The sequence below is a fragment of the Empidonax traillii genome, unplaced genomic scaffold, assembly GCF_003031625.1.
Source record: "Empidonax traillii isolate 1590-97213 ecotype Southwest subspecies unplaced genomic scaffold, ASM303162v1 scaffold1576:size94697, whole genome shotgun sequence".
Lineage (NCBI taxonomy): Eukaryota > Metazoa > Chordata > Aves > Passeriformes > Tyrannidae > Empidonax > Empidonax traillii.
In genome coordinates, this window is record NW_020956769.1 from 24,835 (window position 1) to 86,908 (window position 62,074).

Below are 62,074 nucleotides of genomic sequence, written 5' to 3' on the forward strand. Positions count from 1 at the left end.
TAATCCCTGTTATTTTCTGTTCCACCCCCCCCCAAAAAAAAAAAAAAAAGCTGACTCAGGATACAGGGGATTACAATTCTTTCTTTCAGATTTCTAAACCAGTGTAACGTTTATTTTCACGTCATTATTCCCCTCTTGGTGATTAACTAAATTCATTTTTGATGCCTTAATATTTTTAGTTTTTCTCTCTAATACATATGTGTATGTATATATTCCATTATATATTAAGACATTATCTCTCCTCATCACCACCCTGTTGCCACCAAGGGAAATCCAAGCAGCCTCCTCTGCCTCTGCCCCTGCCCAGTCCTGCTCAGCCAGGCTCCTTCCTCGGGAGTGAAGAACCCACACAGGGGTGGTGTGGCTTTGGATGTGGGTTTTTTGGAGGACAGCAGGGGCAAAGGGGCTGGAAAACCGGCTGGAATTCCGTGGCCAGGTCTCTGTTGCAGGCAGGTCCTGCCGGTCATGGCCACATCCTCTGCTGGGTTTAGAGTCCCTCTCACACTTCCAAGTCCTTTTCTTTGCCCTTTCTCTCAGCTCAGTAAGAGGCAGCCAAACTGCTATGGCTGGGCAGTTCCCACTTTATTTAATTTCCTGAGGGTGTGTGCAAAGAGAGGAAGGTGATTCAGAGCTGCCGAACCTCAGGTTGCTCTGGCCATTTCTTGTCTGGTAGAAAAGCAAATGTAGCATAAAGTTGATCCTTCTGTGGCTGTGCTGAGAGAGGAGAAAACTCCCTTAAACAATCCCTTTGTAATGGCCAGTCCTGGGATGAGAGTTGATGTGGGGAGACAATCATAAAATCGTTAAGGTTTAATCATATAATCATTAAGGTTGGAGGAGATCCCCAAGATCATCGAGTCCAACCTTCAAAATAAATATATAAAGGAGGTTGGGGGGGTGGAGTGGGGAGGGGGTGAGGAAGTACAGTGAGATTTTCTGAGGAGGTTCTTGTGGTTCAGGGGGCTTCCAGGACAGCCCAGACTATAAAGGGAGTGAAGACCTTTATCACTCTGCAGGCTGTAAATCCTGCCTTGTCCAGGTGGGACACGGAGCATCCTCCTCCCCACACACACCCCGAGGCAGCTGCTGGGGAGTTTGTCCTTCCTCCCGCTGGACAGATGGGCCTTTAAAAATCTGTTTAAACTCAGAACATCGGGGTTCGAGCCCACAGGGGTGGCCAGTCCCCTTTTTCCCCCCACCGTGACGGGAAGCAGAGGCTGCTTTCACCTAAAGAAACTCCGCGCTGTGCCCTGAGCCCACGGGAGGTGTTTGACAGCACCCTGAGCCCCGTCCCGGGGTGAACAATCTGAGATGAACATACTGAGAGCCAGGGCTCTGCCACTCAGCCCAGATAAGTGGAGCCCTTTAACACCAGCCCTGCCAGGGGCTCGTTCCCTGCTCTCCATGTGATAAGCTGCCATCGGCGCCTCAGGGGACACTCCGACCTGCCGGGCTGCTCCGGGGACAACGAGGGTGTGCAGAGTGATCTAAAGCACGTCACGGGCTCCCCCCAAGCCCCAACCCCAACTGTGGGGTGTTCCTAATTAAAAATGAGGGGGTACCAGAGGGGTTGGGAGCGTTTGTGTACGTCTTAAACAGCTGAGGAGATCGGCACAGCTCAACAGAGCAGTGGTAGATCTTGCACAACCAGAGTCTGAAAAGCGGGAGATGGATTTAAAAAAAATCTCCAGTTAAAAGGTGTTTTCACGATCCTGAGCCTCACAAGTGTTAATACAGTATAAAAAGTGCCTGAGAGAGAGGAGTCTCTGTATCCAGAGGCCACTAAAATGGTCTCACACTGATGGGACAGTTAATCCCCAAACAATCCGTGCAGCCACGAGGTAGTTTTCCTGCCGTGAAGACATTTGCACGGAGCTGTTGCCCATGGACCCTCATTTTCCCTGCCTCTTGGGAGCAGTTTCCTAAAAGCTGTCAAGACAAAGTCACATCTTTGGGCACCCATTAAATTTGGAGAGCGATTAGTCCTTCACTTTGTTGGTCTTGGACAGATGCAAGACTTTTCCAGGTGAGGGTTCAGCAGTTGCCCTGTGAACTGAGGCACTGGCAAGTGTTTGATCAGATCCCTTGGTCATGCACAAGCATTCTGAGCATCCCAAAACGTGAAGTTGCAGAAGCCAGACAAAGAGGAACAAGGCTTTATTTGGAATTTTTGCTGCAATTGAAGCCAGAATTAATGAGACATTAGAGACAGTTTCCCTTAAAAAGGCATAGAAAAGACAAAATTTGATATTCAGCTGCATGGCCTTCAAAAGAGAGAGAGAGAGGCTGCTGACAACCTTAATTTACCCAGTATAATTCCAGGCTTCGAGTTACAGAGGCTGGAATGTAATACATTTTCATCTTTGCACTTTTCAGGCTGCACTTAAAAAGTACTTCTTACTGAATCAATCTTTCCTACTGTTACACACAAGCTGCTTTCCCTTTCTGATTCCAGCCCTAACATCAAATAAACAGAGCAAATATTAGCCAGGCTTGTCTAATTTATCCTCGTGCTTTGTTGGTGTGCTTACAAACTGTTGACTTTGTAATTAATATCTCGTGCTGGGATATCGACAAAAAGCTGCCAGAAAATATTCCACCTCTGCTTAGTTCTCAAACTGTCAGTTAAATAATTTCAAGTTATTAATCAAAATTGTCAGCAAAATAGTTTCTGGTGGCCAGAGCCCGTTTTTTTCCCTATTGTTGGAGATTAGGAATCTCAAAACCCAAGGTTCTCAAACCCAAGGACAAGGTACGTTTAGGAATCGTTCCCAAGGACTTTGTTCATTTGGGGGCTGTTGGGACCATTTAAGTGGAGTTCTCATTCAGGAAAAGGGATGGTATTCCTCAAACAGCCTGCTTGGACTGACAAGGAAAGGGGAGCAGTTTTGGAGGTTTCAGGGAGGTTTTGTGTGGTTGTCTTGTTTTTGTCAGTGACACTGGGGCTGCTCGGAGAGTTCCCTGGAGTTTAACACCCACATGAATGCCAAAGCACCACCAAATAACTGCATGATGAGAGAAGGAATTTCAAAAATGTAAAATTAAAACTTTCTCTTGACCTTTTTCTGTCCAACTGTTCTGTGGAGGGAGCGTGATAAGAAGCCTGTGGAGTGCAAACTCCTGGGATTAAACAGCTCCTCCTCTCTGTTCATTAGCCCTGCACTGCTCCCACTTTCTGTCTGAAGGTCTCAAATAGGAACTGATTTATTTTTGATCATGTCCCACCAGGTTTGAGTTAGTTCAGGACTGAATTAATAAACTGTGTGACCTTTAAGAGTATTACATTTTGCATGACCTTTTAATGTCAGTTAGAGCCTCCATCCACATGGAGACATATCCTGAACTCATAGGAGGGGACACAGATCAATAGATTTCCTGAGATAACTCCTATCCCATGAATGATACAAGCAAATATATAAATAAAATTACTGTCCCTGGAAATATGTGGGTTTTCTTTATTGCCTGTGTTTGTTCCCTTTGAGGTTGAGCAGGAAAAGGGGCAGGTTCAATGCTGGAACGTGAGACACCGAAGGATTTGCTTTGACTGTCTCGTGTAAGGATCTAAGAATTCCCTGTGTATCACCCTCTGACTGCAGGACTGGGCTGTGAACATTAATGTGTGCGAAAAATTCCCCAATTAAGTGCAAATCCCACCCAATCCCACTAGGAACCGGCAGCTCTCCCAAACATCTGCTCAAGGAGTGAGCCCACAGGGAGCTGGGAGCCCCAGGAACAACAAGTCTGCGGAGAATTTGCTGCCTGTGACTGACAGGACAGTGACAGCAAGGCCATGTCCAGCTTTTTCCAGCTCTTTTCTTTCTGTTTCAGTTCCTCAGGCTTTGCACTGCCTTGATAAATCTCAGCTTATCCTTATTTATCTGTGTGGCCACTGCCCCGCGCTGAGCCCGGGCTGTGCTGGTGCCACACGGGTGGACTCCCTTCCTGGGGCCTTTTGTCACCTCAGGAGGAAAAGAGGAGAGAGGAAAGGGAATTTCCAGAGGCAGTGCAGGTGCTTTGTGTGTGCCCTGCTGGTCAGTGGGAGCCCCATCCCCTTCCCTTGCCTGGCAATAGCTGGGGAAGACGTGCCCTGGGGGCTTCCCATGTAACGCCACTGGTGTCACACAGCTCAAGCAATTCCCTGCCCTTGTGGCTGCCCAGTGACTTCCCTCCTTCCCCCTCTTTCCTTTTCCTTGCTCACACAGGCTGTAACACGTTTCTCACTCCTCTCCCCCGACTCTTCCATGAAACAGCATCTTCCCATTTTCCAGGGACATCCAAGCCCGAATGGAGCCAGGGGGAACAGCCCATTTATGGGAAGGGAATCCAGAGCAGCCAGGAATTGAGGCATACGGGAATAAGGGCTGGGGCAGATGCAGGAATGGAAACTAATTTTAGTTATTCCCTCGCAAGCTCATCACACTGTCACTGTCACACTCTTCCTTATCTCCCATATCACACCCAGCAGTTACCTCATGCCAGAGCCACCTCCTGACAGGGACCGGTGGGGGGCATTTTTGTAATAATTTCATCCCTGCATTTTGGAAAACCTCAAGTCACATGCCGTGGTGGTTGCTGGAGCACGTTCCCTCGGATCCACCTCCCACCTCCCTGAAAGCTCGTGCGTGCCTGGGGTGTCCTGGAACCCAAAATCCTGCTTTTCCACGGCTCTCAAAGAGGATTTTGGGTTTGCCCAGAATGAATTTTCAAAGTTTCTCAACAAGCTGCCTTGCTGTTGATTCAGTCTGAATCCAAATGCTGTGGCAGGGATGTGTCTTACACCTCCTTACACTGGGCAGTGGAGTTTGTTTTTTTTTCCAGCTGATCCCAGTGGTTTTCAGTCCTGATTAACGTCACCAAAGTCACTCCTGTTCTCCCACTAAACACACCCTGTTCTTTATTAGTGCTCCATGACTGATGGCCAAAAACCCTCGTGGGGGGGGAGTGTGGTGGCTTTTTTGGAGATTTCTCAAAGGTTTTAGTCCAGAAACCAGTGCAGTTCCCCTGTGCTGTGGAGCAAATTCCTTGCAGGAGCAGGGTGGGATAGGCTGTCCATGTCCTCTGCTTCCTTGGACAAGGAATTTCATAAATTTTATGCCCCTTTGCCATCTTGGGGGTCTCATCACATGCAGTTCATGTTTTTGGGGGGACAGGATTTATTTATCATCTATTATTGTGCTGCTGACACAAGTGGACATAAAGCTGAAATTAAAATTGCAAAGCTCTTTGAGATCACAAGATAGGGGAAGTGCTTGATGCTTCTTAGATTTTCTCTCTCACCTGCCCTAAATGTGGGGATTTAGAATTGCAGAATGAAGTTCTATCCCCCAAAAACTGCAAGTGGATGTGAGTCCTTCCCTTTTGAAATCTGAAATGAAACGTTTTTACCTCCACAGCCCAGCCACAGTTTTACCTGTGATTTTTATATTCATATCCAAGCAGGAACAAACAAAATTTTAATATCCTCTCCCCCTCCAATATATTATTTATTGAAATTTTTTTCATCAAATATCTAGCTTCAAATACTAAAAAGAAAAAAAAAAAAAGAGGAACTCAAAGGAATATTTTCCTTCAAGTAATGCTTCTGTATTTAATCCAAGAACAACTCTGTTTCCCTCTACTGAAACTAATCTCTGTGGGTTTGCTTGGTGGTGTTTTCTGAGAGACTTTTTCAAGAGATTCCATTAAAGAAATTAGAGAGAAAAAGGAAAAAAAAAAAAGTTGGAAACAAAGAAACACTTTTTTCACATTTTAAAGAAAACCCTAATGTATAATAGCAATGCAATTTAAATGTCTTAAATAATTTGTTAAGGTATGGGCTGCTGAACCCAAATCCACCTGAGTTTCCATGTGGGGAAATTAGATGTGACATCATGTGACCAAGTGGAAAAGTTGCTTTGCATTCCCTGAGGAAATGTTCATTTCCAGCAAGCCCAGGACACAAACATTAATTGTTTTTTAAGCAAACATCAATGTCTTTCCCCAGAAAAGGCTCCACGTCCCGGGCTGATCCAACATTGGAGCGCGTGGGTGGGAGCAGGTGTCCCTCCATCCCCAAAACCTGAGGCTGAGGAGGCTTCAGAAACACTTCACATCCCAAAACCAGGCTGAGGAGGCTTCAGAAACACTTCACATTCCTTCTCCCCCGAGGAGCATCACACCCCTGGGGTCTCGCCTGTCCTCGACCTTGACACTCGGCACAGCCCAGCCTCGCTTCCCAGCCTTTCAGCACCGCTCCTGCCTCGCACATTCCTGCTCCAGCCCGGCTCTCCTGCTGCCTCTTGACAGGAGCAGCCCTGGGGGCATCAGCTGGGAGGAAGTTGGGGGGGTGCCCGAGATTAGGGGCTATTTTGGAGCCCCACAATCTTCGGGACTGACCCTTTGGACAAACACGCTGTTCCCGCTGAGCCTCGGCCACGCGTGTGTTCCTGCCCTCCCTGCTGAGCCCTGGGGGAGGGAAAGGCTTCCCTTTGCTCCCAGGGGTGATTTTCCCCTCCAGTTCTTACTGTGGCACAAGAAGGGAGCATTTCCAGCCCGCAGTGTCACCTCCAAGGAAGAGCAAAGCGCGAATTCCCCAGAGCTGGGTGTGCTGGGGGCTGCTCCCCAGCACTGGAGGGTTCAGTGCAGAGCCCTGGGCTTTCAGCAGCTGCACTTTCTCATGTACCACTGCAAATTAACTGTAGAGATGGGCACCAGCTTCCCAGGAGTGAGGGCCAAGAGGCCTTTCTGTAGCTCAGCCTGCCTGATGACTCTCAGGGATGGACCTGTGCAGGGTTGGAGTTGGTGATCCCTGTGGGTCCCTTCCAGCTCAGCATGTTCTGGGATTCTGTGACTGATGCACCACATATTGCTAATGAAACTGGGTCATTGTTTATGCCACAGATTTAAGGAGGATTAACAAGTGATGCTTATTAATGTTCCCTCCCCAGCTACCTCAGGTAATCTACTCAGCATAGATGTTTTTGAGAGCAATTCCTCTCTAGGATGCTTTTTGTGCATGGAAATTGCAGTGCATGTGGGAAAAAAGAAGGACAAACCTCTTCCTTTTGGTGACATGAAATAAATCCCCTGTGTTAAACAATTTAATTCAGAAAAAAATGATTACGTACTTGTTGAATCCATCAGCCTGCAGCCCAAGGAGGCTGGAAGCTGCCTCTATATCAGATGTTCTCTCTGGGTATTCCTCATCTGGCACATCCCCAGCAGAGTCTAAATGGAATAAGTCAGGAAAAGCAGCAGAAGCTGGTTTGTGGATAACCCTGCCCTCTGCTATTGTTCAGGGGGTTATCAAAATGACAGCGGAAATGCAAAGGCACTTGGAATGTCTGAGCAGGAATCATTCCTAACGAGGCACTGCAGCAGGATGACACACTTGGGGGTTAGGGAATCGATGTCAGAGCACTGTGCTCACACTGTTTTTTACTTTACATGGTTATATCTGCAGGGTGTGAAGTTACAGATTCGCAGGAAATGTGTCTGGGCTGAGCAGGGCCCGGGGAGTCCCAGGCAGCTTCTGGTGTCAGAGCTGCTTCTGTCATTGCTGCAAACCCAGGGATCCAGGATTGCACAACAGGCTAAGTTTTAATTCCTGGGAAATGGGAGAGAACATAGGAAATCTCCCCTGCCTCTAGAACTGTTCATCTGCACTAACAGAGTAACAGGGGGAAGAATTTCTCTCGGTGTCTGATGGAGTGCAGTCCCCAAAAAAGCCAAAGTGTTCCCAGTGAGAGAGGAGACCCAGCTAAAAACCTGCTGAGGAAACCCTTTTAAAGTCAAGCCCTTCAGCTCTGAATGTCACAGAAAACCCCAACCCCTCGGGAAGGAGCCCTGCAGCACCACAGACCCCGGTGCAGCAGCTCTTCCAATGTGCTGCATTCTGCAGTTTAATGCCATCTGCACAGTTCCATCAAATCGCTGCATTTCTGAAGAGATGTTTGAACACTAAGAGGGAAATCATTTCTGCAGGTGGCATCACTCTCAGGATGAACCTCCTGGCTGAACCCATCCCAAAGAATTCCCTTTACAGGAGCCACTGTTGTGCTGCATCAAAGAGTTAAGGCAGAGTCTGTTCTCAGGGTTATTGATGTTGATCTCACTTCCTCTGGCAGCAAAGCCCTCACCTGGGTGAGGAATCTCCACCAAAAAGAGGACTGCACTTTTCTCTCAAAGTTAATTAACAAAAATCACCCAAACTGCTCCAAAATTTCCCAGAGTTTTCCATTCTTAGCTCTGGAAAGCCACGATATCCAGAGATGGGTCTTTGATGAGGCTGCAGAGGATTTATAGATAAACTTGCACAGGTGACCACAAACATCACAAGGAGGTCTAAATTCATCTTGCTGAGCTCAAATATCTACTTGCAGTGTGGCATAGCAACAGCAGGGACCTTGATAAACACACTTGGCTTCTATTGTCAGGTTCCCCATGTTCAGAGGAGGAAAAGGTTAAAGTGCCATGACAAAGTCTGGCTCCATGACATCAGCACTGCACGTGATTGTCACAGAGATAATAATTTCGTTATGTTTTTAATTATATTCTTTTTTATTTAATTTTTAATGAGGTTAAAATGCCGTGGCAATGTCTGGCTCCATGACACCAACACTGCACGTGATTTTAACAAAGATATTTGTTTTATTTATTAATTTATATTATTTTATATATATATATTTATTCTACATTTATTTTTATTTATTCTATCCTATATCTTTACTATACCTTTATTTTATATTTATTTTGCTTATTTCATTTATTTTATGTATTTTTACATCACTTATATATATTTATATCTTTATTATCTAATTATTCCATCATTTTTGTAGTATAATTTATTACATTGATATTTAATAAAAAATACACTATTAATTTAAACCAGTATTAATTTAACACCAGGCATGACCTGACTGTAATTGTGAGTTGGATTTATGGCCATTTTGCCAGTGTTAGATTTGGGTTGATGAAGAAAGGGGAAGGCTGCAGAGACGGGGTAGCAAATCAATGGATGTGCTCAGACAAAAAGCAGAGTCCAGAAAACCCAGCAGGTCGGTGGTTTGGGTGAAGTTTTTAGTGCTTGGAAGGGGAAACTCTGCAGCAGGGGCAGAAATTCCTCTTTATCTCGAGTGCTGAACCCCTCGGGGACAGGAGCTGAGCTCCGACCGTGCTGCCAAAACGAGGGCACTTGGGAAAAGCCTGTGAGGAACAGGCAGGTTTAAGTGAACAATGTGTATGAACCAGAGCTGTCTTTGCATGCACAATGCTCATGGTTTGTGGGTATTTACACACTAAAGCATAAAGTTGTAGCCACGTGTTTCTGCATGTGGCCATGGAAATTCCAGCACCTGCTTTTTGCAAAATCATTTCCACGTTCCCCACGTTGTGTCTCTGAGCTGTTTGGGTTGGTGTGGAGCAGAAATCCGAGTTGTCTGTTGGCCTCTGTGTGTTTTTAACACTGACTGAGGATAAACTGTAACTTGCCAAGTCACAAATATGTGATTAAGAGGGAAATGCAGATTTTCTGAATCGTCTGTGAATACCCCGGTCATAAGAATCATAGAATACCTCAAGTTGGAAGGGGCCCATAAGGAACATCAAGTCCAACTCCCTGCTCCTTGCAGGATGTCATTCCCCTTGCTCATCTTGAGCTCAAGTGCTGCTCCCCATCCTCGTGACTCTGGTGTTGTGGGTGAACTGAGACTTCTTGTCCCGGGCTTTGCGCTGGACAAGCCCAGAACGGAACTTTTCCCAAGGAAATTCCTTTGTCAGGGTACCATAAAGGCTTGGCTCTAAAATAGTTTGGCCAAGGGCAGGGGTGTTACCTTGAGGGAGCTGTTGTTTGCCCGTGGTGGGAAATGGAGGCTCCACGGAATTCATCGGGATCCGCGCGGGGCAGAGCCGTTCGCGCTCGGCCCAGGAAATCGGCTACCAGGAGGGAGAGAGAAAGGGCAGTTCCCCTCCGAGGAGAAACTTGTCCTATCTCTGAGTGTCCTGCGCAGAATGTTTACAAAACGCTCATTAAGGCAGAGGGGATTGCGAGATAGCAACAAATCTGGTGAGCAGCTCACGCTGCCCGAGATAAGGGAGGCAAGGCGGCCATAGCAGGGAGCAAGTCAGATCCAATTACCGGGCCCTGGTCTTGGGGAGGGGGAAGGGGGAGACAGGCAGGACGGATCACAAGTTCCAAGACAAGAGCTTCCAAACTTGTCATGTCTGTGTGACACGAGCCGCGTACGACCCAGGGGATAAAACGGCCACTTAGCCCTCCCGAGAGCCAGAGCCCGTTGGGGTTGGAGGCTCGAGCGAAGCCATGGGTTCCATAGCGCTCCAGCTCTGGGCTGTCCTCTCCCTCCTGGTTCACCTGGCTGCCTGCAGTCCCATCCTGAGCCTGGAGCACTCCTCCCTGGAGGAAGACGCGCCTCTTTTCGACGAGATCCTCTCCGAGCAGGACGGGGTTGATTTCAACACGCTGCTCCAGAATATGAAGAACGAGTTCTTGAAGACCTTGAACCTCTCTGACATTCCCCTGCACGAGTCGGCCAAGGTGGACCCGCCAGAGTACATGCTAGAGCTGTACAACCGGTTTGCCACCGACAGGACATCGATGCCTTCCGCAAACATCATCAGGAGCTTCAAAAATGAAGGTAAGAAATGTGCATGGCTGGGAGAAGAGGATAGAAATGAGCGTCTTTAGAGCCAGAGGGGAATGTCTTGAGCAGCCACTGAGCGTGAGCTGAGCTGGAGAAAAAGGCCTTTAGGTGAGGATGGTCTTGGAAATCAGCAGCTGACACTGGGTGTGCCACATCCTGTGGGACAGATCCCTTGTCCTTCGCTCTGGAGACTGCAAGGTTTCAGGGGAAAATATGCCTTTAATATTTGGGCAGCACCACATACAGTTTTGATGCATCATTATCCCCATAATGACACATCGTTTGCAATTACCTGGTTAATTTTTCAAATGGGTACCTTCAGGGATATTTGGAATGAGGGCAAGAGATGTTTTTACACACTGTTCAGGGGTGCAATATTTTCGTATTATCAGCTTGACCAAATGGATTCTCTGTTAATATCCCCTCACTGTTGATCCCTGGGGTGTTTGTAAAGGTTTCTTCCCTTGGCATTGGAGCACAGTCCAGTAGATACATAGAAACATGGGAAGTGGAATTTTGGATAACCCTTAGGCTTTATTTTGGAGGACCAAAGTATTCCCTAATAAAAACAACCAACCAACCAACCAACCAAACAGAATCTGAAGAAGCCTGATTGTCATTCCCCTGTATGTTTTCCCTTCATCATTCCCTCTCTGTTTTCCTTCATCGCTCCCTCACAGATCAACAAGGACGAGATAATTCTTCAGTACTAACAATCAGTATTTTGACACTGCCTTTTTACAGCAACACAGGCTTGATGTTAAAAATGTTTTTTCAACTAACCAATTCCAAATTCCCATTGCTCCACTTGATGCACCCACGGGATGGGGGTTGCTCTCTTCTCAGTTTGCACTGCTCAGAAAAAAATTAATGGGATTAAAAAAAAAAAAATGCCAAGCACAATATGGTGGAGAAAAATAGTTTAGTGGCATAAACCTGAAATCATTCCACCTGCAAAAGCAAAATGCAGGTTTGCAGCACCGAAATGGCACGGGCTGACCTCTGGCAGCACTGCAGGTGGTGTTTCATCACTGCAGAAGTTCTGCACCAGGTGGGGGAAATTTGGCCTGAACTTCTGCCATTGCAGCGTTTCTCTCCCCTCTTCCCATCCAAACCAGGCAGGCTGCTGATGTTAACGCAGCTGCAAAACTACACACGGTTCAAGGGCTATGCAGGAGAAGTTTGCTGCGTGTCCTCACAGTCTGTGTAACTGAGAACCATCCACTTCATGTTAAAGAGCTCTTTTGATAGAGGAATTCATTATTTGGGGTGGTAAGGACAGGAGGAACAGGCCATGACATTTTTTGTTGTTTCCTTTCCTATTGAAAATTGGCAGCAATGGTAGTTTCATGCTTTTCCATCAAATCCTTTCTTATAGAAATATAACAGGCTGCATGGCTGGAATTAACTCTTTGTCTTAAACCATGGACCATAATGTGGTAAATGAGACTGTAATCAGTTCTCAATACCTGATTAAAAGCCCTAAGGGAAAATTTTATTTTCCTGCGGACTCCAAATCTTCCTTCCTGACCCTCCTAGGGGTGTAGTGGGAACAGCAGGAGATCTTTCACCCTGTGGACTTTCTAGCTGAAGAGCAGAGCCACAACCTGGCTTGGAAAGGACCATCTGTCCTGCCCTGCTAAGGCTCACTCAGCTCCTTGCACATGGTGTGGCCTTCCCCTTCCTCCTGGTGAATTCCTTGTGCTCATCTCCCATATGATCAAGTGGCATTTCCCCACCCTGGCTTCATTTGGAGGCCTTGTTTTAGCATATTGAGGTCTAGGAAACCCCCAAAGATTACTTCCAGTACGGAGATTCACAGCTCAGCTTGGATAACGTTGCCTTTAGCCCCCAGTCTGCTCCTACCCCGACACTGTTCCCCACCAACTGACATGCAGGGAAATGGAAGCAGAATCAGCCCTCATTTTTTTTAGTTGCTAACAGATGAAAATGTAGAATGGAAAAAAAAAAATTAAAAAGTGAAAAGGCAGGTGCCTCAAAGCCTCTCAAAACTGGAATTAAGCAGGACAAGTCCCTGCTTGCCTAAGTGCACCGGTGGAGCGTGGCCAGTACCTGCAGCTTTATCAGTGTCAGTTTTCTACAAGCATATGAAAAATGGAGTAGCCAGAGGTGAAGAGAGTGACAGGTCACAAGTAGTTTGCCTCTGCAGAAATGACAGTCTCTGTGTCCTGGTGTGATTTCTGGGGAAGCAGCGAATCCCCCCAGGGAGCCGCTCCCTGCACTGGGGCAGAAATGCACCAGGCACAGACAGGACAGGCAGATATTGCACTTCTTACATGTTTTATCAACTAAAGCTGCCCTTAGGGCCTGGCTGAGTGCCCTGTTGGACTGCTCCCCTGGAGCCCACTGGGTCGGTGGCAGGACTGATGCTCCAGAGGGTCACACTGGGGGTTCACCACCTGCTCCTCCCAACCAGGAGCCTTTACATCTCTCAGAGCAACTTCTCCTCCACCAGTGCTTGGGCTTTGCAGTGTCTGAGGGATGTCTGAGCAGCAGGGAATACCTGTTAGCTCAGAAACACCGAGCAGACACAGATTCTTGTAGCTTATACTTCTCATATTCACTCCAGTCCTCCCTTCCTCTTACACTGAAGAGATTTTTCCTCATTTATTAAATAATTGCTGTGCAGCAACCTAAGAGTGGTTTGTATTTCAGCATTATGCCACACATTTTCAATATGTGACCCTTCCAGTTGGGAAGGAAGTCCTTGGAAGGGCTGAGGGTAAAAGGAGAATCTCTAAATCCAGGTTTATGGTCTGTTAGCATCTCTGGGATCTTGCTGTTCTTTGACATCACAAATAAAGTTGGCCTTTTTTTCCAAGTACAGTTTAGGGAAGTGCTGGGAAAAAAAAAAAAAAAAAAAAAAAAACACAACATCACTTTCCTGGAGCTGTTCAGCTGAAACCAAGGGATGGCAAACATGTGGGATGTTTCTGGATGTACTGACATCCTTCTAAACTCTCTGATCTTTGTCCCTTCCAGACTTGGATTCCCACCCTACTGGTGTCACAGGGACCCGTAAATACCCGCTCCTCTTCAACGTCTCCATCCCTCACCACGAGGAGATCACCATGGCCGAGCTGAGGCTCTACACCCTGGTGGAGAGGGACCAGATGCTCTACGAGGGGCTGGACAGGAAGGTCACCATTTTTGAGGTGCTGGAGAACGTCCCCGGCGGGGCAGGGGAAGGGCCGAAGCTGATGGCCCTGGCATCCCGGCACGTCTACGGCACCAGTGGCGAGTGGGAGAGCTTTGAGGTCACCGAGGCCATCCGGCGCTGGAGGAGGGCCGGGCTGACCACGCACCGGCTGGAAGTTCACATCGAGAGCAGGGAAGGGGAGGAGCGGGACGGGGAGGGGAAACTCGACATCGACATCAACTCCGAGGCCAAGCACGTGCCCCTGCTGGTCGTGTACTCCGACGACCAGAGCAACGACAAGAAGGAGGAGAAGGAAGAACTGAACGAGATGATAGACCACGAGCAGCTGGTGGACCTGGAGCAGCTGGAGGTCGGGCACTTCCACGACCAGCCCGGCGAGGAGGCGCTGCTGCAGATGCGCTCCAACATCATCTACGACTCCACCGCCCGGATCCGCAGGAACGCCAAGGGCAACTACTGCAAGAAGACCCCGCTCTACATCGACTTCAAGGAGATTGGCTGGGACTCCTGGATCATCGCCCCGGCCGGGTACGAAGCCTACGAGTGCCACGGAGTGTGCTCCTACCCGCTGACGGAGCACGTCACGCCCACGAAGCACGCCATAGTCAAGACTTTGGTTCACCTGAAGAACCCCCAGAAAGCCTCCAAGGCCTGCTGCGTGCCCACCAAACTCGACCCCATCTCCATTCTCTACCTGGATGCAGGGGTGGTCACCTACAAGTTCAAATACGAGGGCATGGTGGTCTCGGAGTGTGGCTGCAGATAGTAGGAGGGAAGGCACAGGGGAGGGCACAGGGGGAGTATTTAATGATTCAGTCTGTAAATTTGTACATTTCGGATTTGCTATTTAATGAGGTTATTTAATGAGGCATGTACAGATAACTGTGTGCTTCCTGTTCTGGGGAACGGGCAAGTCGTACGAGCGCAGGGATTGTATATTTTGGTCCATTGCTTCCTTCTTGCTGTTCCTCGCTGTCTGAGTGATGACCGAGTCCCTCCTCCCATCAGGGCACGGAGCAGATGGCTGGATTGTTTGGGAGAGCTCTTCGTGCCAAAGGGGCACATTGAAATCCTCAGAAATAAAGGCATATTTTTGTACTTTCTCGATGTTCATTGGCATCTGCAGGGCTGTTAAAGATAGGTGAGCCGTGGCCAGTCACATCTAGATTGTTCAGTTTTCTGCAAAATCTTTATAAAGACCTTTACATGCTCCATTTTTTAAATTTAATCTCTGCAGATCTTATTCTGTCTCTGATCATTCTGAATCACCACAGGCACAACAAGGAGTTAGACTTTTTTCCCTTTTTCTTATTCCTTTCCCTGTCTCAGTTTAAGGTAACTAGCAGGGAAGATTTGGCATCTGGAGCTGAAGGGAACCGTTCCCATTCCCACCTTTCTCAGGAAAACAAAGGGCCCAGGAGCAGTGCCAGGCGTGGGCCATGGCAAGAAATTCCCCCTATGCAGATTTAGTCCCAAACCACTCTGTGTAAACCAAGGTTTTGCTGTGGTGGCCACAGCTTGTCTCCCAAGGGCCAGAGCTTTGAGTGGCAGAAAGAGGTGCTGAACATTTCCTGAATGTTGTACCACCTAAAATTGTCCTTGAAACTTATCCCAGCTAAGAAATTCATCCCCCTACTCGGAGCAGTGAATTCCAGATGATACAGCCACGTAATCCCAGTCAAATGGCCCAGCAGTGCTGCACCAAACCTGCACAGAGCAGGGCAGAACAGCAAACCCCTTCGACCCCGTGGGACAGGGAGGATCTTCCCTTTCTGTGAGTGCTGGAGCTGTCAATATGTAAGGATGTTGCCCCCCTCCCCAAACCAGAGAGAAGGAGTCACATGCCATGTTTCTGCCACTCCCCCTCGACAAATCCTGGTGATAAGGAGGTGTCGGAGCTGAGAAACAATAGACCCGTCACTTTATTTATACTAAGCTGCAAATTTGTCAGATTCTTGGGAAAGTGTAAGTGATGTTGACTCTTTTAGCCCGTACCAGAGCCTACTGTACTGTCCCTGCATCTGTTTTACACTTTTAAGGGAAAGTTATCTTCCCTGGAAGTGATAAGGGTCTTCGAAAGAATCACTCCAACACTCCATGGGAACGAACACAAAAGACTTTATATGCACCAGCTAAACCCAATTTCACCTATTTTCACACATACTCTTCTGTGCTTCCCATAATTTATTGACCTATTTATTGACTGCCTGCCTTTGTAATATAATGTAGAATACAGAATGTTTTATTTTTGTGCTGGTGTGTAATCCCACTTGGATAAAACCTTGTACTGATCCTACCCGACGTGGAATCTCTCTCTGTTGAGTTGTGCTGCACAGAGGTTGGGGCTGCTGATTTACCTTCTCCCCTAGATATTGGTGTAAACCCCATAGGCCCCAGTTTCCTCCCTGCAGGGATTTCAGGAGCCTTCTGGAGCACGTTTTGGTCTTGTCCAACGGGTGACTCCTCTTGCAGGGGTATCACGGCTTTAAGTGCCCAGCTGTGTAGTTTATTGTAGAGTTATGCAGTCTCCACTCATGCTGCCTGTTCCCAGATAGTTATATTGCTTTATTCCTCACCCTGAGAGTGACTGACACCGCTCCCAGACCTTTCCCCCCAGCCACTCTGCAATCTGGGCCTGTGGTTGATGGCACGCCGGAGGAATGCGCGAGAGGTGTGATGTTTGCTCTGCTGACATGAACTGCAGCAGCCAGCGGTTGAAGTGTGACCACACAGACCCTTTCAAAACCATCCACGATTCTTATGAAGCCATTTGCCAAGACAAGCCATTCACCTTGTTAGGAGTGATAATCCAGCATTAGGGAGATAATCCGACATTTGCTTTTATCGTCTCTTTTCTGCGACCAGCCCCGTGGCAGTGATTTGCTTTTTGCACCACTGTCCTTTCCTGACAGCACCAACATCTCTGAACAGGGGGTTGTGCCTTAAAAATAATGTGCAACCCACTGTAATTGCCCATAATCAGTATAATTTCTTTTTTTCAAGCAAAAACCCACCTCCCTTTTCCCTTGCCTTTGGACATACGAAGGCATTTGTTGGATGTTGGGGCAGTTGATGGCAGAGATTGGACAAAATGCCACCAGAAAGAAATGGGGGGCACTTATTTTATAAAGGGTGGCACGTTGAGGTTGTTTCTGCAAGCTCAGAAGTGCTTGGCTTTAAATGCCCCTGTCCAAATAGACATGACACTCACAAATAACATGGTGAGTGTGTGACAAGAGCCAGGGCTCAGCTGGGAGTGCTGCTAATGTCAGGACTCCCTGGAAAAATGTTCCAAGCCCCTGAAAAAAAAAAAATATTCCACTGCATGTTTTCATTTCCTTTGTGTCTTTACTCCTTCCTTCCATCCATCTACACTAATGCTGTGACTTCTGTTTCTAAAAAACCTCATTTGTCACATTAAATACTGGGGTGCATTGATTTTCCTTTCACCTCTGGTCTATTTCATATCAACCTCTTAGCAGATGTTTGAGTTAAATCATAAGTTGCATCTGAACTTTAGAAAGGTTTGGAAAAATACTGAAGTATCTGTCTTTCCATCCATCCATCCATCCATCCATCCATCCATCCATCCATCCATCCATCCATCCATCATCCATCCATCCCTGTGCCCTGTCGGGTGAGCTGGAGCTGAGGACAGGAGGATGAACCTCCCCAAAAACCAAGGTCACTTAGGGAAAATCATCTCCTAAAGGAACCATCACCCAAAGCAGCAGCCAGAACTTATTCCCAGCTTCTCCTCCCAAGCAGCAGCAGCTGCACTGCCCTTCCTGGGCTGCTCAAAGCAAGCCAGAGCCTCCACCAGTGTAGAAATACCAAAGGATCACGCTGTTTTTGCAAGCCCTGGGCAGTTTTGGTGCCTGGGTCACCTACAGGGAGAGGTGCAGTTTGGTATTTTCTGTGAAACACGCTGAGCCACAAAAAAAAAAATGTAAAATCTATTCATTTTTAGGGGAAAAAAAAAACCAAAACAGGAAGATTTCCTGGCACTTGAACATCTGCTGTGAGTGTTTGAAAAACTACAGCCCAGTGTTAATTTAAACTTCCTCAGGACCCGGTTCAACATTTGGAGTGCAAACACGGCTAATAGGATGGGAACCAGGGGGATGGTGGTTTGCTTACTATATTGGGAAACAAAACCAGAACAAAACCAGCTTGAGATAGAGCTTTTTGTTTATACTGCTGACCCATCTGTCTTCATTAATGCACTATTTACAGGAAAAGTTAAAAAATTAGCTTCTGCTCCCTCTTCAATTGCAGCAGCAACAAATAAAAGGCTGAACGGTTCATTTGCCCTCGACTAAAAATGGAAATTCTTATCAGCGCCCCTTGGAAGAGGAGGTTTATTATGTGGAGAGCATTATTGTTGGATGTTAGTGCTGGGAGCAGGCATTTTGGCCAGAGCTGTGTGTTTCTAGCACAGGCAGTGTCAGGAGTGCAGAGCACAGGGAGGTGCTCCTGGTCCACAGAAAGCACAAACCAGCCACAAAACACGACCCTCATCTTCCTCCAAACTCCTGCTTTGAAGTTAAAAGGAGAAATAATGAGGTTTTTCCTCCTGTTTTGACCCGCTCAGGTGTGATTTCCCTGGGTGTGGAACGAGGCAGGAACGACCCAAGGTGTGCCTGGCACTGACACTGGATAAGGAGAGGAGGTGACACCCCTTTCTCTTCCCTGCGGGTAAAAAGACAGGACAGATGTACTCGAATTTCTAGAGTTTAAATGTCTGAATGAGGACAGACAAAAGCCCCCAAAAATGTGTCTGCCTGGAACATCCTCCAGGCACAAGAGGCAGGTTTGTGACAGCCTGGTCTGAAGCTGCTGTAGCTGGACAGGGGTGGCCACACCTTCAGCTGGCAGAGGTGTAACCCAAAGAGGAGCTGAGGTGATGGCCCAGCACCCCTGGACATTCCCAGTGAAAACAGACCTGCTGCTCTGCAAAGGAACTTGGAATCACAGAATCCCAGAATGGTTTGGGATGGAAGGGACCTTAAAGCTCATCCAGTTCCACCCCAAGGGCAGGGACACCTTCCACCAGCCCAAGTTGCTCCAACCCCGTCCACCCTGGCCTTGGACACTTCCAGGGATGGGGCAGTCACAGCTTCTCTGGGCAACCTGTGCCAGGGCCTGCCCACCCTCCCAGGGAGCAATTTCTTTCTAGTACCTATGAAGATATTGGGAAGATTTGGAAGACTTTTTTAAAAGCTTCTTAATAAGAACAAAAAGCAAATTTTTGCCCGACAAGCCCACTGAAAAAAAGAGACACCCACTGAAAAATCAAACCCAGACCACAAAGGCAGCGACTTCCAAAGGCAGGAGGTTAATCAGAGTCAACAGGGATGAGCTTTGGAATGACCTCACAGCCCCCAGGGAGCGTTTTGGGAACAAATCTGGCTGCTGGGCATCTTGGCTCCCTCTCCTTCCCCCCCTCCCCTCCTGGCTCTCCCCCTTCCCTCTGTCCCTCCCCATCCCAGGCACGCTCCGGGTGCTGTCCCTCGGGCTGGGGAACGGGACTGGAGGCACGTCCGTGTCTGTTCCTCAGGCAGGAGTAGCTTCCTGGAGAAGGGCAGGGCTGTGGAGAGCAGTGGAAGGAGCAGCCCTTGGAGCTGCTGCTTCTTTCCCTCGATAAAAGTGGAGAGAAAGGCCCACCTTGTCAAGAAGATGAATCGTGGAAGGGGGTCCAGCTCTCCCTGCCTCTCCCTGGACTTCTCCTGCAGCAACTGAGGGGTTTTGCTCTCAGATGCAATCTAGTAAATCCCAATTCACCCTCCTGCCCCTCAGGGAGTCACTTCAGATGTTGTGAGAGCAGAACTGGAGCTGATGATGAGCTGAGAAAGTTTCTCCTTCAAACCCCGACCCACCACACAACGCTGCTGGCAGGACTTGGTGGGATATGGATGCATTCTCCCTGAAAACTGAGGTACTGCTTGGGGCAGATAATGCCAGAGAATACAGAAGAGCTTTGCAAACATCTCTACTGCAAAATATCCTACAAAAACAGCCAGCTCAGGGCAAAAGAGCTACAGAGGAAATTCGCTTGTTTTCTGCTGTTGGTACATTCGCCCATCACAAACTGACCCACCTCCTGCTCAGCATTTCAAGGGCTTAGCAGGACCTTTGACTGCATTTTTTAAGTAAACAAAGGAAACATGAGGGATAAAAGCAATCAACGTCGGCAATAAAGGAAATTATATGAGAAGAGAGGATTTCCGTGACAGGGAGCAACGCTTCCCGAAAAGAAGGGGGGTCCCTACCTCCAAATATCACACTTTCTGTGGAGGCCAGCGAAGAGAATAGGCTGTATTTTATTTTAGATGGGCAGCTGCAGGACCATTAATTCAGCATTAACATGACTGTTTTGCAGGAGCTGCTGTCACTCGTGTCTGCAGCGGCTTCAGGCTGAGGGGATGCTCTTGCAGCACCAGAGCTCCCCAAACAATGCCCTTCAGCCCCGTGTGACTGAGGCTGTCCAGGCTGGGAGCTTCAGATGGTGTTGAAAATATATGTGTTGAGTTAAGTGAGAAGGTTTAAATACAGGGTGGTCTCTGAAATCAAGTACAGTAGCTGACTAGCAACAGGGGCTAAACAACAGCCCAGCCTTCCAGAGCTCAGGTTTATGTTGGCTTTGCTGTAGCAACTCCTTATCTGCCCAGAGATTAGAGCAGCTCACATCAGTTGTTGTGAGATTTGGTGGAATCCGTTTCCTGAGCTGTCACCGCTGGCTAATCAGGAAGAGTGGGAAAGCAAAGCTGCAAAACTGCAGAGCTGATGGTGCTCTGTTTGCTTTTATCATCGCCAGGTTTCAGGTTATTTATAAAATTTGGGTGAAAATAAATTTGGGTTGAATGGATGGAGGGAAATTCCTCTCTGGGAGGGTGGGCAGGCCCTGGCACAGGTTGCCCAGAGAAGCTGTGGCTGCCCCATTCCTGGAAGCATCCAAGGCCAGGTTGGACAGGACTTGGAGCAACCTGGGCTGGTGGAAGGTGTCCCTGCCCATGGGGCGGAACTGGATGAGCTTTAAGGTCCCTTCCATCCCAAACCATTCTGTGATTCCAGGATTTTGGATGCCCAGCTCCACATCCTGGCCCAGAGAAGCCTCCACCCAGCCTGACCCGTGAGCCAGCTGAGCTACAGCAGAGCACACGTTGTGCTGGAGGAATGATGAGCCCTTTCATCGGTTCTAAAGCACTGTGAGCTGGGATCACCAACCATTGCTCACTGTGCCCCTCAGCACATCCACTCTCTGGAACCCCACCCTGAATTCCCCCTGGGTTAAAATGACAGTGGGGATCCACAGCATGAGTCCCACAGCATTTGGAGACTCCTGGGCTGATGCAGCTGCTGAAAGAGCCGAAGGGATTTGGTTCTGACTTAGGGCAGTTGGTCGCTGCTGAGAGGGACACAAACATTGTGCAAATACAACCTGCTATCCAAAATTTCCCTCAGAGCCTTGTACCAGTGCTGAAGTTGTTCTGGCAGGGAGAGCAATCTCCTTTCATCCACAGCTCCTTTCCTTGCTGAGCTCCCTCCTTTTCCCTCGGCATTTCTCCAGCTCACAGGGTTTCTTGTTCTTTCCCACCCCTCTTGCCCATCGACAACTTGCACCAGCTGCAAATTCGGCCCAATAATATTGATTGCTTCCTCTGTGCACCCTAATTAGTGGGTTTGAGATAAGCCCTGAGCAGGAGTTAATGGCAGGGGAGCAGAGCAGCCCATGCCTGGCAGGGCAAGTGTCCTTCCTGAGGGGCTGCCACACACCAGCCCCCCTGACACTGCTCAGGGCACTCCCTGCAGCACTAATGAGCTCCAGGGCAGGCAAACTGTTTAGACAAGGGCCTCAGGGAGCTGCATTAACCCCTGCTCAGACTGCAAGAGGGAGGAGTGATTTTAAGGTAGAGCTTGGTTAAGCCGGAGCTGCCGCCCGCTGTGGTCGGCACACACAGGGGTGAGCGGCATTTGGGGACCCTCTGGCACACAAAACACCTCTGGGAGTGAGCAACTGCACCTTTGCCTTCACTCCCAGCTGCTCTTCTGTCAATCACCACCCTCCTTCTGCATCATTCTTCTCAGGGAAGGAACCAGTGTGGTCAGCACTTCTGCCTCAAAGCTCCAGCCCCAGGTTAATAAAGTGAAGGTGACCTGGCAAGGCTGGAGACCAAGTTATTACCACAAACGTTTATAGATTGGGTTGATTTATTTATGGAATGGGATTCAGGTCTCCCAAGACTTGGTCTGGCTCTGCCTCGTGTGTGCCCTGCAAACATTTTCAAAAGGATTCTTTACCTGTGTGCTGGATTTTAGAAAGTAAATACCTGTGACCTCCCTGGCCTGCCCTTCACTGGGACTGGAGGCTGAATTAGTCTGGTTTGACTGGTGGGTGCTGAGCTCCCTGCTGCAGACTCTGCCTGGTGCAGGGTCACCTCCACAGGGCTCCTTGCTCTGGTGTTGAAGCTAAAAGAGGGTGGGGAGGTCAGGCAGGGGAAGCAAAAGCACTCTGACCCTCACCAGGGTGCTGAAACCACCGCAGGTGCCGAGCACAGTAAAGCTCCCTCTCCCCCTTGGGTGGGATGGGAGGAAGCTTCGCCCCAGCTGCTGTTCCTGCACGTGATTCCTGCACAGCAAAGGGACAAATGGAACCAAGGCTCTGCTGCAATTTTATTTTTAAAGCCACCCCTGCTGCCATCATCGGGGAGGGTTGATGTCTGAGTGAGCACAAGCGGGTCAGAGTGGATGACAGCAATTTAATCTGCTGATACCTTTCCATACCTTCTTGTGCTATCCTTGACCCCGAGCCAATGCCCTTCCACTGCCAGCTGGGGGAAAGATCCTGTCTTTTGGAGCTAATGAGTTTCTAAACATGCCTTCTGCAAACTGTGAGTGGGATTTATCCCCATTTCAGACTTTACAGAGCTTTCTTTACACTGGATAGGAGGAATACAGGGAAGGAGCAAGATATTCCCACTCGCCTAATGGAAACATCCCTTCCCAGGGTGTGACAACACTCCAGTTTCCAGTGGACATTTTGACCTTTCACTGTCTGTGGCTGTTGTGTTGGGAACAACTGTCCTTGGGGTGCTTGGCTGACCTCCTGACTCCTTTTGGAATGGCATTTCCACAGAGCTCAGCACCTAAAACGAGCACCAGAGTTTCAGTGGCATCAGAAATGTTGGATGCATGCGAAGGCAACACTTAAGCAGCATCCAAAAATCCACCCTCTGAGCCCCAGGAGGGGACACACAGGGTAAAGGTGTCACTGAGAAGGCTCAAAACAGCCAGTGGCACTCGAGATTGAGTGTGGATCTCACCCAGAGCACATGGAGGGGAAGGGGAGACTCTCAGGCTGGATGGCAGCCCGTGCCAGCCTTTATCAGGGAGATGAGGAAGGAAACGAGGCAATGCTGTGGGGAAAGCAAAGACTGACCTCTCACATGCTCAGGGAGCAGGTGCCAAACTGACGCTTATCCTTGTTTTGTCAGTGAGAGGTCGAAGCCTGGCCTCTGCCCCCCGGGCTGCTTCGGAAACCCACTGGCTTGGAAACAGCTCCCTGGAAGCAGCAAAGCTTTGGGCCAGCTGGTGAGATTCCTGCTGCCCTGTCCCCATCCCCGTTATCAGCACGTCGTGAGAGAAGGGCTGAAACATCCCAGTGGTTTGACACGTGATAAAGCAAATTTTCACCGGCCACAGCACTCGGGTGCCCCGGGCTGGGCAGGGCCCAGAGGGGTGCTCTGGGCACAGGGAGGCATTTTGGACAGGGTTATGCCTGAAAAGGGCTTTCTGTGAGGCTTCCCCACACGATGGGCTGGGGATGAAGGGGGTTTTTCCCTCCTGCCCAGCTCTCTAGTCAGCTTGCTGAGCTCTCTGGTGTTTGCTAAAGGCTGAGCACACCCTGCAGTCCGGCGGTGGCAGCGCCACGGAGGGCCCTGCTCTGCCCCACAGTCACAGCCCTCTGTGCTCAGCTGAAGTTATAAACCTTATTTCTCGAGAAACCTGACTCTCAGTTAACCACTGAGCACTTCTGGCTGGGGGAATTATCTCCTGAGAAAACCCTTGCAGAGAAAGCACTCGGTGAACCGACTGTTCTTGGTGGGGACGATGCATGCGGTGGCATTGTGTGGCAACATGAACTATCCAGGGAATAAACTGTCCCAGCTGGAGCCTCTGCGCATCATTCACCATGCAAGCGCTCAGGGCATCTCCCAGCTTGAGCAACTCAGGGTTTTTGAGGGACTAGACAAGGATTTTCTCCAAAGAAGTGCTTATTTGGACAGCTCTTGCCCCTGCTGCCCTGTGGCTGCTTCCTGCTGCCCACACGGTCCCCGTGTTACCAGGATGCTGCTTTTCCCAGGTTATTTTTCCTCCAGGCCGGCTGTGGCATCCCTGTGCTGCAGCAAGGTGGCAGGAAAGCACAGGGAAAGTGGGACAGTGGGGCCGCTCCCAGAGCTTGGGAGATGTTTTTTCTCCCCACCTCGGCGAGCAGTTGTTCATGCCCTCAGTCTGGCAGCATCTCCTGGTCCGGGGGGGATCTTCCAGCTCCCACGTAAAGGAAGGACAGATTGAGCACTCTGGAATTCCTGAGGGGAACAATATGTTCCCACTGCTCCTGGGCCTGGATGAGCTGCGGGCTGGGACAATCCCCCCTCAACGAGGGCTGGACACTTCCCACACGTCCCCCTCTCCTCCCCCAGCAATGTGCTCCTCTGAGCAGTGGCCAGGCTAAAAAAGGAAAGTTCCCCTGCTGCCAAAAATGCAACTTTGATAAATATGAGGGGATAAGGCAGAATAAGTGTGGCTGGCTCGGGATCCGGAGGGGGATAACGTGGGAAGGATCATTTTCTTTTCTTGCCTCTCAACGCCTTCCAAACCCCCAGGTATTCCTAAATTAATTCAGGAAATACCTGAGAAGAGCACAGCAGGTTTTCTGCTCTAACACAAAGAACCCCAAACAGTGAGAGGACTGAAATTATAGCCCAAAAGGTGTCATATTTTCACCCCAAAATGCATGACTGAACAGCTTTAGATGCACTGAGGTCTGTGGTTTGATGGCTCTAATGTGCAAAGTTGTGCCACCTTTAAAGGGAGAGGAAAATCCTCCCTCTGATTCATGGGTTGTCACCTCGGTGATGCTCTTGTGTCCTCAGGCTGTGCAATGTGAGGGTTAAGGGGGTGAAAAAGTGCCCTTTTGGCAGTTTCCAAGCCCACAGTGCCCAGGGCAGGGTTGAAAAGGACCTTTCTGTAGGATTTATTCTTTATTCTCTATCGTGGACAATCTGTTGTGCCTTTACATGACAACAGTAACTTCAGGTTTTCTAGGGGATCCAGAATCAAAGCCCAAATCCTGCTGAGCTGAAAAGGCACCAGGCAGCCCTCCATGAGTTTGCATTGCCCCTTGCAGCACAGAGGAGCAGCAGCCCTTGCTCCAGGTGCAGGAGACACTTTCTCTGCTGCTCCTTCCCCAAAAAGCTTCATGGCTTGGCTGCAGGGAAAAAAAAAATAATAATAAAAAAAAAAATAAAAATGCTCTCCGAGGCTGCTCCTCCCTCCAGGCACTGAGGAATTTCCAGCCCACCTGACCTCCACTGCAAAGCCTATCTTTCAAAGATGACCTCTATAAACACTCCAAATGTTAATGGGTGGAATATCTTCAAAGAAGTCACTCTGATCTTCAGAAGCAGCCACGGGGTTGTTTGGCCTCTCTGCAGCGGAAGTGGAGGAATGCACAGTTTACACTAAAATAACGTGCACTTGTCCTAATCGTGGAGGTCTCTGAGCCTCAGCCAAGCCTTTGCACGTCACTACAATCTGCTGTGAAGGAATTATTTGCCTCTTCACACTTTTGATCTCTGCAGAAAGGAGCGTGTGGCATTTCCAGCCCAGATGGTCAGAGTTTCTCCTACGCCCGAGGGAGAAGTTTCTCCCTAATGACTCCTGAGCCTCGTGCTCAGATTAGTGATGAGCCTCTTGCAAAGGTAAAAAAAATTAAACTAAGATCTGCTGGTCCAGTGCTGGGGGCTACTGAGATCCTCACCGAGATTTCCTATCACCAGGGCTGAGATTTGAGAAGTTTCAGTCAGATTTGAAACCTTCTACTCCAGTCTGAGACCTTGTACTTGGATTTGATCCCGGGAAGAGCAGAGGACCTTGGCGGTGGGTCCTCACATTTTGCCCACACAGGCCTCCAGAAAGTTGAATTCCGTGGTGGGAAGGTGTGTGGGAAGGGCAGGGAGGAGCTGTGTAGCCTCTGGGGATCCCATGGAAAGGAAGAGCACCCAAAGTCACCATCCGTAGGTCCAGCGAGCTCTTTATGGGTTGGACTTTCACAAACCTCTCCTTCACCAGTACTTTGTAACCCCAGCTGGGCACACGTGGGTTCAGTGCACCAAACTGAATCTGAGACTGAGTCTGGGCTCAGCTTTAGGGCTAAACAAGACAAATCCCCCACACCCAGCAAGGCTGAGAGCACCAAGTGCTTTATACCCAACACTGACTTTTATTCTCCAACAACGATTTCCCACTCCCATCTCCCTTTGTTTCACAGAGTTTCCTCCGTGTCCCTTCCTCTCACCAGTTCTTTCTCCTCCCCAGGCTCTGTCAGACAGCTCTGCAGCCTGCCTTGAACACAGCTTTGCCTCATCAAAGCCAGGGCCTCAGCAGCATGAACCCAGTGTTTTGGGATTCACCCCCCTGTGCTTGGCACAGACACCTCTGGTTGGTGCTGCTTGAAAACTCCTGCAGGTCTCCATGGTTTTCTCTTTTCCATCCCCATGAGGGCTCTAGGCTGAGCTGACAGAACAGAAAGGAGGAGTGAAAAGGTTTGCTTGCAGAGTCCTGCTGTTTTTCTTCCCTCCCCCAAAAAGCTGTGGCAGCACCGTGGTACTGTCTGGCTGGCAGGGGTGGGAACAAGCAGACAAGGTCATAAATAGTCACAGTGGGATTTTTGGGGTCCAATTTATCTTTATACTGATGGCAGCAGGTGCTGGGGAGAGCCCCAGCATCATGGTTGGGGTGCAAACCCAGGTTTCCAGCAGCTGGCTGAGGAAATCCTGTTCTGTGCTGTAGAAATGGTGAGAAAACAAAGCAGGGGCAGTAAATAAATCCAGATCTGCCCTTCCTTGAAAACTGCCCATCAGGGAAACTGCAGCAGCCCCGTTTTCTGTGCTGGGAAAGCTGCTGATGGACTCCCTCTGCACAAAGAGCTCCAGGCAGGGGTGTGTGAAAGTGCTCTTTGTCAGCTGTGCTGGATTTCTGGGCATGTGGGAACAGCAACTTCAAACACCTGAACAGCCCCTGAACTGGGGAGGTTTCTGTGATACTGGGATGTTCCAGCTGGAGCCTCAGTGTTGATGATCACAGCAGGGGATGCTGCAGGAGATCTCTGACTGACCTGAAGAGCTCTCTGGGCTTGTCCTGCTCTATAAGAGCAATAACCAGCTGTGGGATCAACATGAACACCCTCAGCTGAGGTGCTGAAGCATTTGCAGCCCACCAGGCAATGGGCTGTGCCATCCCAGACCTTGGGGCTCCTTTGTCTCCCTGGATCCAGGATTCATGGATGTTTTGCAGGGTGGGGATCCCCAGCAAGGAGCCAGGGGGCTGGAGGAGGGATTTCTTTCTGTAAAGGGAAGATGTGTCCACCACCCAAACTCCTGAGTGCAAAACATTCTGATTGAGCAGCAGGAAGTGTTGGCCTGTTCTCCAGGTAACTTGAGCAGCTGAAAGAGGAGTTGAGATAAACACACCAAAGAAAGCTAAAGGATATTGTTGGAAGTTCCATTTTCAGAGCATTGAGCAGCCTCTAAACTCTGGACTCCTCCCTCCGAATGGGCCCACGGTCAGTAGAAGGACACTGGACAACACAAGTCCCTGGCCCAGAACCTGCTTGGAAATTCCTGTGGATTTGTGCAGCTGCATTCTGCGCCTGTGCAAAGCTGGCTGTCTCCTCCTAGTTGGTTTTGTCACCAGTTTTGCCTGTGGGGTTACTTAATTTTTTTAGCTCCTCCTCAAGCTTCTTGTTCTTCTCCTCCAAGTCCTCCCGCGAGCGCTCCACGTTCGTCAACTTGAGCTGCAGCTCCTCAGACTTCTTCTTCTCCCTCTCAATGTCCTGGTTCAGCCTCACCACTTTGGCCCAAACTTCGTAGTTTTCCTTCTGGAGACTGCAAAGAAAAGTGGAGCATGAAAGGGACTGGAAAACCATCGCTTGGCTCTTAAGGGGTCCGCCCTCTGTGCCATTAAGGAATAAAACAAGCCAAAGGTCCTGCCCTGAGTCCCTCCATGGCCACATAAAATGATGCAATATATCAATATGTGTATTGATCATGGGATAATAGGGATAATATAATAACTATGTGATGGGTACAACTGACAGTGTCACAGTGCTACTGCTGAAATCTGGAGAGCATGGCAGTACAGGATGAAGGTAATAACAGGAATTAGGACAGTTTAATTATGGCAGAAGCACTGTAGTGCCATACAATGATGTGATAAGAAATATAAAGTATTAATATTGTGGTAATTTAACATTAGCAACTGTGTCATGACAGTACAGCACACACAGTACACTGATTTTTAGAGAGCCTACTAAATACTGTATTTTAGCATTAATCATTGCTCTTGCATACTGTATAATATTATTGGCACATAAATCTGGGCAGTATTTGCTGTCACCACCCCGAGCTGCAGATTTCCTGCTCCCCGGAAAGGAAGGAGCAGTTACCTCCTAATTTGCTCCTCGTAGTCGTTTTTCTGTGCCTCCATCTCCTTCTCCAGCCTGAGGACCGTGTTTTGCAGGAACTCCCCGCTCTCCTGGTCGGGCTTGGGCACCTCAGTGTTGGGGCTGGCTGGTTCCCTGGGCTCGTGGCTGGGGCTGGGGCAGGGCAGGAATTCCCTATCGGAGATGCTGCTGCAGGGGCTGGGGCTGGAGCCGGAGCCGTCCCCGCTCTCGGGAGGGGAGGGGGGAATGTTGTCGCAGGTCGCAGCCCGGTGGAGGTCGAGCAGCTTAAAAAGATCGTGAGACAACGTTCTCTTGTGTCCATCGCCGAGCACGGGGCGGGAGCTGCTCCCGGGGGAGCTTTTCCAAAAGTCACTGGCGAACACATCCCTTTTCTCCTGGCTGCCTTTGTCCCCCGGGGCAGCCGCTGCCAGCAAAGATTTCCTGTTGGGTAAAGTCTGAGTTCTTTTCCTTGGCTCCATCTTCCACGTTCCCAGGGTATCTTTGGGCTCCTTGTCTTCCCCTGAGCTCGCAGCTGGTCCAGGGGCACCGCTGGGATTCGGGTCATCCCTCTGGAAAGCAGAGCACGGCGTTAGGAGGGGCTGGCCCTGCCCTGGCAGCAGACAGGTTGCAGCCACTGCTGGCACTGCAAGACCTCCAAAAGCCACATTTGAACACGGCCACAGTTTGCCATTAAAATTATTTTAGATTGGACCCTGCTTCCCATTAAGAAGGATTTTTTGCAGTGATTCCTTCTGGGGAAAGCCTTTAATCCTCAGTGTTTTGCCTTCACCAGCCTGAGCTGAAAAGGTTTCATCTGTTCAGATGTTTAGATGAAAAGCATTGGGAATTTTCATTTTTCTCAGGACAGTAGATTTTCCACAGGAAAGTGGAAAATTTATCTGCATCATTTACCTGATGTAAATATTCCAGAGCTGACAGATACAGCTCTTCCCCCTTTTACCAGCAAGTGCTTTTAGTGGCTCGCTGACCTGTCAGAACCCGCCGTAATTAATCACACACTTAATAAACATGGGGGTGATTATTTCCCCGGGGATCTGTCCTTACCATTCTCCTCTGGATCACGGCCCTGGGCACGGCAGGGTCCTCTGCAGCCCCCCAGCCCACAGAGCTGCGAGGGACAGGGGCTTTCTTGTCATTTTGGGGGGCAGACGGGGAGAGTGGCACGTCCTTGGACAGGGGGAAGAGGTTCTCGTGGTCGCTGATCATCACAGTCATCACCTTCTGCACCCGGGGAGTGCCTGCAGGGAGGAGAGACTGTCAGGGGCAAACCCAGCACACAGGGATTCCTTCACCCACACTGGGAGGTTCTGGTGCCTGAAATGGAGCTGCAGGTGAAGATGAGGAGAAGGAGCATAAAGCCAAGTAGAGGGGGAGATTTTGATATTGCCCTTTATTTTATATCAACCTCTTATTATATATTTATTGGTGTAATTATACCATATTTGTAAGATATTATTATGTAATTATAGATATTAATATTTAGACATTATTTTTATATATCTATTAACAGCAAGAGTAGGATATGGATTTGATCCCCTTTGGCTCAACAGCCAAGCCCAGGTATAGGGTGTATGAATATCTGCATAATTTGCATGTGAGGTCTGTAGAATAAAGCAGCCTTTGGCCTTATAACTTTTCTTTTATCAGCTCTGTTACATCTGTCCCTGCCCACGGGGTTACAGTTTGGCTCAGCTAAACACTAATTTCTCTGGGTTTCCTTTGTTTCTCCCAGAAGGATTTGACACCTTCCTGCTCTAAAGCAACAGAAATGACCTCACCAAATTCCTGAATTGTTTGAGCTCTCTGGAGAGAATAAAGAGTGGTTTTTGTCACCATAGACACCTTTACAGCCAGTAACACATGGCTTTGCTCTGCTCTGCTGTTCTTTCTGTGCCCAGGCCAGTTTCTGGCTGATATCCACCGGTCCATCCACAGAAAAACTGCATTTTCAAGACTTTGGATGCACCTGAGCGTTCCAGCATGCCAGGTGCTCCAGTGCCAGTTATCCCAGGAGTCCCTTTTACCTCTCATAATAGTTGCAGGATCCTCTATCTTGGGTCTGATGAGGTTCACTCCAATCACTGTTGCCAGGTTATCTACACTCATCTTGTTGACACTGGAGTTCAACTGTATTTCGTGTAGAAACCTGCCAGAATTCAGGGGGAAATGTTTGCCATCAGAGGAGGAAGGCTGCGAAAAGCCTTTCACACCCACTGGTATAAAATCCTGGTCTTTTTCTGATCCTCCAGCTCTTCCTCTCAGTCACAAGGACAGAAATACCTTAGAACAGAGAACTGGAGCTGGGCCTGACTGGTATCAGCATAAAACCCCCCATGGGATGAGCTGCTCACCTCCAAAACAAACCAAAAAGGAAGGGAAACCCCCCCAAGTAAACCTCAGAATAAACCCAGCCAGGCTGGGTGAAACCCACAAGTTTTGGTGCACCAGGTTTTGTCCAGGAAAACTACACCCGGTTTTAACTCCCAGGGATTTGTAAGTGAGTTTTAGGGTAGTGATTTATGCTCAAACACTGTCAAGGTGTTTATCCCCGTGGCTCAAATTCTCCCCCTGCAGGAGTCAGGATCTGGTGACTCAATGGGAACCAAAACATGGCTTTAGAAGACTTCTTTCTGCCTGGAGGAGGCAACTTTGGCCTTTGGGGTGACAACTCTGCTCCCCAAGAGCAAATCCGAGCTGTCCACACAGCACTGACCTGCAGATGTAGCTGAGGAGGTTGTAGTTGTCTCTGGGAAGGAGAGTCAGTTGCTTCAGGAGCTCCTGATGGCCCTAAAGGCAAGCAAAGGAACAGTTCTGGAAAGATTCACAGACACCCCTGGACTCATGAACGGCTCTTGGCCACTCCATCCACCCTCGTTACGCTCCTGCCTCTTGGTGATTCCCAGAGCCCATCCCTGGGAATGCCCAAAAAACACGTGGATGTGGCACGTGAGGACGTGGTTTAGGGGTGAACATGGTGGTGCTGGCTGATGGTTGGGCTTGATGATATCACAGGTCTTTCCCCCTCCTTGGCAACTCCAGGATATTACAATTCTCTTGTCATTTGCTCTCCTTGGAAGTCCCATTTCTCCATCAGGAGACAGGGACAGGGAGGAGCACAGCAAGGAGAGGCAGCCCATGGCCACAGCAGCAAAGGAAGGAGCAGGGTCCCCTGCAGCCAGGAGCTCTTTGCAAAGGGCTGATCTCCTCATCAACTGCCTCATCCCCTTGAGTTTCTTGTGTATAAACATTTAGGACGTTGTTGACCCCAAAGATCCCGAGGTGGAACAACCCTCCAAGAAACATTTGCCCTGGAAAACACCTGAGAACTGCAGTTGCCAGAGCTCCCAGCTGAGCAGATCTGTGGTGTTGGCCTGTGTGCTTTCATTGTCATTTGGGGTGTTTCCCTGGAGTGGGTTTCTTTGGCCAGGTTTTGGTAGGGGCAGGGGGTTACAGGGGTGGCTTCTCTTAGAAGCTGCTGGAAGCTTCCCCTGTCTGGTGGAGCCAATTCCAGCTGCTCCAGGAGGGAATTCCTGCTGCTGGCCCAGGATGAGCCTGTCAGGAATGACAGTGACACCTCTGGGATAACAGATTGAAGAACAGAAAGGGATTGAGCAGAAGGAATTCCAGCAAGGGAAGAGTGGAGGGAGACCATGGGAACATCAGACACGCAGGGCAGGGCAGGAGGAAGGGCAGGGGTAGCTCCAGGAGATGGAGTCGAGGGTTCCCAGATGGAGCAGGGTCCTGGCAGGGACTGTTGTTGAGAAACCCCACTGGGTTTGGGAGAGTTTTTAATTTTTTTCTTTTTGTCCTTCTTCTCCCAAAGGTCCCCAAGCTGATAAAGCCCAGCTAAACATGCACCAGCACCTCCACCCCACAAAGCCCTGCATCCGAAACACAGCTGGTTTTAAGGCCAGGAGGGGGAAAACAAAAGCATCTCTCTACCTTTGCCTCATCAGCATCCAGTGCCTGCCCACAGAGCAGGAAATCCTCGTACTGGCTCCAGGGCACGACGGGCTCCGGCAGCTCCCGCAGGTACAGCTTGAGCAGGGAGGCCACAGTGTGAACATCCGTGTCCCTGCAAGGGTGCACAGGGTCCCTCAGGGGAAACTCAGCCCCAGGAGGTACCAGCAGGGGAGCAAAGCCTGCCCCAAGGCTCTGTTTGAGCTCCCTGCACAGATGTGGGCGCAGGGGAGAGCAGAGCAAGCTGGGGTGGGGGGGATCCACAGGGCACCCCAAACCAGGGAATGGCCCCAGCTGGTAGGACAATGAAGGCTTGGAGGAGGTTTTCACCACCATGGGTCGGGAAGGTCTCAATGTCTGAGCTGGGATAGCAAGAAATTCAGTACAAGGGGTTCCTGTTCTCTCCCAAGAGCGAGTTTTGAGCAGGCACAGTCACTGTGTCAGCTCTACCCAGCTGCCCTTCCCTGCCCTTGGGCCCTGGCACAAAGTTCCTTTCCTTGCCTGCTCCATCACGATTTGGGGCAAAGCAGGAGCCAAGGCCGCAGCAGCTGCCCCTGGCACAACACAGGCTCCTCTCTTGCTCAGGTGCTGTTGTCTCCATCTCTCCCCTTCACACTGTGAACCTAAAATCAGCTTTCTTCACCCACTGGACAGCTCTGAAGCCACGTTTTTTAGTGCCTATCTGTTTGCCCTCCCCAGCTCTGACTTGCAGTGGGATTTAGGTCAAAGATCTCTCCTAACAAAACTGGATTAAAGCAGGACAAGTTTTATGGTAGGGACTGGTGAATAGAGGAGGCCCCTGCACACCACTTAGACAAGGAGTTCTGCACAAAAATCCAGGGAAGCTCCTGGGTTTGGGGCTCCCCTCCCAGGAACATCCCAGCTCTCAGAGCTCAGGTGTTGCCATAGGGAGCAGCTCCCAAATTCTGCCCAGGGAGGGCATCCCCAGGGCCAGTGTCCTCCTCACACACAGCAGCAGCCTGGGCACTGCTTGTCTCCTGGTGGGCAGGACAGGGCAGGAATTCAGCCAAACCCCTCACTTTCGGTGCTGTGCAAAGGCAGGACCCACTTTTCCATCATTCCAGGTCTGGGAGCATGGATTTCACCAGCACAAGCTGGCAGGTGAAGCCCCAGGGCAGCACAGGTGAAGCCCCAGGGCAGCACAGGTGAACAGGACAGGGTGGGAATTGAGGGATGGAATTCCTTATGGAATGGAGGCCAAACCCAAGGGGTTCAGGTGGGGCAGGTGGGAAGCTCCCTTGGAAACAGGGAGGCACCTGAGGGGCAGCTGCATCCCTTTAGGATCCCTTTGGGAAGGGAAGCACCAGGGCTTTACCCTCCTCCTCTCACTTTGCACAGGCCATGGCAGAGGCAGCAATTGCAAATGTCTCTCTCCAAAGCCTCTCCAGGACCCTCGAGCAGGGCCAGGCAGCTCTCCCAGATTCTGGGAGTTCTCCATTTCCTCTTGGCCCTGCAGAGGAAGAGGGTCAGGGGGGCCTGACCTGCCTTGCAGCAGCAAAAATCTCTCACATCTCTGTGTGGTGGTGTAGGGAAAAGCAGCAGGAGGAAAATATCATGGCTGGGGGCTGGCAGGGAGAGGAATAACTTCTGCTGTGCATCAGGGTGTGCTCTGAGCTCATTTGGGATCCTCTCTTTGCTCTCCTTTCTCTAAACCCTCAGCTGATGGGCGCTGCAGGCTCTTCCCTTTGCTCCTTCCTAGGCTGCTCCTGCAAATCCTACTTGCTGCCCTGTGCAGGGCTAAGGGTTGGACTCCATGGTCCTCGTGGGTCCCTTCCAGCCCAGCAAGTCCTGTGATCCCGTAAATGCTTTCCTTTATTTGCACGAATCTCACCTCAGCAGCCCCCAACTCTGCCTGTGCCTCCCTCCGTGGTTTCTGCTGAATGTTGACCAAAAGCCCTTCTGGAGGGTGCAGGGCACTGCAGGGGGGTCAGACTGGCTGTTTGCCCCGGGATTTGGGGGCGGGAGAGGGGGCCCCAGCGTTACCTGTCGAAGGAGGGTCTCTCCCCGGCGTCGAAGGCGTCGCGGAGCTGTTTGACCAGGTTGTCCTGGCCGGGCAGGCGGAAAATCCCCTCCTCACTCAGCCCGTGCTCCCGGATGAACTCGGCACATTTCTGCACCAGGATGGGCACCTGGGGCTGCCCAAACTTCTGCTCGTAGGCCATGGTCTCTGCCAGGCGCTGCCCAAACACCGCTGGGGAGAGGACACGCGGTCAGAGGGGCCCGAAACTCAGCTCAAAGACTCCTCAGAGGGGTCCAAAATTCAGCTTGAAGGCTCCTCAGAGGGGCCCAAAATTCAGTTTGAAGGCTCAGCACCCACCCAAGGGGGGTCACTGCAAGTGCTCCAGCAGCACCTGCTGCTCTGACAGCACAGGGCACACCAAGAGTCTGCAGGCTTTTTAAACCTACACTCGAACCCAGAGAGGTTTCTGCAAAAGCCTTTGCTGAGACAAAGTTCCACGGAAAGGAGAACTTATTTCCCGAAGAAATGACAGCGAAACAAAACGTTGTTCCTCCTCCAGATAATTCACAGTTCCTGAAAGGATTAAAGCCAGGCAGTGAGCCTTGGGGTTTGCCTGCCTGGAAGCAGGGTCCTGATACAGGAGGAGACAGGAGCAGGGCACAGGGAGGGAAGGAAAGACATAAAAAGCTCAGAAATAAGAACGGATCTGGAGCTGGAATTCTCACTGATCTAGTTGCTCTCTTTCCCTCTTCCCCTCCAGAAGCTCCCCCATGCAAAGGAACAGCAGAGTTCCACAGAGGGTGGTACCTTTCCTTTGGAGAAATGGCTTTTTCCTCCTGAACTCCCAGCAAAGGGTGGTGGGAAGGCAGCAGCCTTCATCCCAGCTCTTCCTCCCCGGAGCCTGGGCCATGGTAAGGGCAGACAGCCCCCAGCTCCAGCTGGCTCTGGGATATTAATGGCACATGGTCCTCTGGTCCTCTATCACATCTGTGCCCCAGCAGTGCCTTGATGTGTCCACTCTGTGCTCTGAAGGCTGAATAGTTCCTGTGCATCCTCCAGCCCAGGAAAGTGCAGGTAAAAATACCCTCATCTGGAACCACAAGGCCTGTCAGCACCTGCCTGGTCATGGGGCTTTTTCGTTTATCACTGGCTTACACTTTTAAATAAAGAATATAAACCTGACACTGTGCATAGGAAAAGCAAATATCTTTTTTTTTTTTTCTTTTTTTTTGGCCTCTCTGCTTTGGTAGCTGATAATGATTTGGTTATTTGACTGCAGGCTGGCAGATTTGTTAATCTGGGGACACCACCCCGGTGTCAGAGGGTGACAACCAGCCCTGCAAAACCCTCCAAGATTTTGGACATGCTTTTGCTGTTTCTTCACACTCTGCAGCTTCTCTGTTTCTTGGTGAGCAACAGGCTGGGTCACAGGGCTGCCAAAACCTCCCTTGCACTGTGGGTTGCTCTAAAACCTCGTGTTGCCTCAGCTCACACTGAAGCCAAAAACCTGAAGTGTGAGTTTTGGGGTCTGTTAACCTGGGTATTCACCTAAAATGCAGCTCCACAGTCCCTGACCTCTCTGCTGTCCTCAGGGGTGTCTGTGCTACTATAAATGTACATTTTCTGTTATATAAAGTCACTTCATCTCTCTGGAAGGAACCAACAGCCTCCTAAATTCAAGTAGGGATCAGATGTGGAGTTATTATAGGAGTTCATCCTTATAGGAAAAGTCTGGATGGTTCATCCTGATGGGAAAAGTGGCTGGAGTGACCTTTGCTGCTTCTTTTGGGGTTTCAAATTTACAGTGTGATCCTTTCCGATCCATCCATGCTTTATAATTCCCTGACTGCAATTTTACAATGGATTAACTGCATGGCTGGGGGCCTGGAAGAGGATCTGGGGGCTGGAAGGAAAGACCTGGGGCTGAAGGGATCATGCCTGAGTGTGTGGCCCAGGGCAGGCTGGAGAGAAAATGGGGGCAGAAAGGCTGGGGTGAACAAGAAAAGCTGGAAGAAAAGCAGAGCAAGGTGAGGAGATTGGCTGGTGAAAGGCAGGATTTTTCAGCACTTTATCCCTGAATGGGAGTTGTTTTCAAGAACAACTTTTTCAGGGTCAGTAGGTCAACGAGGAAGTTGGCAAAAGAAGATGAAACCAGCCCAGAAATGTTCGTTCATGCTTGGCTGCCCTTTCCTCAGCACTGCCTGTGTTTGCAGCAGCCCCAGCACCAGGGTCTGCCCCAGCTTTCGAGGGCGCTCCCTGTGCCAAGGATTTGTGAGCCCAGCCTTGAAATCCTCACCCAGAAGTGCTTCCAGCCCACAGGGCAGCAGGAGCCCCCCCCTCCCAGAGCTGCCCCTGCTCCCCTTTACCTCCTGCCACCGAGCCCAGTGCGCGCCGGATGGATTTGACCCACTCCTCCATCTCGCTCTGGGAGCTGGCCATGAGCACGCAGGGGTCCTGCCCTGCCCGGGGCTGCTCTCCAGCCACCCCTGCAAGAAAAAAAGAAGATTTGTGCATCCTTTATGGAGGAGAAGAGACACATTCTTGCTGTTTTCTTTGCCGGCTGACTCCAGTTCCAGATTTCCCCGTCACCGACTCCTCGGCTGCGAAGGAAGCAGAGCTCTGACGTCGCACTTGGGGAAGGTTTGCGAGGAGGGAACAGAAACTGCTGCACTCTGCAGCTTGGCAGGGCTTCTTCTCACCATGGGCACTGACGCAGGGCCCTGCTCCAGCCCTCAATATTAAAAGTAGGATATTTGTCTTCACAGGAAACAGCACTGTGGAAAAAAGGCGGGAGCAGAAGGACTGGGAAAAAGACTCGCCTGAGTGACTGGGGGTGAACAGACCGGCCCAAAAGTGTGCAACAAAAAGGAGAGAGGCTTCCTCACCTGGGATGATTTCAAAGATGAATTTGCCTCCTTCCTCTGGGTTGCTGGCCACCTCCTTGATGGTGCTTCCCTGGAGGGACAGGCAGCCCTAGGACAGAGCAGAGCAGGGGCTGAAAATACCTGTGTCCCACCTCTGCGAGGCCACACCAACCTGTGCCAGCACTGAGGGTGGAATTCTTGCTTTCAAACAGCTTGCAGGAGCTATATGTCATATATTTGATAGATAGGTAGATAGATAGATAGATAGATAGATAGATAGATAGATAGATAGATAGATAGACAGACTAGAATGGCTTTTCAAACAATAAGGGCCACTTCTTAAATGACAGTTTTTCCAATGAAGTGATTCTCAGAATAAAAAAAATGCTTCCTTTGCTCTTTCTTTTTTTCTCCATTCTCATGCTTTTTTAGCCCCTATGGGAAGTGGAGGGAGAGAGAACAAAGGAGAAGGGACTTGGCAAAACCACAGAGGATCCTCTTTCTGCTGTGAGGGAGCAGGAAAACTGTTCCTTTAACACACCATCACCTAAACCTGAAAACCAACCCAAAGCTGGCAGGAAAGGAGTAGAGGAAAAGAAGAAAAGGGATGGGAAATTAAAAATTAAAGTGGAAATCGGCCAAATTCTGTTGGACCTTCTCTCCCCTGGCTGTGGGGGCTGGTGGAGGGGCTGGGCTGAGTCAGCCCCAGAGGCCTCGAGGGGCAGGAAATGAGGCTGTGCCTCAGAAATTAAGTTTCTCGGTGATTTCAGACTCCAGGAGCTGCATCCATCAGAATCTTTGATCTGTCCATCACAATCTTTGATGGATCCATCGGTATCACTGACGGGATCAAAGGGGCTCAAACTGCCCCAGGGTCATGGCCAGAGCTGCCAGAAGTGCCAGGAAGAGCCATCAGCTTCTCCCAGCACTTCCTGTTCCCACACCCCATTTACAGGGGAGGAGGCAGGACTTTTCCTTGGAATTTCTCCAGACGAGGAAAAGACGGTGGATGCTCAGAGAGCAAGTTACAATGCTGGAAAAACAAATGAAAAACTAAAAAGTTATCCATATCAATTCGGGAAATTTGAGGATTTCTTCCAGGCAGGTGTAGAGTGATGCATTCCCTAAGAACTGGTTTGTGTGGGGTGGACAGAGGGTTGTTGGAGCCCGGAGGGGCTGAGGGTGGGATGGTGCTCCCAGGGGTCCAAGGGTGGGCTGGTGCTGTCAGAGGGGGCTGCAGGCTCTGGGCAGTGGTACAGACATTCAAATCCTGCCCACGTGAATGATCACACCCCAGTTGTGTCCAAAGGATTGTTGTGCTCTCCTGAGGGCCCCAAAAAGCACCAGAAATGCCCTGAGCCAGAGTGCTCAGCAGGTTTCCAGCCTTGTCCCTCCAGCCATGCAGGGTGGGCCAGGGCAGCACCTGCAGCACTGAGGATGGGGCTGGGCTGGGATACAAACCCAGAGGACAGAGAGATGGAAATTTCCTTCCCTTCCAGCTGCTTCTCCCACGGCAGGAGGTCCCAGGGAAGCAGCTGCCCTTGGCTGGCCCTCGCCCAGCCCTCAGCCCCGCCCTGAGCTCTGGCCTCATCCTCACATCTGAGCTCATCCTCACAGCCAGGCTGTGCTGCAAGTCCTGCTGTTTTTTCCTACAGACATCCTGTCAGGTGCCTTTCCCACCAAGAGCAGGGCTGGCACCTCTCCCAGAGCTCCCATCCCCTTGTGCACCCAGTGCTGCACCTGCTGCCAGGAAAATAGTGGGGAACTGAGCTCTTCTCCCCAGCTTTTCTCCTCAGCTATCCTCTCTGGGGAAAGGGTAACAGCTTGGGAGTTGCTGACTGGTTTGTTTTCCTCCCAGCACCCCAATTCTTGGGCACAGGGGGATCCAGACCCCGGCAGGGCTTGCAGGCACCCGAAGAATTTCAGGGAATAGATGAAGTTCCTGATCAGGATCTTTCATCTCTCTTGCTGCCCAGAGGCAGAAAACTCCTTTGATACCCAACTCCAGACAAATCACAAACCATTTCACAGAACCGTAGAATCATGGGATGGTTTGGGTTGGAAGGGACCTTAAAGCTCATCTCATTCTACCCACTGCCACGGCCAGGGACACCTTCCACTCTCCCAGGTTGCTCCAACCTGCCCTTGGACATTTCCAGGGATGGGGCAGCCACAGCTTCTCTGGGCAACCTGTGCCAGGGCCTGCCCACCCTCACAGGGGAGACTTTTTCCTAATATCTAATCTAAATCTCCTCTCTGTCAGCTTGAAGCCATTCCCCCTTGTCCTGTCACCTCAAACCCTTGCAAATAGTCTTTCCCCCTCCTCTCTTCAGGCTCCCTTCAGGAAGTCACCATTAGGTCACCCTGAAGCTTCTCTTCCCCAGGCTGAGCCACCCCAGTTCTCTCAGCCTGAATTTCCCAACACCAGCGGGACTGTGAGAACCAGCAGAAAGCCCAGTGGCCTCATCCTACCTGTGGTTTGGCATCGTCCTCGTCCTTGTAGTAGTAGAGCTGCTGGCCCTTGAGCACGAAGTACCTGTGCTGCCAGTTCTTGACGATGGAGCGCTGCTTCTTGAGCCAGCCCAGCTTCAGCGGCCGCTCCAGCGCGCTGGGGGAGCCCGGGCGGTCCCCGCTCATCACGCTCCTGGATCGGGCTGCCAGGGACACAGAGGGGTGGGATGGGACAGTGGGGACACGGGGGACACGGGGGACACGGGGGACAGACGAGCAGCCAGCAGGGACAGCGGCTCTCTCGGCCCCGAGCGAACTGGCTCGAGCATTCAAAGGAAGTGGCTGCAGTATCTGTCAGGGTGTGCTTCCTTTTTCCTGCGTGGGAGTAATTGTCTTGCAAGTGAGAAGAAAATCATTAGCCTTTTTTTTGGTTGGTTTTTTTTTGTTTTTGGTTTTTTTTTGTGTGTTGTTGTTTTTTTTTTTTAAATGGGAGCGTGTGTTTTTTCCTACCCACCCCAGCAGAGTGACCCGGCCTGGCTGGGAAAATCCGCCAGGAAGTTGCTCTGGGAGAACCCGGTGTTCCCAACGGGGCAGATCTCACACTGTTGGGACTGGAAAGTCTCCAAGGAGGGAAAAAGTGCCTGTGTGGATTTGCCACTGGGCAGAGCAGCGTTCCTGCCCCCTGTTTGCATCACACAGAGGAGCCCCACTGGTGCCAGGCACAATGTGCCATCTCCAAATGCCTCTGTGACAGCAAATCCCTTGGGAGTGGTCATTTCCAGAAGGGATTTTTGCCTCTGGACCGGGCACTGCAGCCCCCCAGTGCCAACCCAGACAGGCAGAGTCAGCATTTACGGCTGCAGGGTGAAAACAATCTCTGCCTCCAGACACCCTCTTCTCCCCACGATGGCCAGTGGGGCAGAGAACTGCAAGAGCTGTGTCAGATGTGAGCACCCAGGAACCCTGGCCTGGGCCTGAGGGCAAAGGAGAGCCTGAACAAAGGTGCATATTTAAAATGTCTGTTGTTTTCTTGTGGTGTTGGGGACTGGGGACACCTGAGCAGGTGGCACATGGCATAGACACCCCCAGGGAGCACCAGCCTGAGAACACTTGGGCTGAGCAGGGCAGGTGCTCCAGGGGGTGCTGCAGTTCAGATGTGTCCCCACTCCCCCTTCCAAAATCCCCCAGAGCAAGAAACCCCCTGTGTTTCCCCTTCCCGCTGGGTAAGGCATCCTGAGCTCACCCCCTACTACAAACCTGCCACAGGATTGCAAATCGCCACCCCAGAGATCCCAAAAAAGGGTTGTAAATGCCAAAATCGGCCTTCGAAGTGCCACGAGGATGCTGCACATTCAGTATGGCCCTGCAGAGGATGAGGGTGGAAGCAGGGACCTCCCAAAGGGAATTGCCAACCAGCTCCCCCGGAAAAGTGCTGGTACTGGGGATTACCCTGATGAAAAACCCAAAAGGGGTTTCCAAATTGCTGCTCCAGCTCTGGCACCTTCTCTGCTCCTTGCCAAAACATCTGCATTACTCAGATCTCCTAAATATTAGTGATTCCCAGCAAAGTCCTCGGGAGCATCGTCACTGTCCTCCATAAATCACATCCCCTCATGTCCTGTGGCTGCTGCAGACTCCTGGGGATGAAGGATTTTTGGGGAATGATCCCCAGGGCCCTCCCTGCCTCCTGTGGGGGCTTATTCCAAAGTGAACCTGTTGCAGTTCAGCTCAGAGGGTCCTTAACTCACACCCACTCACACGGGTGGAAATCAGGGAGCTGCTCCATCCGTCTCCGTGTCCGGCCTTCCCCAAAGAGCTCAGCCCAGCAGTGCTGATACTCTGGTGGCACAAGGCTTGGAAGGAGAAATGTTGGGATTTTTATGAAAAATGCAACGGTTTTCTACCCTTTGTGGGAGATATCAACCTCCCTCTAAGCCCATCAGGGGCTGCAGATGGAAAGGAAGCAGCCAGTGGGTGCTGCTGCCTCTGCTCTCAGCCTGGAGCTTAAATTGTCCATCCTTGCTGGAAATTTGGTTCATTCTCTCCCTCCTTGAAGCCTTTCCCAGGTCCATCAGGAGTGTGGGTTCAGAGGGGTCCCCTGGGGTCCCTTTTCCTCAGAATCAGCCCTTCCAGGCTCAAGGTGCAGCTGGAGGCCTGTGCTTAGCCGTGTTTGTGCCCATCCTTGTGCCCCCACCTGAACGTGGGGCCGTGTTTTCCCTCTACACGGGGCAGCTCTGCCCGAACTTGGGCCCATTGAAGGCCAGAAGAGCAGTTTTGCTATTTCTGCCTCCTCCCCAGAGGTGTCACTGCCCAGCCCCACCTCAGGGGGATGTGGGGAGGGCTCTGCTCTGGGGCCTTGGCTTTGCACAAAACGAGGCTTTTCTGCCCGGTGGAAACTTCTCTGCACTTAAAGAACCAGAATCACCGAGGCTGGGGGTCCTTCCTCACCACTTCCACAAGTCTCTCTCTCTGCCTTTTGTGGCTGGTGAGACGCCCACCTCAGATGTGATATCCAATTAATTTGTGATAACCAGCTCAGATAACCAGGTGTGATGCCCAGCTCAAGATTTTAGGTGGGGTGGGCACAAAGCTTTTTCCCCAGGCTCTCCCCAGCCTGGTCCAGCCCAACCCAACCCCTCCTTCCCCCCACCAAGCCCTGCACCCTCAGCCCTGCTCTCCTCTGTGCTCTCACGGAGCAGGAAGGAGCCACCAAGAGCCAACGCGGTGCCCCAAAAGCGTTTCCTGTGGCAACCACCTCTAAGGCTGAACATTTCCTCCCAAAACATCCTCCCTCTTCCTCCAGCTCTGGCACTGGCCACAGCAGGGTGTCCTTGTCCTGCTGCCCACTCCCCAGAAAGAGGAGCCATGCCAGAGGGGACTTGCAGGAGGAATGGCAGGAGGTGCCACCCTGGTGCCCACATGGACAATTTGGCTCCTGCTCCGGACCCTGTGCTGGCCAAGAGCCCTCCCTGCTCCTGGCCCTGCAGGAGGGACAGTGGGGACTTGGAATAAAAACCAGTGAAAGGGCTACAGGAGGTTTCACAGTGAAATCCCAATTGACATAAAGAGCTTTGCAGTTTCCTCAGCAAACATTTGCAAATATGACACTACATTTCCACAAGTAAAGTCGCAGCACCCCTGGAGATACGCACAGACACCCTCATCCAGCAGCTCACAGCAGCTGGAGGCTGCAAAAAGCACCAGGAATTTCATCACAAGCAGATTTTCTTGGGAAAAAAAAAAAAAAGAAATTCCTGGTGCCAACACGAGTTCAAGCTTCTGTCCCGTCTCCACCCTTCACTCCCCAGCAGGCTCGGTGTCCCCTGGCCTTTTTTTCTGAGCTGCTGATTGACTTTACCCATTTCTCCAGAGCCTCTGGAGGAAAAAAGTATGAATTATCCTGTGAATGGGCAATGCAGGAGTCCAGGATGCTTCTGTGATAACTGTGTGGGGATTTCTTTATCCTCCTCGAGTTTCTGGGCCGCCCAGGGTCCCCTCCTGCCCATCCCTGGGTGTCCCCAGCCCAGTCACAGCTGCGCCCCTTCACCTGGGGCTCTGTGTGGAGGGAAGGGCTTGGCCTCTCCCAGAGAAGTGGGCAGAAACCTGAACGACTTCGCAGGAAAATCCAGGCAGGTCAACCCTGGAATCTGTCTGAGCAGGGAGGAGGCAGAGCCTGGCAGAGACCAGCTGGGCCAAACCTCTGCGGGGGCACAAATCCAGCGTGAGGTGCCTGAGCCGAGTCTGGCTACTTTAGCCCACGCAGGGATCCCACACGCCTTCCCAAAGGTGTTCCCGAGTGGTTCCCACGCGTGGATGAGAGCCCTGCAAGGCCTGGCCGGCAGAACGAGCCCCTGTGTTTTAAACCTCCCCATCGAAACTGGGTTTTGGGAGGGGCAGCAGCCCCACCTCGCCGGGTCCCCCCCTGTCCCCACAGCCCCGGCCCTGCTCCCACAGCGTCCCTCGGGGTGGGGGGGGGGGGAAGCTTCGCAAATCACTTTCTTGCAAATCATTTGCAAATCAACCTGCGAAGCATCCACTGGCTGGAACAGCAGCGGCTGAGGGCCAGGTCCCTTCCTCCAAAGCCGCGGGTGAAATCGCAGCCGGGCTTGCCCACAGACACCCCCACAGACACCCCCACAGCCCCTGGCGTGTCCCTGCCCCTGACCCCGGCACAGAAGAAACACCCCGCGGTACCTATTTTAGCAGCGTCCATTTTCAGGTTGAAATCCCAGTTCCGTGGCAGCTTGAGGGACATTTTGGACCGGGAAGGGCTCTTTTTCTTTCCAAGGTGGGCTTGCTGAGGAGACGGGCTGAGCCGCAGCCCCGACGGTCCCGTGGGGATCCCGCACGGGGGGCTGATCCCCCCACGAAGAGCAACAGCTCGGCGGGGCTTGATTTGCCAAAGAACTTCCTCCTCCCTGCGACAGCCGCCGAGATCAACCCCATAAAAGTACCTTCCTGCCCCTGCTTCCCCGCACGGCTCCGCTCGGGCTGCCCCGATGATGCTCAGGGTGATGCTCGGCGTGTTCCCCCTCTCTGCCCCCCGTCCTGTGGGGACAAGGCAGCCCGGTCCCAGCCCACGCAGGACGCGGTCCCAGCCCACCCAGGACACGCTGCCCGGGGCTCCCCACGCTCTGCTCGGAGCATTTGAGGAAGTGGGTCCCGCTTGGGGCACCGAGAGCCGCTCGCCGGAGGGGACACGGCCCAGCCCGGAGTTTCGGGAAGGGTTTTGCTCAGCAGCAAAGCGGGGCCCGCCTGTGGCTCGGGTGGCCACGGCTGTGGGAAGGTGTGCCTGTCCTGGGGCATCCCCTTGGGCACACGAGGGTGTCCTTTGATCTTTCTTACCGACTGCTGAGTCCCCGCAGCTGATTTAGGGCTTTACACCCGCGTTGTGACAGCAGTGGGAGCCAGATGGGGATGAAGTGAGGCAGCCCTTGGAGGGAAGGCTGTGGGGATCGAGCAGTGAGGGCCAGGGGGTCACAGAACCCTGGAATGGTTTGGGTTGGGAGGGACCCTAAAGCCCATCCAGACCTACCCCCTTCCATGGGCAGGGAGACCTTCCCCTATCCCAGGTTGCTCCAAGCCCTGTCCAACCTGGCCTCGGACACTTCCAGGGATGGGGCAGCCACAGCTTCTCTGGGCAAATGTAGGATGTGGACCCACCAGGAGCACTGGATGAAGCGAAATCCCTGCCCACAGCAGCGGGTGTATCCTGTTTGGTGTTGGTTTTCCTCCGAGGAACTGGCTGTGCATCCCCAAAGCAGCCAGGCATGCGGTTGGACTGAGCTGCAGCTCTTGAGGCTCAGGGGGGAGGCACAGGACGGTTGTGACAAGCACCCAAATGAGCAGTGAGGGGGCTCCAAGCCATGGCAGGGGCCCCCCAAGGCCTGACAGAGGCTCCAGCCCCCATCTCCCCCATCCTGGGAAAGCCCAGACCTTGTGGAGAGGGAAGTTGCCCCGAGCAGAAGCAGGAACAGCGATGGGGGGAGCGCAGGGGGATGAACGAGGACTTGGCCACTGGTTCCCGTTGTGATTTCTAGCCCAGGGTCGTGCCCAGGGTGCTCTGAGCCACTTGCAAAGGTGTTTTTTGGTTTTTTTTTTCCAGTCCTGTAGCGTAAGTTGAGAAAAGAAAGGAGCTGGAGCCTGCCCTGGGTGTCCAGGTCAGATCATGGTGGACCTGCTGGGCTCATTTGGGTTAATCACAGCCGAAAAACCACTTTGTTGCTTTGGGCAGTGACTGGAGCCAGCTCAGGGATCCCCAGCTCACACATTCCACTGCCCAGAGAGCATGACAGTGTGGAACAACCCAGCAGAGCAGCCCAGAGCGAACGAGATTAACCCAGTATCCTGCTTGGGACCCCAACTCCTCAACCAGCTCCACTTCTGCTGCACCCCACGCAGAGAGAGCCCTGAAGGAGCCCTGAATTTAACACCATTTTCCCCTCTTTATACTATCAGCAGCCAGCCACAGGAGCTCCAGGGGGCTCACACATTTTGAACCCTTTTTTTTTTTTTTCCCTTCAGCCTGTTCTTTCTGGAGCAGCCCTTTCCCACCCCGCTGGGTGAGCAGGATGTCACATGGTCCTCTCCCCTCCTCCGGAACGGAAACTGTTGTGCCTTAGCCCCGAGTGGGGCCGTTCAGCCCAGCGCTGCGGTCACACCACAGGGCTCAGCCCTCCCTGACACCCCAAAACAGCCCTTCCCAGCACCCCCAGAGCCCCCCTTCAGCTGCCTCCTGCCTGAGATCATCGGGCAACCCGGTGGCTTCTTCTGAGTTTGGGAAAGGACAACACGAGGTTGATTTTTTTGAATTAGCGATCAAGCTGAATCCCTGAGCTGAATCGTGGAATAATTTGGCTTGGAAGGGACCTTAAAGATCATCTCATTCTGCCCCCCCTGCCACGGGCAGGGACACCTTCCACTAGCCCAGGTTGCTCCAAGCCCCGTCCAGCCTTGGCCTTGGACACTTCCAGTGATGGGGAAGCCACAGCTTCTCTGGGAATTCCATCCCAGCCCCTCAGCACCCTCACAGGGGGGGGGGGAATTTCTTCCCAATATCCCACCTAAACCTACCACGGCCCAGGGGAACTTTTAAAAAGGCAAATCTCAGCCCATAAAGTTGTTAGTTTTGTTTCTACATCCCCCTCCCATCAGGATCTCATGGAAAATGTGTCTGGACAGGGGTCACACAGAAGCAGCTTTGGTTTGAGGCTGTTTGGGTGTGAAGAACAGTGAGTACCAGGATTTCCACTGGGAACATGCCATTTCCCACCTTTGATTTAATGAAAACTGGCCCAGGACGGGGTAAAACAAGGTGGGCTATGCAGCTGAGGGGCTGACAGGGCTCTGGGCCCATCAGCTGTGCCTGACTCACGGCAGGGTCACACCACAGCCCCACTGCCCGAGGCTCCACGGCTTCCTCGGGGCTTCAGAGTCCATTCTCCAGCAGATTTACCCTCAAGGAATCATTTCAGACCTCGAATTGCTTCCCACATCGCTGAATATCACAGGGTGGGTCTCAGCAAGCTCCTGCTGTACCTGGGTGTGAGGTGCTGGAATGTGGGATTTGGGGCTTTGGAGTCACTTTGCTCCCTGGCCATCGAGAGGGCAGCGGGTTGTGGTGCTGCTGGAGGGTGAATTTGTCTGCAAGTGCCCACACAGCGTGACAGGAAGCTCGTAAAAGGGCTGCTGAGGGGCTGGTTTGGCTTAGCTGATAAGTCAGAAACAGTCAAAATAACACCAGAGCTAAAAATAGCATTTTTTTCTGGGTAAACAGAGGATTCTGCCCTCCCAACCCCAGGCAAGCCAGGAAAAACAGCTGAAGTGAAGGAAGAATTTATATCCTTCACGTTCCCAATGAAATCTTTGGGGTAAAATGAGCTGATTTACAGGGGCAGCAGTGCCAACACTTCCCTCAGCATTGATCAAACAGAGCCTGGATGATCCGACCCCAGGGTCACTGCAAATCCCGCTGGGAATGTGCCTGTTCCTGTCTCTCCTGCAGGACATGGATGGTCCAATCCTGCCCGTGTGCTCAGCCCACCTGTGTCCTTGCCAAAACCAGGTCTGCTCCTGGGAAAATCCCCGAGGAAGGAGCAAGGAATGAGGGAATGTGAGTTTGGAACAGATGGATCTGCTCCGCAGAGCACGGAAAGGAGGTTTGGAGCATCCCACTGAATAAAACTCCACCGGCAGGTAATGGAACTTATATTTATTTAACAGTAACATACAGTATATAAATAGGGTAGATACTTTTAAAATATACAATATATCACATTCGAACATTCGGTCAAAGGAAGGCAACTCTACGTGTGCAGCTAAAACAGGAACCAAAAGAACAATGCACAGAGAAAGAAGCCGATGGTGGGAACACGGCAGGGCTGGAGAACAGGGCACACAGGGATTACAGGAGCACAGAGTGCCTCCCCAGGGAGGGAGCAACCCCAGGAGCTTCCCCACGGTAACTTTCGTGACTGACCTGCACCCAGGAGGGGCTGGAGGGGCTGTTTGGGGGGGGCTGACACACAGCTCTGCCCTGCTCCCACCACAGGCAGCTGGGGGAGGAGGAGAGGGTGGGATCCCCCCAGGGCCAGGCCTGGGAGAGCTCCCTGCACGTCCTGGAAACAGGAGGCATCCCTTGGAAAAGGCTCCTGGGATTTCCCAGCCTGGTGCCAAGCTTTAGGCGATGCTGGGGGATCTCCACGAGCCACCAGGAACCGCAGGGATCGGTGTCACTGCCGAGCCCCTCACCCCAAAGGATCTGTTTGACACAGGCTGATCACACAGGACACAACTGCACAGACCAGGTTTGGGGCTTCCCTGAGCACTCTGGGCCACGGGCTGGCCCTCCATCCCATCTGCAGACTCATCTGGGACACAGCCAGACATGGAGAAGCAAATTCCGGCCCCAGTGTGCCAGGTGCTCATCTCCCAGACCCAGCCTGTCCCAGCTCATCAGGCTGGGGATCAAACCCATGGCCCACCTGAACCATCCACTGGCCAACAGCCCTGGGGGTGCTCAGTGCCCTCCCCAGCACAGCCAGCCCCTCACTGCACACAAAAGCAGCTTTCCAGCCACGTGCCATCCCTTCATAAAACACTCCCACGCCCCTCTCTGCCTGTTCCAGTGACACTGGTGCAGGGGTGGCTCCCACACCAGCCCATCCCTGCCCTCAGAAGCTCCACACTGGCCACGTCCTACTCGTCTCTTCCTCTCAACCCAAGCACACGTTGCAGCTGACACAGGACCTCCCCCTTTGCTCTGCTCCTCCTATTTGTTTGGCACAAGCAGGAAGAACTTCCCCAGTGCTGGAGCCCACTGGGAACCAAAACTACGGTGCAACCTGAGCTGGAGGAACTTCCCTTGAGCATCTCCTCCCCAGCCATCCCTGGGGTCATTCTGGCCTCTCTCCATCAGCCTCCCTCCCAGCTGCAGCATCACCAAGGTCCACACAGTGGCAAAGAGGGGCCACGTGCACGCCCCCCGAGGGACAGCCAAGGCCAGTAACATCAGCTGTTCTTTTCTTTTTCTCAGCAAGTTGTGAACTCCTCATCCCTGCAAAGCGTTCAGGATCAGGCTGGATGGGCCTTGGAGCAAGCTGGCCAAGTGAGAGGCTCCCTGCCACGCTGGAACAAGATCATCTTTCAGGCTCCTTCCAACCCACAGCACCCCAGGATTCTCCAGGTCCAGCTGTACAACTTGCAAATATTCCTAACAGCCCCCATCTCCCTGCCTTCCTCCACTGTTGCCAGCCAGTTTAACAAACTTCCATGCAGGATACTAAACCCTTTCCACTCAGCCTTGCCCTTCAGACCAGCAGAGGTTTGGAAGTTCCCCCTTTCCCTGCACTGCTGGGAAGGAAGCAGGAATAAAGCTGATCAGGGAAGCAGCCACCCACCGGCAGAGCTGCTGCTGCTGCTGCTTCTCTCCCAGCCTCTAAACAGAGCCACTTTGCCCTCCAGTGCCCACACCCAGCACTTGCACCCTCCAGAAAGGCCCAGATAAACCAAAGCCTGAAGCAAAGCCTTGGGTGGGGTTTTGCCCAGCCTTGGGTCGGGTTTTGCCCCGCTAATCACAGCTGAAGAGGTACAGAAGGGTCAAAGCAGAGGAGCAGGAGACTAAAAAACTTCAGGACATTGGAAAAAACTTCTCAGTATAAACAGAGCACACTTTTGGAATAGTTACCAACACCATCACTTCTACCTGTGAGCCAACAGTACCCACCAGGGGTTTTGGCAAGGGCAGGGGAACCCCGAAAAGCACCAGCTGGTCCAACCCCACAGGGCAAAATGATCTCAGGGACTGCACAAAGCACCCCCACACCCATCCCCATGGATGCTCCTGGCAGGTGCCCTCACTTTGCCTTGCTGAGATCACCCAGAACGTGATGAAACCCAGCCCAAATAGTCTCCCTGGGCACCTTAACCCTCCTCTCCAGGTTGCAAATGAGGGGCCTGGACCAACATTCTCTAAGAGGACAGAAAATAAATCCCTGCCTAATTCAAGCTGGGAAGGAACAGACACCACAGCCAGCCCAGGGACACCACTGGCATTCCCCAAAGCCAGTCCTGCCCTGGCTGAGTGCAGCAGCTCTGCCAGCACCACCCTGAAAACACTCTGGGGAAACAGCCCCTTCCTCTGTGCTTTCCATCAAATCCCTGCATTTGGAGACAAATTCCTGCCCTGTGGGTCCTGTCTGGGCAGAGGAAGCAGAGCCCAGCACAGGGTCCTCCAGAAATGCAGGAGAGAGGCTGGATCTGTTCAATATATTTACACACACATCACACATGAGCTCTCCTGCACGCTCAGGGGAAGTGGAAACGACGGCAGAACCAGAATAGGGAGGGGAAACTGAATTTGGGGTGTTCTCAGGTGGTTTATTTTCTGTCGAGGCTAAGCCAGGTTGCAGCAGGTACAGGTCTCATACGGGGGGGGGGTTGTGCCTTAGGGTTGTGTCAGCAACTGCTTGAAAACACCAATGCACCTCTGTATGAACTCTCCCTGTCACTCCTTCCCCAGGTTAAAATAAGGTAAAGGTTCTCTCTCCCATGCACAAACTATGGAAAGAAGGAAAATCAAGAGTCACCTCGTGTTTGGGAACACTGCATAAGGTGGAAATGGGGATATTTTCACTATCTGAGCACAAAAAAAGAAAAAAAAAAAAAAACCAAAAAGAAATGTTTTACAATCTTTAGGGCTCTCCATTTTAAATAATAAAAAAAGTATGACAAAATAAAGGAAAATTCAGTAAAACTTGCAGCTATTAAGTACAAACTATTTCTGACAAGATTCAGTGAGCAAAGCAGGACAGAAGCCTGCAGAGAAATGAACCCAGACTGAAATGCAACACAGACCATGGTAAACTCAGCAGCACAACATCTACAACTCAAGTAACAAACAGACATGATCCCTGAAAAGAAAACAAAACTCCCAGTGGAGCCCCAGCAGGGCCAGAGCCCAACCAGCAAGAAAACAGGCTGGAAACTGCTCCCCAAATTGCCTAAAATATCCCAGTGAGGGGTTTCCAACCATCAAGAAATGGAAAAGGGTGGTTCTTAAAGGTTATTTAATGGGGGAAAATGAACCAAGTTAATTAAGGGTTGTTCTTACTTGGCAGAAATTACTCAGTGAAGCTTCAATGCTCTTTAAAACTTATTTACTCCAAGCAGTTTTGAAGCGATTTGAACCTCCCACATTCCCATGTGCGACTCCCAGTTCCTTGGCTCCTTGTCCCCAGTCTGTTCCTGGTTTAATTGGTTATAAAAGTCTCATTCGCCAAAATATCAGCCACAAAAAAGAGGGAATGTGAGAGGCACTGCAAAAACCAGCAGGTGAGAGCAGCTGCAGGTGCCTGGCTGGGCAGAGGAAACGGGGCTGGGTTAGTACAAGATCCTCTTCCAATTCCCAGAGCCTGGGCAAGGAGAATCCCACAGCTTTCTGGGAGAACTCCCACTGCATTCCCAGGTCCCACTGGAGAGAAGGATGGTCCCCAGAGCTGCCACCAGCCTGGCACAGCAAGCCAGGGGAGGGCACGGAGTCACTTCCCTGCCAGCTCCACACGGACAACGTTCTGTGTTCCCTGCAAAAATGCACTCACAGGGAAAGCTCAGCACTGCCCAAACACTGCAAAGGTTCAGCACAGTCCCCAAGGACAGTCCTACCCTCCTGCTTCACCCCACAGTCCTTCCAAACCTTGACTCCTCCTCAGCTCCAAACCCGAGATTTGCTCGTTTGAACCAAAGCTCTATAAATATATTATTTAAAAAAAAAAAAAAACCACAAATGCAAACATTTACCAAGAAAGGAAGAAAAGTTACAGTGAAATGAGGCCTTGTTATTGTCTTCAATCAGGCAAGCCAGGGATTTCCTCTCGGAGGCCTGTCTGTGCTCAGTCCTGTCCCTCTCTCCCGGTGCCTACGCGTCCTCCAGGCTCCCCAAAATTCCCCTGTCAACCAGGTGTGCTTTGAGCGTGTTGAAGATGTGGAGCTGCTGGTCTGGCCTCAGGGTCAGGAACTGCTGGATCAGTTTGCTCGGGTTGGGACCCCTGAAACACAAAATCACCGTTATCAGAGAGGCACGTGGCTAAATCTCGGCGAGCTGGGGGCTCCAGTGCCACTGCAGAGAAATGATGGGCTTAAATTATTGACCACACTGTCCATTCCTTCACCAGCCCTACACGGGGAGCTTAACTCCACTTGGCATGTGGAAATCGTTTCAAAAGGCACGGGGTGCTGAACTGTAAACACAAAAGAACACCCCCCAAATCCAGTGTGTTTAAAGAGGACTGTGCACCCCATCAGCAGATGCTCCCCCTCACAAATCCAGGCAGCCACACAGAGACAGTTCCTGGGCTCCCTGAGACATCTTTGATGTGCCTACAGGTTTTCTTCTGTGCTTGGCTACAGAAGGCTTGTTAATGCTAAAAAATGAGATTTTTTCCTGCTTGTTTGACTCTGGAAACCCTGTCCAGCCCTCACAGGGATGCAGAAGGAGGAGTTTCAGTGGGACTACAATAACAGCCCTTGGGGAACGAGGGTTGTGCTTCCAGCTCTGCCCGGCCCCACTAAAAGACCCTTCCCTTCCCTCAAGCCTTCCCTCTGTGTCTTGTTGTTTTCAGATGTCAATCTAAGGGGGGAAACTGCCTCTTACGCCCAGCCTGTCCAGCCCTGGGTCGTGCAGGGCCCCCAGAGCAGCACAGACCTGATGAAGCTGGCGATGTACACGTTGACAAAGGTGGCCATCAGGTACTGGCAGTCAAAGCGGTCCATGATCCCTCCGTGTCCCGGGATGGTGTTGGCAAAGTCCTGAGCAAAGCAGAGGGGTTGCACTGAGCAGTTGCAAATACCTGGTATAAAACTTGCTTCTGTGCCTCCCCACGTGGCACTCATCCCCTTGCTCCAGTTCCTCCCAGAAGGCAAAGTCAGGTTAAGGAGACATTTTGTTTAATCTCTCCCCTGGTTTTAAAAAGTTTCTCCTGCGTGAAGCTGCTGGTGCCCGAGGGACAGTGAGGCTTAACTGTCACTCAAAGGTCAGGCAAGGCTGATAAACGTTTATCTCCTGTCACCCTGCCTTGCCCTTCAAGGCATCTTAACTGATCACAGACCGTTTACATGTAAAACCAGCCTGTTGACATCAAGGGAAGCCTCAGATTGCAAAATTTCCTGGCTGGGTCTGTCCTCCCCTGCTTCAGTTTCTGTACCACAGCAGGGTCTGGAACATCACAGCTGAAATTTTAAGGTCTCTTCCCATTCAGTCAAAAAAAAAAAAAACCCAGATCCTGCTCCACCTTATCTGTGACTGAACAAACACCCCCTCCCTTCCCAGAGCACCATCCTGCTGTTCCCTGGAGTGCAGGGACTGCTCCGAGAGGCAGCAACCCTTTGGCCTTCCCTTCCTGAAAGGGCACTAACCCTCCCCATCCTCACCTTGATTTTGAAGGCCCTCTTGAACCCACTGGCAAAGAAGCCTCCGAAGGGCCCGATGAGGGAGGCGAAGGTGGAGAGGGCGATGCTGTGGATTTGGAAGGGGTACATCCGGACCGTCTTCTGCAGGAGAGACACGGCACAGAGGGATTTTCCACGAGAACACCACTGCCCATTGCTTGCCCCTCCTTCTCTGCCCCCCAGGCTGTAGCTCAGCTGGTTTTCAAGTGGGTTAACGCCCCACCAGACCCAGGACAACTCCTCGGGGATGTCAACCACCACCATCCTCCCTTGTCGTGTTCCTTCACACACCCCATCAAAACAAAGCCTTGCTCTCCTTTCTTAGGGCTCCTGTCCCAATAAATTGGATGTGATAAACAGGGAAAGTCATACCCAGCCCACCACAGACTGCAGCACCAGGGGGATGTTGTACTCCTGGAGCTGGAACAGCTCGGAGGGCTCACAGTCCACCGTGAAGCTGTTGGTGTCGTTGTTGAACTCCACAGGGCAGGTGAAGCAGCGGTACCCTGACATCACATAGGACAGCTCCAAGGGGACACAAAGGGAGACATGGCAAAGAAAACAGCATTAATATCTTCCTGAGGGGAGCAGCAGAGCTGATCTCACAGAACAGGCCATGCAAGGAGAGGAGGGAGCCACACTCCAGCTTCCCTAAGGAGATTACCCTCCTGAGCAGAGTGATTGGCTAAAGGCACAGCAAGAGCATCTGCTCAGCAAGGAGTGGTCAGAGCTGGGCCAGGCTGCACCCCCTTGCTGAGGGGACAGCAACAGGCAGTCAGAGATGGTCATAAAACAGGTCAGAACACTCCAAGAGTGCAGAATTCCCCCCCCAGCCTGGGAAATCATGCACAGCACCCATCCAAATTCTCCCTGCAATGAACATGTCACAGGGTTTATCAGGGACTGAAAACCTCCCCCAGTGTCTGCACACAGCCATGGACCAGTTCAGACCAGGTCAGCAAAGAAAAGGTGCAGAGATTAAAGCCTGACTGCATTTTTTAGACAAAACACTGACCCCATGAAGGGAAAAGGTCAATGAAATCAGCACCAACTTACCAACCATCCGAACAAAACAGTGGAAAAAAATCCTCCAATAAAACCCTCCCAGGTCTTCTTTGGGGAGAGCTGTCCAAGAGAAAGAGGGGGACGTCATTATTTCCACACCTCTGCAGCCCTTCCTCACCTGTGAACTGCTGAGGCCGATACAAGCTGGTGCCACCATCCTCAAATAAGAGTTTGGTCACAAGCTGCCACCAACATTTCAGTCTGAGACCGCTCATTCATTCCCAGTTGGACTCCATGATCTTGAAAAGTCCCCTCCAACCTCAATACTCTATTATTTCATTTTACAGCCTCCCAGACTGGGATGCACACCCAGGTTTAATTTGGGGGCTCGATTCAGACCCCCAGCAGGAGCTGAGGGAACACCCAAGGCCCAGAGAGGCCCAAACCCCCGTTTTGCTCCCCAGAGCGTCACAGACCTTGATGAGCGGCGTGCGGCCGAAGAAGAACCCGAACATGTAGGCCATGATGTCGTTGCAGATCACGCAGGAGATGGGCACAATGAACCTGCAGGGCACAGGGATCAAACCACTGGCAGTGCCAAGACCACACAACTCCAGGACCTAACGAGCAGCTGCCGGTACAAGGGGCTCTGCAGGGCCAGCACACCAACCTTTCCTCCTCCAGGGTGATGCAAGGAGCACCCACTTGGAGCTCCAAGGGAAATCTGGGGGTTACCCAAGTGTTCTGGACTAAAGAGGGGGTTGTGCACCCAGAATGGCTTGTTTCAGGCACACTGTCTTTAGTCCCACATGACATGCTGTTGGGGCACTGACCTCCCCACCCCACCTCCACCCCCAGAGTCCCCCGGGCTGGCTGTCACACACAGAGGAACAGGCAGTATTAAAGTGGCCCAAAAATTAGTTCCTGGCCCTGCTGGTTTTGGCAAGACCACCAGAGGGGCTCCCCTTCTGTACAGCAGCTGGAGTGAGGTGGGAGGTTCCACCTCCTTCCTTCCACAGCACGGCCTTTACCATCTGCTGATATCCCAGCCCCAAATCCAGCAGCACCTTCCTATCCATTTTTTGGGGGTGGGTATTAAGAGAAATCATCTATCCAGGCCTGACACCACCTGAAGGGTCCCTGCACCCCACAGATATCATCAGATGCTCCTTTACAGCATCTCTCTAGTGGCACAAAGCAAGTCCTAAGACACTGAGGTGTCACTCAGTCTTTTGCTGTTCTGCTCTGCTCTGGACAGGCTGGTCCCTCACAGGGAGCACCTTCCCCTCAGCCATTTCAGGCTGCAAATTAAATAAAGCCCTCAGAAGCCAGAGCAAACTCACCAGATCATTCCTTCAAACAGGTTGTGGATGATGAGGTGGGACTGGGTGACAACAATCAGCAACGTCACGTGGGTCCATCCGAACTGGAAGAGAAGACAAGGGTGGAGCCCAGCCCGCCCAGGGACAGCTGCCCTGCTCTGGGGGCAGAGCTCAGGGGCTGTGGGCTCCCTCAGAGAGCACCTCTGCCAGGACAAACACCAACAGCCACCCCGAGGAATTTACGGGCCAGTTCTGCAGCTCAGTCCCATTTGTGACCCTCACTGGGAACTCCTGCTGCTCCCATACACCTCACTCAGATTTCTGACTGCAGGAGAAGAGCAGAACACCAACAGATATCCAGGCTGCATCCCTGTTTTGTTGAATGTTTTGGAGAGCAAACCCAGCTGTGTCGATGGTCACATGTGAGGAAACACCTCACTGATGTCTGGGAAGAGGGAGACAAAGTCAATCTGTCCTCAGCACCTGCAGCCCTCTGAGCTTCCTCACAGCACCCACGAGTGCAGAGGGAAGGGAATACATCTTTGAAGGGGAGTTCTGTCAGAGAGCTTCCTAAAAACACAGTCTGCTCACAGGCACCTTCCCTCCAGGCAGCAGTACAATGCACAACCAGCTCAGGAGCAGCTGCTGACACAGTGACCTCCACATGTTTTCAGACAGCCTACATCATTCCTGCTTGTGCCTCCAACTGGGGGCAGCCATTCAGGCCCTGGATTTAACCCACCAGGCTCTGGATTTAACCCACCAGCCCCTGAATTTAACCCACCAGCCCCTGAATTTAACCCACCAGCCCCTGAATTTAACCCACCAGGCTCTAGATTTAACCTCTCCAGGCCTTGAATTTAATCTACCAGCCCCTGAATCTAAGCTTTCCAGGCCCTGAACTTAACCCAGGAGGCCCTGAATTTGATCTCACCAGGCCCTGAATTTAACCTTTCCAGCCCCTGAACTCAACCTTACGAGGCTCTGAATTTAATCTCACCAGGCCCCGGATTTACCAGGCCCTGAATTTAACCCTAATTAATTAATCCCTAATTTTGGACCTTACCATGTAGAACTGGAGGCGATAGTGTTTCTTCACCAGGCTCAAGACAAACATACAGAAACCTGAGGAGAGACAGAAGAAAAGCCAAAGGTGGGAAATGCACCTTCCACAGCCAGAAAGAATTTTGTACCACGAGACTGAGCAGCTGCTGAGGATTTTACCTGAGTAAAAGAACAATGTTAAGCAGGGAAAGCACTATTTTGGGAGTCACACCATTGCCTACAGGTATCCCCCTTGGAGAGAAGAACAACCTGGCTGTCCCAGACAGATTATGGAGTTTTGGGGGGGTTTTTTTCTACTCATGTAAGAGATTTTCCGCCACTGCTCCCACCCTGAGCCACGTTACAGCGTCCCTGGAGAGCACAGATGGTTTGCTTTGGACGCTGCACCGAGCACAGCACGCAGGGTAAGAGGGATTCAACACTTCCCTCCCCAGGTGAGGCAGCAGAAGTGGTCGTACCTGTCAGGTAGAGGGCGAAGGAGATGAAACGGTGGTATTTGCTGAGGATCCGCAGGGGCTCCTCCCTCTGCACCAGCGTGAAGAAATAATCTGTCACCGTCTCCCCGTAGAAGAAATAGTTCACACAGAGCAGGAAGTACCTGTGGAGGACGGGGATGCTCGTTAGGAGGAACCCTGGAAAGCTTCTGGAGAAACACAGGAAGTGACTGATCCCCAAGGATCACTGCCCTGGGACAGTGCCCACGGGATTCCTTCAGGTGACAGCCTGGACTTTATTTCCTCCCGTTCGGAGATGTCGCCCACGCCTCAAAGAGTGGGTGCCTCTCTCAGCTCTGCTCTGGGCCTGAGTTTGGCCTTGATGCACAAAGACTCTGCCTTTAGGTGGCACAGCTCAACTGGCTCCCAAAATCCCCCATCCCTTGCCTCCTATCCTGTGGTTCCCAAAAGCACCCACTCCTGCCCTCTCCCCAGCCCTGGTGCAGTGCCAGGACAAGGGGCAATGGCTTCCCACTGCCAGAGAGAGGGCTACAGGGGATATTGGGAAGCAATTCCTCCCTGTGAGGGCGGGCAGGCCCTGGCACAGGCTGCCCAGAGAAGCTGTGGCTGCCCCTGGACCCCTGGGAGTGTCCAAGGGCAGGTTGGAGCAACCTGGGCTGGTGGAAGGTGTCCCTGCCCATGGCAGGGGGTGGCACTGGATGGGCTTTGAGGTCCCTCCCAACCCAAACCATTCTGGCATTTTCTGGTTCTACACCCCCCATGCTCAGCCCTGTTTCACAACCACCTGAAAACTCCCATCCCACCCACACAACCACATCCATCTCCAGGTGGTGACTCCTGTCACTGCTGTCCCTTGCACAGACCAGGGGATTCTCATCTCTGCACTTCATTAACAACAGGACAAACTTCATCAATAAGGGCTCTCCTAAGATGCTGATTTATTAAGGCTCCTGGGGGCTTTTTGTTCTAGTGGGAGGTGTCCCTACCCACAGAATGGAATGAGATGATCTTTAAGGCCCCTTCCAACCAAACTGTTCCACGGTTCTGTGATTTGCCTTTACAGGAGCTGTTAACAAACATCACAGTGAACACACAGCGACCCCAGGGTCTCTGGGGGTGTCCCCCCTGCCCTGGGATGGGCTGTTCCTGCTGCACACAGGCCTGGGCAGGGGATCCCCCCCTCACTCACCAGCTGAGCGTCCTGAACCAGGGCAGGTCATACGAGTGGTACACGTTGTAGCCAATGGTGATGATCTCGTGGAAACACTTGATCTGCACACACATCACCTGCACACAAAGACACCCAGAGCTGCAATCCACGGTGATTGAACAGCTCTCTCCTCAGGGAGACAAAAAACATGCATATGCAGAGGAAGAGGTGCTTTAACAGTCAATATTCAGCCTGGCAGGAGCCTCCTAATCCGCCACGGGCATCTCACCACGCTGTTCTTCCCTCCCCTTTCCAACAACCTCCTGTCTTGGTTCCAAACTGCAGCCAAGTGCTGGCCAGCAGATTCCTGCCCAGGTTTTCATCCAGCCAGATGAACAGGGACTCCTGAGACATGAGGTTCTGAGCCTCCCACCCCAGCAATGGTCCCAGCAACCTCCCCACCGTGGCCGTGAACGTCAGGACACTTCCCTGCAGCACTTACAATTGTCATCAAGACCATGGGCCCCAAGTAGATGATGATGAAGAAGAAGGTGATCATTGCCAGCGTGAGGATGCCCCTCACCCACCAATTCTTCCATCTAGGGCAGAGAGAAAGGAAGATGTCAGAGGTAAGTCAAACCAGAGCGAAGCAGCCCAGCAGCACCTCTGCTCTCTGTGTCTCACAGGAAGGAAACTGAGCCCTGGAAAGCCCAAGTTTCCTCTCAGTGCTGCAGAGAGAGCTCGAGCTGCTGCCAAAGGCCTGGCTGCAGTAGCTGCAAGGCTTCAGATCAGCCTCACTAACTGCAGAAAACATTAAAAGAGGTGCTGGGCATCTCCAAGGCACAGGAGATGGGACAGGAGAGCGTCTGCTCCTGGTCTGCTACAGGTTTCCCACCCCCTGGACAAGCTGCAGGATAAGTTTAAATAAAATAGGGACCACCCCCCGCCTCTGCACTCCTTTCAAGGAGGAGAGATGGGCTGTGAGGTGTTGTACCCTCAGTACTGCCCTGCCCTGAGCCTGTCCCATCCTCACAGCACACCCAGGGGAGACACTTTCTGTGATAAAAACAAGACACTTCCCCCCACCACGGTCTGTAGAGAACATCCAGTCTGCTGTTAACTCCTGCTCTTAACTCCTGCCCTCCTCAGCATGACTTCTTGTGCATTTCCTGCACACTGGTGGTTCAACACCTCCACAGCTCAAATCTTTGTGAGTGCTGTCAAAGCCACACACATCCCCTGTGGTCTCTCCCACTCAGGCCCCTCCACCTGCCAGGACCCAGCAGGAAGCCAGACCCTCCCACAGCCCCCTCCTCTCCCACCCACAGCATCCCTGACCCTGCTCCCTGCTCTCCCTGCTGCTTTCCCGTGGCCTTGGAGGCAGGAAAAGAGCTGGAGAGCTGCTCCTTCCACTTCCAGCAGCCCCTAAAGTGCTGCTGGGCCAGGAGAGCAGGGAGAGCATGCCAGGCCCTGGCAGGGGAGGGGGATGATGCTCAGGGAGTGTTACCTCGAGGACAGGTTGGACAGAGCTCTGTTCAGGACCTCTGGGGTGTCATCTGATGTATGCACCGTGGATGAACCTCCGAACTCCGATCTGCTCTCGCTGTCCGACGCCGTCTCTCCATCCAGCCTGTTCTCGGACTCTGACTCCTGCCAGGGACAGACAGACAAGGAGCTTTATCAGCCACACTCCTTGGAGGAACTCAGGGCTGTAACACCAACCACCACTCTGCTTCTGCACCAGAGAAAGAGAAAATATTCTGGGCCTTACACGGGGTGAGACCCACGGGAAACATCATCAGCTGTTCCAGGCGCCATCCACAAGGGGTGGGATGTCCCTCAGCCTCAGCAGCAGCCACAGGAAAGGGTCTGTTCCCTCTGCACGGCCAAAGATGCCTCTCAGTTGATTAATGAGTTATCTCCAAGTGCTTCAGGGACACAGCCTTGTTAGCAGGAATTTTTACAAGGCCTCCCAATCCCCAGGCAGATCTCGAAGAATGTAACACTGCCCAAATTAGCCAGGAGGAAAGGCCTCCAAGCAGACGGGGCTCAAGGCTCCCAGACACACTTCTGAAGTGCTGACACTAAAAATAACACCCAGCCCATCCTCAGGCAGCTGAAGAGGAAGAGCCCAGCTTATCACCCAGCCCCAACATCCCCTCTGGCACAGGAGATACCCGGGACTGGCAAGAGACACTTTGTGCCTTCCCTGCCCCTTGGACTGCCCAGCACTCAGCTCTGAGCAAAGTCCTGTGTTTAGGGGGAAACAAATACAGGTGAGGCAGGTGGTGGAGAAAGGATTCCAGGTGAGTTCTGGCCCCCCAGAAGTCCTGTGCCTCTTCCCGGTGGCAGTTCCCACTCCAATCCAGCTCCTGAACAGAGGACGAGTCCAAACTTTAACATTTTACCCCTCGTTTCAGCAGCACAGCTTCATCCTGCTCCTGGCTCCTTGAAGCAAGGAAGGAAAAGGCCACTCCCTGGGGAGCACTCAGGCAAGGCAGAGCCTGCACTTGGCACTGGAAACTCCCGGAAAAGGGAGAATGTTTGCAGGAAAAGCACCGAGGGAGCTGAGCTGACAAACACCAGGAGCTCTGTAAGCAAAGGGACTCCACTCCATCCCTTTGGGGTCCCAGCTCTGTAAGCAAAGGGATTCCATCCCTTTGGGGTCCCAGGCAGTGCTGCCCACGTGAGGGGACTGTTCTGGTGCAACCTGTGGTTTGTGGTATTTGTAGTTCAGTGGAGCAGGGAGGCTGGAGCAGCTCCCTTATTCAAAGCAGGAAAAGATAATTACTGCCCAAGCTGGAACTGTCAATGGCTGCAGGCCAGGTTCTTCAATCAGACAAGGACAGCGAGGCACCGTCAGGTGGAGGCAGCTAAAAATACAACAGTGATGTCAGGGATTACTCCCAGGGACAGCAGAGCTCTGGCCATCACACCAGCAGCACCAGCAGCACCTGGGTGTCAGCTCTTCCTCACCTCCCTCCCTGCTCCTTCTTTCCATGCCCATCAGCTGGGAAGGAAGAGTTTGGGTTTGCTTTCAGCCAGACTTGCTGTCAGCCCCCATGTGGGCCTGGAGAGCTGGCAGGGAAATGCAACTTGGCTTTTTTTCAGCTGTTTTTTTTAAGTGACCCGTGAAATCCACTCTGCCCCCAGACTTCAGAGAGATTTAATGCCATTTAGCTGAGAACTCAAATCCATAAGGCAGCTGCAAATGGCAGCAGGCAGAGACTGGAAATGATAAAACTCCCTGGAGATGAGAGTTTGGCATCTCACAGCCAGGTTTTGGGAAATCACTGCACTGCACTGAGCTGCAATCCATGTTCCTGTTGCAATCCACGCTCTCTCCAACAAAAGGATTTCCTGCACAATTCCCCTGGGAGCAATCTAAACAGCTCCAGCCTGGCCAGAATCAGTGTCTCCTCTGTACAGGCTAAACCCAAAAGGCTCAGGCAGATTCCTCCTGCAGTCCAAGGACCCATTCCCTCACACAGGTCACCAGGTGAAAGGCCCAGCACTGAAAGGAGGAGGCAGATCCAAGCAGCATTCCCAGCTTTTACTCCCCAAAGGCCAAGTGCAAAGCAGGCAAATCGTTCCTGGGTGCAGCCCAGAGGATCAGAAGTTCTGCCAAGAGCTCAGAGACCAAAAGGAAGGGAAAGAGCTCCCCTCCTGTGCCCTCCTGCCAAGGACATGAGGGATGAAGGCAAAGCCCAAGGGACTGAGGAATGTGATGGTACAACTGAGCTGATCCCACAGCTGCTGGAACTGGCAGTCCTGATCCCTGCCATGGCCCAGTCCCTGTCATACCCTGATCCTG

The 62,074-nt window shown here is 51.7% G+C and overlaps 3 protein-coding genes across 4 annotated transcripts; 1 reads left to right on the forward strand and 2 right to left on the reverse strand.

Moving 5' to 3' along the window:
• The first annotated feature begins 7,858 nt into the window (after positions 1 to 7,858).
• BMP10 (bone morphogenetic protein 10) lies at positions 7,859 to 14,916 on the forward strand. 2 transcript variants are annotated; one of them, XM_027907930.1, is made up of 3 exons: positions 7,859 to 7,863; positions 10,262 to 10,631; positions 13,641 to 14,916. In XM_027907930.1, exons 2-3 carry the CDS (start codon positions 10,298 to 10,300, stop codon positions 14,582 to 14,584), a joined length of 1,278 nt encoding a protein of 425 aa, XP_027763731.1. In that variant the 5' UTR covers positions 7,859 to 7,863; positions 10,262 to 10,297; the 3' UTR covers positions 14,585 to 14,916. The 2 variants fall into 2 exon arrangements, with proteins under 2 accessions (XP_027763731.1, XP_027763730.1); XM_027907929.1 differs by lacking the exon at positions 7,859 to 7,863 and having other exon boundaries at positions 10,056 to 10,631.
• Positions 14,917 to 26,637: 11,721 nt separating this feature from the next.
• ARHGAP25 (Rho GTPase activating protein 25) lies at positions 26,638 to 44,311 on the reverse strand. Its single transcript, XM_027907928.1, has 11 exons — positions 44,015 to 44,311; positions 39,842 to 40,023; positions 37,391 to 37,478; positions 36,872 to 36,991; positions 34,529 to 34,736; positions 32,507 to 32,639; positions 31,278 to 31,351; positions 30,589 to 30,710; positions 29,609 to 29,802; positions 28,547 to 29,112; positions 26,638 to 27,986 (listed from the first exon to the last, which is right to left on the reverse strand). Exons 1-11 carry the CDS (start codon positions 44,073 to 44,075, stop codon positions 27,776 to 27,778), a joined length of 1,959 nt encoding a protein of 652 aa, XP_027763729.1. The 5' UTR covers positions 44,076 to 44,311; the 3' UTR covers positions 26,638 to 27,775.
• Positions 44,312 to 50,172: 5,861 nt separating this feature from the next.
• Positions 50,173 to 59,910, reverse strand: LOC114070487 (phosphatidate cytidylyltransferase 2; the record flags this gene model as incomplete). The annotated part of the gene is made up of 12 exons (XM_027907931.1): positions 50,173 to 51,864; positions 52,521 to 52,624; positions 53,246 to 53,365; positions 53,636 to 53,788; positions 54,320 to 54,388; positions 54,745 to 54,832; positions 55,612 to 55,694; positions 56,657 to 56,715; positions 57,114 to 57,253; positions 58,300 to 58,397; positions 58,763 to 58,859; positions 59,768 to 59,910. Coding segments are annotated over 12 exons (1,284 nt in total), but the record flags the coding sequence as incomplete, so codon positions are not given.
• Positions 59,911 to 62,074: the final 2,164 nt, after the last annotated feature.

Coding starts and splice junctions, on each gene's coding strand:
- ARHGAP25 (XM_027907928.1), bottom strand. CDS start 44,075: ATGTCCCTCAAGCTGCCACGGAACTGGGATTTCAACCTGAAAATGGAC. Junction 30,711..31,277: donor CTCCTCAGCTACATCTGCAG/GTCAGTGCTGTG, acceptor GAATTCTGGCAG/GTTTCTACACGAAATACAGT. Junction 27,987..28,546: donor TACGAGGAGCAAATTAGGAG/GTAACTGCTCCT, acceptor TTTTCTTTGCAG/TCTCCAGAAGGAAAACTACG.
- BMP10 (XM_027907930.1), top strand. CDS start 10,298: ATGGGTTCCATAGCGCTCCAGCTCTGGGCTGTCCTCTCCCTCCTGGTT. Junction 10,632..13,640: donor CAGGAGCTTCAAAAATGAAG/GTAAGAAATGTG, acceptor TGTCCCTTCCAG/ACTTGGATTCCCACCCTACT.